A 72,089-nucleotide genomic window follows, 5' to 3' on the forward strand; every position below is an offset into this window, starting at 1 on the left:
AAACTCAATTTGAGGTAATGGGGATGGACTAAGGCATTATGGGTAGAGGGAGAAGCACGAGAGTTGGATCCAAAGTCTGGACTATGCAGCCGAGTCAGATCCGAGGATCGGATCCAAACCCATGGGTTGAGGAAGAATGAAAAGGACAACATCAGATCAGCAGTATAAAAGATCAGCCTGCCAAACTTTAATAAGTACATCTAATGTAAAAGATGGAAATACATGGATCTGCTCTGGTAGAGTTTTTCCTTGACTCTAAAACAGAAGAAAGAAGATATATACTCACTATAATGTTCCATATGTTTTGTTCTTTTTCATTCTTCCTCAAACCTGTGGGTTTGGATCTGATCATTGGATCCGGCTCTGCCATTACAATAGCTTGTGGCAACCAAAAGGCTCTCAAGTTCTTCCCTTACCCATAATGCACACTTCTAAGTTACCTCAGATCTTGTTTGCTGCTCTGTTTATATATATATATATATATATATATATATATATATATATATATATATATATATATATATACATATATATACATATATATATATATATATAAACACACACACACACACACACACACACACACACACACACACACACACACACACACACACACCAACAGAAAGGTGAGACTTATTCTGGAGATCAGCACAGGGAAATGATAATTTAGGACCACTCGCTCTTTCAGGAATAGCAAGGTCGGGGGATGAAGAGTGGGTTATTTGAGGAAGAATGAAAATGAACAGCGAAGGCAAAACGAGCAAGCAAATTAAAAACAAACCAGTAGAAAAGGATGTCCAACAGCCACAAGCAAAGTTCTTTAACGTAAGACAGTTTATTGTAAAAACTCCACACGTTTTCGTTACCCTTGTAGAGTAACTTCCTCAGAAGTAACACAAAACGACTACAATGTTGCAACTTATTTTTTATAAAGGCCGGCACCTGATGTCATGTGATTGCATCGGCCAATCAGTATAAATAGAATTAAAAAATATTAAAGAAACAAACTCTAAGTAAATCACAGAAACTGGATAAATCACACAAAATGCCAACAGTACATTAAAATAATAAATTCATAATAAGCTTATTAAATATCAACACAGACAATAATGTACGAAACAAAATGCAGTTTAAAGACGAAAATAAATAAAACCGCTATAATGCAAGTAACTCATGCATAAACCCTATATGGGTAACCCGTGTGTGAGTGGTAATGCATCATACACTGACTCAAAAAAGTAGGTATATACCAGACCAGATTTTTAAATTTGCACATATAAAACTCACCCGTATAAAAAGGACATCAGCAACCAAATATAGTGAATGAACGTCAAAAGTACTCACCTTTAGTTAAAGATAAATAAGAAAACTACATCAACAGAATGATCTGTTGATTCATCTCATAAGACTTTTTAGTTTCAATAGGCAGGCAATGTTGCAATTATCATTCAAACCAGGATGAGTAAAGGCATCCAAAGCTAGCTGCCATTCTAGTTCACGGACCTCAAGGAGTAAGGAATTAGGACCCCTCTGATATCAGGCAATAGTTGGTCTATTGCTTGGAAATAAAATGTATGACCGTTATTTAGATGGATACGTTTAGCAAGAGCATTTTCGTTTTTATTTTTAGCTATAGCATAAATGTGCTCGTAAATTGTTTCACAAAACTTCCGGTCAGTTTTACCTATGTAAAACGCAGGACAGTTATTACAGCTTGCTAAGTAAATGATGCCCTTAGATTCACAATTTAATTTGTGTTTAACAGAGTGCCTACAGTTTTTTCTTACCTCGAATGAACTCCCTGTTCTAATAAACTTGCACATTTTACAAGCTCCACATGTAAAGATGACATTTAATCTCGTGTTAGGTCTATTATTTTTACTTTCAAGTAGACTTTTCAGGTTAGCACCTCTTCTATAGACGACTTTGGGGTAGTGGCCAATTCTGTCCACTAACAAGTTGTCCTTATGTAAAAAGTACCAGTTCTTATATAAAATTAATTTAACCTGATCACTGTCATTATTGAAAGTAGTAATGAAATACACATCATAAGAATGGCACTGGTTGATCTGGGTATCCATACCTTTGTTTTTTCCACAAGTCGTCATATCATTATTAGTGATGGTTATTTTGCTTGTGGCTGTTGGACATCCTTTTCTACTGGTTTGAAGAATGAAAATGGACAACACAGATGGAACGTTATGGTGAGTACATAACTTCTTTATCTGATGTTGTCAATTTTTATTCTATCCTCATACCTGTGGGACAGAGTTCCCAGCTACTTTATACCCTGGGTGGACTCATGGAAAGATGTTCCTCACTACCATTGAACCAAATGAAGCGCTTCCCCTGGAGACCAAATCCAATTGTAACGAGTAATAAAGTTATGGGGAGAGTAGCCCAAGTAGTGGTTGCACATACATCATCCATGGACGCTCTAGTTTGGAATACTGACAAAGTCGCTATGGCTCTCGTTGAATGGGATCACAAAGGTTTAGATCATTCAAAACCTCGTTTCTTGTATATATAAGGAATACAATCTGTGATCCATCTGGCTAATGTTACTTTGGTCACTGTATTTCCCAGTCTCACATCTGAAAAGTAGATAAAAATTTGGTCAGATTTCCAGATACTTCTTGTTGTATGAAGGTAAAAATATAATTGCCTGTGAACATCTAATAAGTGCAACAGGTATTGACCTTTATTTCAAAATCTTGGAAAGAAAACTGGTAAATTAATGGATTGACTGATATTGTTGTCTGACTCTATTTTAGGCAAAAAAGATAGTTTAATACGTAATGAAACTTTTTCTTTATGAAAGATCAAATATGGTGGTTGAGATGACAAGGCTTGAATCTCTCAAATTCTTCTTGCAGATGTTATGGCTACTAAAAACATAGTTTTCCAAGAGAGGAACTTAAGATCACATGTAGCTGCTGGTTCAAAGGGGGAATGTATAATTTCTTGCAGCAACAAATTCAGGTCCCAAGGAGGAGTAGGGTCCTTATAAGGAGGTTTAAGTAAAAGAGTTCCCTTTAGAAAATGTTTACAGAGTTTGTGAAGCAACTAAAGACCCATGATATCCAATGTGAAAATTGGAAATTGCAGCTAGTTGTACCCTTATTGTAGAAGAAGCTGCTCCTTTGTTAGCAACTGGGAAAAGAACTCAAACATCCTATGAATCGGAGCTGAGAATGGGTCCAGGTCATTCTGCTGTGCCCAGAAAAAAAGAAGTTATGTACTTACCATAACATTCTTTCTGTATTATCAATGTTTTCATCTCTCCTCACATACGGGTCCAACTCCAAGCCATCAGATCTGATTCGGACGTGACCAAGCTTGTGGCAACCAAAAAGCTCTTGGATACCTCCCCTTACCCACAATGGATCTCTCTCTGTTACCTCAGATCTTGTTTGCTAGAATTATTACCATATAAGAAAAAAATTGAACTTTAAGGTTGAAAAAAATTTAAGGAGACCAGTTCTGGAGAACTGGAGATAATAAAAAATGGCCAGAACTTCACTTCTCATTGAACCAGAAACACCAAAGGAAAGGGGGTTGCAGGGAAGGGATGTTAGGAGAGATGAAAAACAATCACCAATACACATGAAACGCTATGGTAAGTATATAACTTCTTTATCTGATATTGTCAATTTTTCATCTCTTCCTCACATATGGGACCCAGTCCCCACCTACCTCTACCCTAGGTGGATTCATGGGAGGATGTTTCTTAGAACCATCGAACCAAAGGAGGCTCTTCCATTGGAGAGCAAATCCAACTTGTAATAAGTGATAAAGATATGATGGTTTGCTCATGTGGCCGCCGCACAAATCTCGTCCATGGAGGCATTGTTCTGGAAGACTGCAGATGTGGCCATGGCCCTGGTTGAGTGAGCTTGAATAGGTTTGGAAGGATTTATACCTTCTGTGGTGTGTATATAAAAGAAATGCAATCAGACAGCCATTTTGACAAGGTAACTTTGGATACTGGCAGGCCTTTCCTAGGACCTGCAAAGCCAATAAACAATTGACTTGCTTTCCAAAATTCTTTAGTCCTACGCAAATAGAAATGTAACTGTCTATGGACATCTAACAAATGCAGAACATATTCACTTTTATTGCTGACGTTCGGAAAGAAAACAGGAAAATGAATGGTCTGATTAATATTTGTTTGTGAAACAAGTTTGGGCAGAAAGGAGGGGATGGTACGCAAAGAGACTCTGTCTTTATGAAAAATCAGATATGGGGACTGGTAAGATAGTGCCTGAATTTCTGATATTCGTCTTGCAGCTGTAATAGCTACCAAAAAGATAGTTTTCCAAGACAGAAACTAAAAATCACAACTTGCTGCAGGTTCAAATGGGGGCTGAACAATAAGACATAGTACCAAATTAAGGTCCCATGGGGGAGGGGGATCCTTGTGGGAAGGCCTTAGCAATACAGTCCCTTTCAAGAAGGCTTTGCAAAGTTTGTGGGAAATGAGAGAGAAGTTATCCTTCCCTACGTGAAAATCTGAAATGGCTGCTAATTGTACCTTAAATACAGAGGTAACAACTTCATTACTGAAAAGGTGGGCTAAAATTCTAGAACAGAGTGAATAAGAGCTGTGAGAGGATCTATATTCTGCTGCTGAGCCCAAATGACTTATGAGAGGACATAAAAATATGATGGACCAGTGAGGAGAGCATGGGTTAGTTGGCAATCAATGGAATTGGAGGAGCCAAGCCATTGGTTTGAGATTGTGAAGGTCGGGATGAATCCTTCCTGTTAGAAGTGACAGAAGGTCCGGAATGGGTTCCAGAATCCAGGGTTCCTTCTGTAGACCTGGCCAGAGGAATGGAAAACAGATTTGTCAAGGCCAATACGGGGCAATGAGGATTATTGTTCTCTTCAACTTGTTGGCTTTCTGAAGGAATTTGGGAATCAAGGGAATGGGAGAAAGGTGTACAACAGACCGGGAGGTCAATCGAATATGAGAGCATCCCTTGGGGATTCCCCCGATGGGGGCTTAGGGCAAAGTAGCTGCTGTATTTGTTGCTTAGGGGAGAAGCAAAAAGGTAACAGTAAGGCTGGTCCCAACTGCGAAAAATGTCCTCTGCTTCCGTCTGGTTGAGGGACCACTCGTGAGGCATGAGAATGAATCTGCTCAACTTGTCTGCTATTACTCTGGACTTTCCTGGAATGTGTATTGCTATAAGAAAGCTGTTGAATGAGATCACCTATTGCCACATTCTGAGCACTTCTTGAAACAGAGGGTATGACCTGGTTCCTCCTTGTTTGTTTATGTACCAGACTACTGACAAGTTGTCTGGAACGCCATTGGAGGAAGTGCAGTCTGAAATGTCTACAATGCTAGAAGTACTGCTGTAGCTCCAGGATGTTTATGTTCAGATTGGCCTAGTCTGCAGAAGAGGTTCCTTGGACTGTCTTCCCCAGATAATGCCCCCCATCTGGGAAGCATCCGTGGTCACCATGGCCTGTGGCTGAGAGGGAACAAAGGGTCGACATTGTGTCAACTGCTCTGAATGTATCTACTATGACAGGGTCCTTTTGCGTGTGTCTGTTACGAGAATTTGGTGAGACATCGGTTGGCATTCGCACGTGAAATCTGGCTGACGGAACTAACACTATTGCCACAGCCACTGATCCTATGAGCAGCTATCTTCTTCTTTCTGATTAAACAATCTGTTTGTCACCTGACTGTTAACACTCTGGAAGGGGAAGTTTCCCAATCATCTGAGTGGTGTCCAGCAGTGCTCCTATGAACTCTAATGTTTCCGGGTGTGATTTTTTTGTAATTTATGGTTATGCCTAGTTCTGTACAGATTTGAAGAACAGAGTCTCTTGCATGGATAGGTAGATGACTGCTCTGGACAGATATGAGCCAGTCATATAAATATGGAAACACCCAGAACCTTTGTCGTCTCAGTTGAGCCACAACCACTGCCATGCATTTGGTGAACACTCTGTGGGTGGTAGTGAGACCAAAGAGCAGCGCTTTGAACTGGTAATGACTGGCTCCCAGCCGGAAGTGTAGGTATCTCCTGGAATGTTCATTTTTATATGGTAGTACGCATGCTGAAGATTTATAGAGCACATCCAATCATCCTGTTCCAGGAAAGGAAGTATGGACTGCACCATGACCGTTTGGAACTTGCAACGTCGAACTGACTTGTTCAATCTGCTGAGATCTAGAATTGGTCTCCAGCCCCCTGGAGTCCCTTGAATAAGTTCCAAATCCTCTCTGATCTCAGGGGGCCTCTTGGATGACTCTTTTTTCCATCAGTTTTTGAATCTGAATGACTGCTTGATCCTTTTCACTGGATGGAACACCTGGGATTGTATTGTTGGGGGGGGGTTGTTGACAAAAGGGAATTTGGTAACCCCTGGATATTATCTTCTGCACCCACATACTGGAAGTTATCTTTTGCCAGGCTCTCCACTGCAGGGATAGTCAACCCCTGACTGCTTTCAGAGGAGGACAATTGGGCCTACTTTCAGAAGTACTGAAAGTGTTTCCCGAAGAAAGACTCCCTGGACCCTTGGTTCTGTGGGCCTCCATTGCCGCAAGGGCAGCGTCTTACATTATTGCCCCCCCCCCCCGCCTCTGAAGGAAAACTCTTCACGTGTGTCCTGGTAAGACCCCTGAGATTTTCTGAACCACGTTTTTCTGCTGCCTCTGTGACCTTTAGGATAAGGTCTCTGAGGAGCCAAAAAACGTATGCCCATGGCAGAAAGAGTCTTACCTTCCTTTTTACACCTGAATAGCTTATCTTGACCTTGGGACCAAAAGGTGAAGTCCCAACAAATGGTGCTTTGACAAATGAAAACTTAAAAGGCACCTCAAAATCACATAAGTGCATCCAGGCATTCCTCCACACAGAAATGACAGAACCCACCGTTCTACTTGTTACTTCAGCATGAGCCTCATGGAAGAGTTAGCTACAGAATATAGGGTCGCCAACTGGGAAACTACCTCTCCTCTTACTCCCTCAGCTACTGCTCTTTCAAGGGTATTTGACAGTTCCTAGATCAGATCCCTTTGCAACCAGGTGAAATAAGAAAGGCAATTCAGTGATTGCAAGGCAAGAAAACACTCGCTCCACACATCTATCCATCGTCCTGGAATCCTTATTAGGAGGATGAATAGTTGAACTCTCCTCTGAAAGTTCCCTCTTGGTCGCAGCTGCCATGACCATGGTATCTACCATTTGGAGTGGTAATTATTTTGCTTGGTCTCCGGGGGCTAGGTTTGATGGAATCTGGGGTCTCCCACGCCCGCCTAGAGATGAAACTTATGAGCTCATGGGTGGGAGGAGCCACCCAGAAGGTAGATGGACTGGAACCAAAGGCTGACAGGTACACTGACTCCTCAGGTAAAGGATTACTGGACTTCAAGCTGCCTCCCTGTTTTACAATCTCCAGAATCTCCCTGAAGGAAACATCCTCAGGAGGTGACCATGGGGATCCTTCTCCCTCATCGAGATTGGTGTCCTCTGTGGCCGACTCATCCATGGAGTCCAAATGCTTCCTCTTGCAAAGTCTCTTCCAAGGGACTTCTTCAGTGGGGTGGTCTGGGGAGGTATCAAAAGAGGCAGGAGTACCCTGATAGGTATTGTGGCTCCTGAGGTCCCTTGGTCCCTGTGGAACATCCTGGTCAGATGATGTGTTCATAGGTTGGTACTAGGCTATCGGCCCAAGGACCTATAGAAGCCTAGCCATAACAATTTCCTGGCTATTTCTTCCAACACTATTTACTTCCCTGGACCCCTGTCTAGCAGGGCGACTGACGTGATCCCTGGGGTGAATTTCCTTTCTCCCATCCAATCATCAAGGTTCCTTTTGAAGAGGGCCAAAGAGGTGCTCTGCTTGACATGTATGGGCAGTCTCTTCCAGAGTCTGCGGAGTCTCTGGGTCAGGAACCTATACCTCCAGCATGTTTTGTTTATTGTGATGACAAGGTTTAGATCCCTGGAGCGTGTGGCTCTGAGGGATTGGGATTTCTTTAAGTGTAGCATGTCCAACAGCTCTGGGTTGTGCAAAAAACATTAATGGGATAGTGGAGACAAGGGGGCAGGTGACTTCCTAGATGCAGTGGCAGCTACAGCCCTCTCCATAGCCCCAAAGGCTGACTGCTTCTCCATAGCCCCAAAGGCTGTCCACTCCTGAGTGAAGGAAGACCCTGGCTCTGATAAGCCATGCTTGCAGGACGGAGTCCCCTCCAGCCCAGAAGACAGCTTACCCAAAGTAGAAGCCGGAGCTGAGCTCACCTACACAGAAGACATAAGATGCACTGACTGCTCCAAAGGCCCAGGAGTTGGTCCACGAGGTTCGCTTTGGCTCCTGGAACTCTCCGGCTCCAAAAAAGGCTGAGGAGCTCCGAGCAGAAGTCTGATCAGAGGAAAGAGATCTCTTTGGACCCAAACTGGAAGGCAGCGGGTGTATCGGATCTGACGATTCCGAAGCTTTCCCTGAAGTTGGAGGAGGAGTAAGCGGGGGGGCAGATGACTTGGACAGACCTAGAATTGAATAGGTCAAGGCCGAGGGAGACTTGGTGATGCCCTGCTCCCACAAGATCTTCTGTACCATTTGTTCCATGCTTCTTCAGTAAGGCTCCTAGTTGAACGGGTAGAGGATGTCAATGGGGATTTGGGTCTACTTAAAAATGGGAAAGGTATCCTCGACGGAACAAGATCAATGGTCAATGATCAGGGAGTACCTTGTCCTTGGAAGTGACATAACCGATTTAAATGGACTTATTGTTGGATCCGACATCAACAGACCTACTTTTATCTTTATCCGATGGAGTCAAAGCAGAAGATGCTGTATCCACTTTAGAAATGCTCAGAGCTGACGTTTCCTGTCGAGTCAGAGATTCTAAAGGTTTTGGAGATTTAGTTGTCGGCTCCAAAGTGTCTGTCAAAGCAGAGGAAGGTTTCTTCCTTCCCTTATCACCACTCATGGAGGAAAGAGAAGAAGCAGAATGTGAATGAGCTGATTTTGATTTGGAGGACTTCATCAATTTGGGGTGACCACCAGAAATAGCCTCCTCAAAAGGAGATGGCAGCATGCCCCTCAGAATGAGCTTATTTTTTCTCTCAACCAAAGCTCAGTGGTTGAAAGAATGGCAGATCACACAATCTTCTTGTAGATAAAGGGGCCCTAGACAATAAATGCACAGGGAGTGTGAGTCACTAAAAGGAATTTTATGACCACACTTTGTGCATTTCTTGAATCCTGTTGGTTTATTTTGCTTCTCCACCATGTGGAAAAAATGGTCAGGACACAGAAAACACTCACATGTGCACACACACACACACACACACACACACACACACACACACACACACACACACACACACAGTCAAAAGACAGGAAAAAAGGAAAAGTTTTTTTTTTTTAATTTAAAGAGGGAAAAAGAGAGAAACTACTAATGATAGTAGTAAGGAATACCTTTAAGAGTAAAGGGAAGGAGAAGTAACCTACAAAAATGGTTACTAGCAGGAAAAAGGGAGAGAGGGAGAGAGAGAGAAAACGAAAGTAACCTAATAAAAAAGCAGTTACTATCAAAAAAGGTTTTTGGAACAACGGGGATACAAAAAGGCTAGATATGCTAAACAGATAAGGAAATAAGTATATAGAGAATATATTATAATAAGATGACATGAAAATCCAAGAGCTAGCTGATCGGACCATGTCTTCGCGAAACAGCAAACACAATCTGAGGTAACAGGGACAGGTGCATTGTGGGTAATGGGAGGTATCCAAGAGCTTTTTGGTTGGCACAAGCTTAGTAACGGCTGAGTCGCATCCAATGAATTAGATCCGGACCCATATGTGAGGATGAGATGAAAAATTGACAGTATCAGATCAAATCTCTTCCATTTACTGGAGTACCGTTTACATGTTAATGGCTTATGAGAAGACAAGAGAAAGTGACGGACAGGAGAAGCCAGCATAGGTTGTCTGGCTATTAACGGAATTGGAAAAACCAAGCTGTTAACCTGAGGTTTGGAATGTCTGGGTGAATCATACCTGTCGGGTGAAACAGGAGGTCTGGAGTTGGATCCAGAATAAATGGTTGCATCAGTAAATGAGTCCAAAGGAAGAGAAACCAAATCTATCGAGGCCAGTACGGTGCAATGAGGATTACTTTGATCTTTAACCTGCTCGCTTTCTGTAGAAATTTGGGGATTAATGAGGTTGGAAGAAAGGCATACAAGAGACCAGGGTGCCAATCGTGAAGAAGAGCATCCCTCAAGGATTCCCCTTGTGGGGGGATCAGGGCAAAATAGCTGCTGCACTTGTTTAGGGGACAGTAAAGAAGATCACAGCAAGCCTGGACCCATTTGCAAAATATCCCTTCTGCCGCTACCAGACTGAGAGACCACTCATGAGGTATAAGGATGCATCTGCTCAATTTGTCTGCAATCACACTGGAGCTCCCCAGAATGTGCGTTGCAATGAGAAAATGGTTGGATGAGATCACTCACTGCCACACCCTGAGTACTTCTCGACACAAGGGATAAGATTTGGTTTCTCCTTTGTTTGTTGATGTACCAGACAACAGACATGTTGTCTGTTTGAACTGCAATTGTCTCAAAGGGGAGAGCATCATGGAAGGCCTGCACTGCTAGTAGCACCGCTCTCATAGGGTACTGATATACAAATTGGCCTCTTTGGGGAACCAGGTACTTTGGACTGAAAATCCCCCCCCCCCCCGAGCTGGGAAGTATCAGTGGTTACTGTGTCCATTGATGGGGGGGGGGGTTTAAACAGATGGCCTTGTTGAACTTGACTGGGATTGAATCCACCGTGATAGGTCTCTCTCTCTTGCAAATGTTGGTGATTCTTATCTGGGCCGACAATGGTTGGTGGAGAATGGGCCACTGTGTTGCAAGAAGTCAATGCAAAATTCTAATGTGAAACCTTGCCAGCAGAACAAGTGTTATTGCTGCCACTATACACTCTAGAGCCTGAAGAACCAGACATGCAGAAACCTTTGTATTGCTGACAATCTTCCTGACTTGTGATTTGATAGTTTCTACTCTCGTAGGTGGAAGAAAAGCTATTGATTTGCTTGTGTTTAGATTTGCCCCCATGAATTCTAAACACTGAGTGGGTTCTAGAAATGATTTTTCGTAATTTATAGTTATTCCCAGACTGGAACTCATTTGGACAACACTGTCTCTTGCTCTTAGTACTAGATGCCTGGTCAGGGCAGATATGAGCCATTTGTCCAGATATAGAAGCACCTGTAATTCTTGCAGTCTGTTACTACTACCATACACCTGAACACTCGGGGGGATATAGTGGGACCAAAGGGCAGTACCCTGAACTGATAATGACTGGTTCCCAGACGGAAGCGTAGGTGCCTTCTGGATCATCTCTCCATCTTTACGTGGCAGTATGCATCCCGAAGATCTACAGAGCACATCTAGTCATCTTTTTCCAAGAATGGAAAAATGGACTGAACCGTGACCATCTAGAACTTGCTGTGTCAAACTGGTTTGTTTAGTTTACTGAGATCCAAAATCAGTCTCCAGTTCCCTGTTATTTTTGGTACTAAAAAGAACCTTGAGTAAGTTCCGGATTCTCTTTGGTCTGAAGGGACTTCTTGGATGACTCTTTGTTCTAGCAGCCTTTGAACTTGAATGGCTGCCTAAAACATTTGACTGGGTGGAACATCATGGATTTTTTTGTTTTGGGGAGGAGGAAAGGAAAAAGGTATAAAGTATCCTCTAGAAATGATCCTCCGCACCCATGTATCAGATGTTATTTCTAGCTAGGCTGTCTGATGCAGGGACAATCAACCCCTGATTACTTCCAGAGTAGCACAATCTGGCCTCCTTTCAGGAGAGCTGGAAGGGTTCACCAAAGAATGTATTTCTAGAGCCTTGATTTTGAGGGCCTCCTCTGCCATGAGGGTGGGGTCTTCCATTAGAGTCCCCCCCACCTCTAAGGGGACTACTTCCACATGTGTTCTGAAAAGACCCTTGTAATTTCTTGAACCACATCTTTCCACTACTTCTCTGGTTCCTGGAGTAAGGTCTCTAAGGAGTTGAAAAACATACATCCACAGCAGATAGGGTCTTCCCATCTTTCTCATACCTGGGCAAGGTATCTTTTACTTTTAGGGCAAACAAGGAAGTGCTCTCAAAGGCAGTATTTATAAATGAAGACTTGAAAGGCTCAGCAAAGTCACATAAGCGCATCCAGGCATGTCTTTTCATGGCTGTGCCTGAACCCACTGCTCTATTCATTCCTTCGGCTACATGTGAAATGAGCCTCATGGAAGAGTTAGATATGGATTGTAGGGTGGACAGCTGAGAAGCAACTACAGCTTGTACTTCTTCAGACACAGCTCCTGAAAGGGTACTTGATAGCTCATTTATCAAATTCCTTTGCAAACTCGTAAAATGTAAAAGATTATTCAGGGACCTTACAGCGAAGGTAACTGATGCATAAACATGCTTCCCAAATCAATCTATTATCCTTGTCTCTTTGTTAGGAGGATGTCTAAAGACTTTCTTCGGCAAGTTTTTTTTTGGTGGTTGCTGCCACGACCATGGTATCTACCAGTACACCTTTAGTACAAATTGTTTGTCCTCTGGGGCTATAATAATTTTATCTGATCTCTGAGGAATAGGTTTGATGGTGTCTGGGGCATTCCATGCCCACCGAAAGATCAACTCAATGAGCTCATCAGTGGGCGGGGTCACCCAGGAGGTAGATGGTTAGGCACCAAATTCTGCCAGACATACAGACACTTCAGATGAAGTAATGCTGGACTTCCAGCCACCTCTCTGTTTTAGGATTTCTAAGATGTCTCCAAAGGAGACATCATCAAGAGTTGACCTTGGGGATCCTTTGCCCTCATCAAAGTCCATGTCTTTGGTGTTGAATTCCTCAGTGGAGTCCAAGTATTTCCACTTACACGTCCTCTTCTTAGGGACCTCCTCCATGGGATGCTCTGGAGAGGTATCAGAAGAGGTGGGGGAACCCTGTGGGGAAGTCTGGAGTTTGGGTGACCGCTGTTCCTGATGGAGATCCAAGTGAGAAACTGTGTGTAGAGTTATCAAAGGTAAAGGCTGCACATCTGAGAGGGTAGGCAGTGTCTAAGTGGCACAGGCAAACATGGCTCTCTCCAGAGCCTCAAAGGCTGACTGTCCCCGAGAAGGAAAAGACCCCAGATCAGAGAGGGCATGCTTCTCAGTTGTAGTCCCCTCCTGCTGCTTGGAAGACAATCTTACTGAGGTCGAAGTCAGAGCTGAGCTGGTCCGAGCCGAGGCTCTGAGATGTAGAGATGGCTCTAAAAATCTCAGGGCCAAATCCATTCACCTTGAAGCCATCAAGGCCGCTATGGCTCCAAGAGGTCTCTGGCTCTGACTAGGCCAAAGAACTCAGAGCAAACATCGGATCAGAGGAAAAGGAGATCCTCGGACCCAATACAGATGATGCAGGGTGGTTGAGATCCAATGGCTACGATGCTTCAAAAGAAGTCAGAGAAGGAAGAAGTGGAGGGATAGTTGATGCACAGAACTCCTGACTTGAATGGGTTAGAGCTGAAGGAGACCTTAACATACTCTGCTCCCAGCCCTAAAGGAGCCTCCGACATACCCTGTGCCCAGAGAATCTTCTTCGTTAGTCTCTCCACATTTTCATCAGTCAGACTCCTGAAAGGGTGAGTTGACATGATTAATGGAGCTATAGGTCTCTCCAGGAAGGGAGATGGGAACCTGGAAGGGACTGGGTAAAGAGGGTGAATATCGTGTCCTGGAAAAGTATATCTGATCCAAAGAGTCCTTCTTACTTAGTTGGGACAGAGCAGAAATAGTCAGTTCTACAGGTTTGAACATTTTTGCCTTTAGATCCAACAAAATTGCCGGATCCGATGTCTTGACCTTTTTTGCAGTCAGACACGATGGAGAAGTTGGCTCCGAAAAAGGTCTTTTTCTTCCTTTGTCCGATAAGACTCTAGAGGACAAGGAAGAAGCAGGACTCAATTGTTTAGACTTTTCTTTTTCTTTTGGTGTAGCTCCAGAAATTGTCTCACCAAAGAAGGAAAGCAAAAGACCTTTTAATATAAGCTTATTTTTGCGTTCAATCAATGCTCTGTGGTTGAACACATGACAGATAGCACAGTCCTCCTGCACGTGAAGGGGGCCAAGGTAATACACACACAAGGTATGCGAGTCACCAAAAGGAATCTTGTGACCACATTTTTCACACGTTTTAAAGCCAGCCAGCTTATCTTTATCCGCCATTGTAACAGAAAAAAATATAGCACAAGAAAGAGAAAAATAATTGTACTCTTTACTACTTTTTTTTTGGAAAAGAAGAACATAGGAACAAGAGAAAAAATACCAAAAATGGTAAAAACAGTTGCACTAAAAAAGTGTAGAAAGAAGGAAGATGCTAGCAATAGTATTGTAAGGTACTTTAATATGAAGAACAAAGCAGGAATAAATGTATTTAAATTATTAAACTGGTCGCTAAGGTAAGGGACAGATAGAGAGTTAAACGAAACTATTTAAGGGAAGTTAGAAGACAATGATATTGGAAATGATATTGAAAAAATCACTTAGCTGCCCAAGAACAATTGGAGAGCCACGTCTTTGCAAAGTGGCAAACAAGATCTGAGGTAACTTAGAAGAGTGCATTATGGGCAAGGGAAGAACTTGAGAGCTTTCTGGATGCCACGAGCTATTGCAACGGCTGAATCGGAAACGAGGATCGGATCTGAACCCACAAGTTTGAGGATAGAATGAAAATTGACATCAGATCTGCTGTTAAAAAAGGGATAATTAGTTGGGCTAATAAAATATTGCACAATAACTGTAGGAAGTAATCAGAATAACAGGACGTTAGAAAAGACTGGGAAGACACAGTGGATAAGCAATTCAAAAGGAGGCAATGGGCAGACGTATATATGTCTCCCAAATATGCAACAAAGTCTAGAAGATTTAGGATTTTTGCTTAGAATTGTTTCCATGGGTAGTTTTACAAATCACGCAGACTCTCAAATATTTTCCCTCAGGTAGATGGCAACTATTACAAGTGTGATGGGAAAGAAAAAGGTAACTGAGAATATATGTTTTGGAAGTGTAATGAGCTGGCAGATTTAAAAAAAATCCATACACAGTACTCTTATCAGAATCACTGGTTAAGCAAATGGCTTTAAACTAAGGAAATTATTTTTTGAGCTGGGATACAGGATTTGAATTGCCTAGACATAGTAAGGCCTTCTTAAGTTTAATTCTAGTGGCTGCCAAAAAAGCAATTACCAGAAAATGTAAATCAAAGTTTAAACCATGTTTGAAGTAGTGAATATTGTAACAGAGATAAAATAACTGGAAGAGAGATCTCTAGAAAAGTGTGGGCGCAAATCACACAACAAAATAGAAATAGTGGGAACAATACATGCAGGATAATGTGTCAAAGGAGAAGGAAAGTTTAAAGGAAGGCAGGAATTGAGCAATTCAGGTAATGTTCGATAAGTGATAATTGTACAAAAGAATGTATATGATGTACAATGTCTGTAACTGTGAACAAGTTAATATGTTTTGTTTTCTTTTATATAAATGCAAGTTTGCTTGAGTCTTATGTGATAATTCAATAAATGTGTTAACATTATGGAGCTATAAAAAAGATGGAAATACATACACAGAAAACTGCCATGTATAACAGGTGGGAACAATAGAATAGCCATTATGATAAAAAAAAAATATATATATATATCATTATCTTGGAAAATAAGTGACCTTACAAGTATAAATAAAAAGGAAAGCGTACTGGATATTATTAAAATCTCAGACTGCAAATAGCAATTCTGCAGGAGTCACATTTGGAAAGAAATCTGCATGTGAATTTGACAAAGAAAGGGTTTCAGGATGGCTTTTCAACAGAATATCAAAGAAATGGGTAGTAATACTGATTGCTAGAAGGGCTCCAATAGTAATAGAAGAATAAAAAAAAACAATAACAGTAGATTTGTGGTAGTAAGGGGCTATTGGCAGGGGATGAGGATTATGATGACCTTTATTTATATTCCACAAAAAACTGCTGTCATCGGGGAATATTACTTATAGGTGGGGACTGGAACTTGATTTACAATAGTGAGGATGTATCACAGGGACATAAAAGGGAAAACATAGCAATAGAGGGTAGAGTTCTGAGGAAATTTACAAAAATATTTGGTATGGTATGAAAGATGTAAATTCAGTTGTGGGAACTCTGACAGAATTTACATGCTATTCTTCCAGGTACAATAACTGGGCTAAACTGGATCGAAATTATATTTTACAGGAACAGGTGCATTTCACTGAAAGCTTCAACACACATCCAACAACTGTTTCAGATCACACACCAATAAAAACTAAAATAAAAAATGCATGGTAATGAAGTACAAATGAGACATTGGCACTCTCTCACATACCTGTTATAAAGAGAGGAATTTAAGGAATGGGTAGTAGAAATTATGTGACAGTTACTAGAGGAGACAGAAATTTCTTTAAAAGGTATAGCTAGTGACCGGGATAAAATGTAAATGGAGTTTAAAAATAGAGTTGAAATAAAAGAGAAAGATATATGGTTAAGTAATAGTAATTATTTACAGGAGATGACAAAAGATGAAGTATTGCAGAATAAGGGGAATCTCACACAGCAAGAAAAAGAGCAACTGCAAAGCAGTGAAGAGAAAATGAGGGAAGATTTGGATAATATGCATGAGGCAAGAAAGATTGCTGTTAAGCAACTATTTTTATGATAATGCCACAGTACAAAACCTTTTAGTACAACAACTTAGGCAACAGAAATTAGAAAGGGTTGTCACTAAACGTCAGGACCTATGATTACCAGATATTTTGGGTATTTTATGAAAATCTGTATAAAGCAAGGGAATGTGTAAACCAGGACAGAGCACAAATGGAAATATTTATGAAGACTTAATTATGCTAAGGTTAAAGAAATGCGAGGCTCACCAACTAATAATTAAGATAATAAGATATGAGATAAAAATGGTGATGTATGATCAACCTGCAGGGAAGTCTCTAGGAACAGATGGTATTCCTGTGAAAGCTGGAAGTTAGGAAGGAAGAAAGTAATAAAGATCTGGAAGATTTTGTTTAACAGTATTCTAAAAAGAGGGAAAGAACCAACATATTGGAAGAAAGCTGTGGTGGTTGTATTACCCAAGATGAGTAAAGACCCATCAGACCCATCTTTATATAAAGCATTTCAACCACTGTGGTTTTGTGGAGGAGAGACAAACATTTGACAACAGTAATAAAAAAAATGTTCCAGAGAGGACTGTATGAAAATACCATCCCTGTTAGTGGATCATAATGCATAAAAAACATTTGACAGAGTAAGCTGTGATTTTGAGTAGGGCAATGGAAGCACCTGTATTTCCTGATGTAACAATAAGGGTAATTAGGAAAATATGTGAGGGACTAGCAGCAATATTTAAGTGGAAGTGATCATATTCATTAACTTGTGTTTGAACATAGGAACCAGGCAGAGTTGCACTCTTTACCATTTATTTGCTTTTCATTTAGAGGCACTGGCAAAGAAATTAAGGGACTCAGAAATTCAACGATTTAGCTGGTATGGCAGTCAAGAAAAGTTGACTTTACCTGCAGATTATATTATTTTGTTATTGACAAATACAGAAGAGGGCATTTCGGTGTTGTGGAACATTTTGAGGCCGTTTCAAGTCTTTTTGGTATATAAAATTAATAAAGATATAACAAAGGCTACAATTGTAAAGTATGTACTGACACATATTTTGGTTTAGCAATACCCATAATTAATGGGACACTACAAGATGAAGTTATTTAGGAGAATGGATTAAAATGACTTCTGTTATAACAGCTAAAGATATAACAGACTAGACTAAACAAAAGCCAATACAAAAACTGAAAAAAAGGAAGCTCCTGTTCATGGATATGGATAGTAAGATGTGAGCAGTCAGAATGTTTTTGTCCCTTTATTTTACATTTCATTGAGAGACAAGAAGTCTACAGTTCCAAACAATTAACCATGAGATGTCTGAACAGTATGTGCTAAGTGAAATTTTAAGATTCTTTCATGCATCTAAAAGGTTGCTAGCTGTTTTTTTTAATTATTTCATCTGCTTTTACTTGGAAATAACCTGTCTGCAGGTAGAAATAATTAATCATTAGATAACTGAATACTCTGTTCTAACAGGAATATAAGAGGCACAATGTAATTAACATTTAAAGGTAAATTGGAAAGTACTTCCCTGCAAAATAAAACACAGTTTGAAACAGTGGACGTGAGTAAGATATGTAAGTAGGTGCCTCCCCAGCAGCATTAATACTTTAATGCATTTAATATAACATTGCACAATTTTGTTTATTTATAGGTAGCTAGAGTATATGTTCTTAAGTTTAATAGTTAATGTTTACTGACAGTATGCAAACTGCTTTTCAGATCTCGGAGGGGAAAAGAGAGAAGAAAACAGACAGCAAACATTGTTAGAACACAGGCCATAGCATGTGCTTTAGTATAAGTAATCTTAAATTTTAGAACAGGCACTCATCCATCAATTTGGGGCAACTACATATGGAGGAATAAAGCTGTGTGTTTGTAAGTTGAAGCAGGATGGGGGGGTCTGAAAATCTATTTATTATTATTATTATTATTTTGCTTGAGTGCTTTCATTGAAGCTAAAGGTCCTGAAAATGTGTCATAGTTTCAAATGGATATGAGAAGAAGTAAATATGTAAGGGATCAGCCTGCCAAACATTAGTGTGTACATGTAAGCTTAAAGTTTGAAAAACATTCAAAAGAACTGACATGTATAATAGGTGGAAGTAATAGCTTTCTATCATAATGGCTACTCATGTCCTTATAATCAAGTTATGTAAACAGCCTTACCGCTACAGACAAAAAACAGAGTGTTAAATTATACTATGAAATGTAGGATGCAAATAGCAATGTTGCAGGAGACAGACTGATAAAAATGAGCATGTGAGTTTGACAACAAAAAGGATGAGGTGGACATTCAGCAGAATAATAGGGAGTAATCGTGAAAAGGGAGTAATAGTACTGATTGCTAGAGGGTTCCAATAGTGACAGGGGTGACAATAATGGTAGATTTGGGGTAGTATGGGGTTACTGATGGGGAGGAAGAGGAAGATTACACTGGCATGCATTTATATTTTAAATAAAACTGGAGCTTTAAATAATTTTTGCAAAAAATGATCAGCTTTCAGCAGGGAATATTATTTATGGCTGGTGGACTGGAACTTGATTTATTATAGCAAGGATGTGTTAGGGGAACTAGATGGGAAAATATAACAAAAGACGGCAGATTTCTGAAGAAATATAAGAGAATATTTGGTATGGAAGAAGTAACTTCAGTAATACGAACTCATACAGAATATCAATATTATTAACAAAGGTACAATAACTGGGTTAGACTGGAGAGAAATGATATGCCATAGGATCATGTGTATTTAACTGAAAGCTCTGACACATATACAATAATTACTTCAGATCGTGTACTAAAGTAAAAAATTAGACACTGGCACTTTTCCACTTACCTGTAAAAGCCAGGAATGTAAGGAACTGGTAGTGGAAAAGATTTGAAAAATATTAAGAAAGACAGAAATGTCTTCAGAATGGATAACTACTGAGTGAATTCAAATGAAACTGGGATTTAAAAAACAGGGCAGAAATAAAATAAAAAAGTTATCTGGGAACAAAGTAACTGGAACAGTTTAGAGAGGATGGCAAAAGTTAAAAGTGTTACAGAAAAAAGGAATCACAGAACAAAAAGTAGAACATGAATAGTCTACTAAACGGAAATAAGTGGGAGTATGGATAACTTTTATGAGTTTAGAAAGGCTGTTATTAAGTACCCACTTTTGATAACCCCAGAGTACAAAAATGTTTAGCACAATGGCTTAGGTAATAGAAAGGAGAAAGGGTTGTTCCCAAACCTGGGAAGCTTATAAAAAAATAAATAACCAGAGAGCCTACAGAAATTTTAGACATATTTTGGAAATCACACCCAGAATTTCTATAAAGCACAGCAATATGGAAATCAAGAAATGCACAAATACAAATATTTATGTAAGCCTTAATTATTTCAAGGCTAGAGGAAGATGAGGCTCAACAATTAATAGCCAAAATAGGAAGAGATGATACAAAACAGTGATGTGTAATCAATTAACATGGAAGTCTCCAGGAACAGATAGTATTCCTGTGGACACTTGTAAGTTAGGAGGGAAAAAAGTTGTAAAGAACTGGAAAGTTTGTTTAGCAGTACTTAAAAATGGGAAGGGATCACCATCATCTTTGTTTAAACACCTATAATAAATTATCACTTAAGACATATGCACATATACACTAACAAAAATGAACACAAACCATATTAACATTTCTCCATTTATATATATTATAAACTACATATTTTCTTTCCTTATAACAATTGTTTTTTAGTCAAACATTACAAATATAGCTCAACTCCTAACTTCCCTTAAACCACACTCCCCCCTCCTGTGCATTATTTTGCATGTATTGTTTCTACAAATTCCATTTACTTCAACATAATTTGCTCAACACCTTTTCTAATGATCCCTCTTCCCATCCTTTATTCTCTTTTACACTATTCAGTACTTCAAATACAGTTGGTTTAGATGTCGATTTCCATTAGGTCTTGGATGATTTCTCATGGCCAGGTTTGGATATGCCCTTTCAGTTAACAAATCCTGGTGTGAAACACAGTCCAGTTGCTTATTTGTGCTTTCCTGAAATTAATACAGTTTGTTCCTTTCAGTTACTCTGGCACAGCAGAAAACCTCTGTTTTTTTTTTCTTGCCCTGTCTTCTAACTCTACTACTAACTGAAACAGCTCTTCTTGAGAAATTTCATATTCAGCCATCATTTTCTTCATTTCAACCTCTGATTTTGCAGTTTTATCAGTTCATCTGAGTAGCTAGTTAAAGCTTCTTCTATTTTCTCAGCTTTTTGTCATTTGACTTTATATATTCCTTCAATGTTTCATAATCATCTCTGAGTACATTTATTTTTTCCTCTAAATTACTTTAAGTCCTCTCTTTTTTTATCAAAAACATTTTTATTGAATTATTACTTACGACATAGGCAATCATAAATTTATATAAATGGAAAAAAGAAGTTATGTACTCACCATAACGTTCCATCTGAGTAGATACTTCATTTGTCTGCAACGTGTGGGTAGTCGGATCCGACCTCGGATCCGAACCGGCAGCTTTCCAAGCTCCAAGATCCGAGCTCCTAGCTCCTCCCCCTACCCATAATCCCTTACTACCAACCACGTTACCTCAGATCGGTTATTTTGCCCTATAAGCTAAAGACGGAGAAAATCTCCAAAGGAACAATACCTTACTGAGGTTCGGGGGTTGGCAGGGGGGATCGGTTGCAGACAAATGAAGTATCAACTCAGATGGAACGTTATGGTGAGTACATAACTTCTTTATCTGAAGTAGTTACTTCATTTGATCTGCAACCTGTGGGACAGAGTCCCCAGCTTACCTAAAGACCCTGGGTGGTCCCTACGGAAGGATATTCCGAAGCACCGCGGAGCCAAAGGAAGCCCTACTTCTGGAGATCATGTCCAGTTTGTAATGAGAAATGAATGTATGGGAAGAGGACCAGGTAGCTGCTGAACAAATATCATCTACCGGAACTCTAGACCAAAAAGCCGTCGAAGTAGCCACAGATCTAGTAGAATGCGCCCGCACGCCAACCGGAGCTGGATTCCCAGATGAAGTGTATCCCTGTCTAATACACTGAGAGATCCAATTTGCCACTGTCACCTTAGAAATTGGTTTGCCCATGGCTGATTTAGCATAAGAAACAAACAACTGGTCTGACTTGCGAAAATCTTTAGTCCTATGCAAGTAAAAACGTAGTTGTCTGTGTACATCCAATTTGTGCAATGTGTATTCACCTTTGTTTTGGAAATTCGGGAAGAAAACAGGAAGGTTAATTGACTGATTAATGTTAGTCTCTGTGGCTACCTTAGGCAGAAAGGAAGGATTAGTCCTGAGGGCCACCCTACCTTTGTGAAAAATAAGGTATTGATGCTTAATGCACAAAGCTTGCAATTCTGAGACTCGCTTGGCTGAAGTAATAGCGACCAAAAAGGCCGTTTTCCAAGATAAGAATTTTAATGGCACTGAGGCCACCGGCTCGAAAGGTGGTCTCGTTAATGCTTGTAAGACCAAGGTAAGATCCCATGAAGGTACCGCCGGCTTAACAGGGGGCTTTAAGAGAAACACGCCTTTTAAGAAGGTCTTGCATATTTTTGCTGACGCCAAAGAATCTACGCCATCCCCCACGTGATAATGAGAGATGGCTGCTAGCTGGGCCTTAACGGTGGACGCACTAGCTCCTTGTCTAAAAAAAAGGGACAGGAAGTCCAGGATAGTGGGAATAGGAACCGTAAAGGGATCTAAGTCCTTATCCTTTGCCCAGATGGAAAAGTGTTTCCATTTACTTTTGTAGAGCTTTCTGGTGGATGGCTTATGAGCTGCCACCAGAATGGCCTTAACAGGGGACGAGATACCGGGAGTCCTAGCCATTAACGGAACTGGATCAACCAGGCCGTGAGCCTGAGGTTGACCAGGTTCGAAGTGTGGGATCTCGTCGGATGCGAGATCAGGTCTGGTCTGGGGTCCAGAATCCATGGGGGAGCCACACTGTGAGACTGCAGAAAGGGGAACCAGATTTGTCGAGGCCAGAATGGGGCTATGAGAATCACTCTGCTCCCCAACCGACAGGCTTTCTGGATGAATTTCATCATCAGAGGAAGAGAAAGATACTCATAAAGGAGACCGGGCAGCCAAGCATGAACCAGAGCGTCCCTGGGGGATTCCCCTCTGGGGGGAACTATCGCGAAGTAATCGCTGCATTTTGTGTTTAGGGGAGAAGCGAAAAGGTCGCAGCGAGGTTGACCCCACTTGAGGAATATCTGCTTCGCGACAGATGGATTCAGAGACCACTTGTAAGGGCTGAGGAATACCCGACTTAACTTGTCCGCTAATATGTTGGACCGTCCCGGAATGTGCGTTGCTATCAGAAAGCGGTTGGTGGAAATCGCCCATTCCCATACTCTCATGGCTTCTCGACACAGGGGGTAAGATCTGGTCCCCCCCTGTTTGTTTATATACCAGACAACAGACATGTTGTCCGTCTGGATTGCAATAGTCCCCAGAGGAAGAAGGTGATGAAGAGCTTGCAACTCCAAAAGCACTGCCCTCATCTCTAGGACGTTGATATGTAATGCAGTCTCTAGAGGAGTCCACGTGCCTTGGACGGACTTGCCAGCGTAATGCCCGCCCCACCCGAGGCAAGAAGCGTCCGTGGTCAACGTGGCCTTGACTGGGGGAATCACAAAAGGTCTCCCTTCTTTGAGTTCCCGAGCCTGTAACCACCAAAGAAGGGAGTCCCTGCATGCCCTGCTCAGGGGAATCGGCATGTCTAAGGGATGGACCAATAGTGACCATTGGACCTGGAAAGTCCACTGTAACACTCGCATTCGCAGACGGGCATGGAGAGAAAGGCCGATCGCTGCTGACATAGACCCTAGCGCCCTCAGGACTAATTCTGCCGGAGGAGCGGGGCTCCGAAGAATGTCTAAGACTTGAAGATACAAATTGTTCAGCCTGACCGGTGTAAGAACCACTTTGGAGATCCGAGTATCCAACCTGGCCCCTATAAATTCTAGGGCTTGAGTGGGGCACAGGCAGGATTTCTTTAGATTCACTGAAATGCCCAAATGACGGAACAGGGAGAGGGCGTAATCTCTCGCCACAATCAGTAGATGCCTGTTGGGGGCGGTGAGGAGCCAGTCGTCCAGGTAAGGGAACACCTGAATGCCCTGGAGTCTCAGGTGGGCTGCAACCACTGCCATGACTTGGTAAACACTCTGGGGGCTGAGGTTAGGCCAAATGGAAGAACCCTGAACTGATAATGACTGGCTCCTAGCCGGAAGCGGAGGAACCTCCTGGATCGTCTGTCCATTAGTATATGGTAGTACGCATCTTTGAGGTCTAACGAGCACATCCAGTCGTTCTCCTGCAGAAGGGGGAGAATAGATTGGAGGGTGACCATCCGGAACTTTTCCTTGGGTATGAACAGGTTCAGGGACGAGAGGTCTAAGATGGGTCTGAGGTCCCCCGTTTTCTTTGGCACCAAGAAGAACCTGAAGTTATAACCCAACCCGGACTGATCTGGGGGGACGGGCTGGATGGCTCTTTTTCTTAGCAACTCTGAAATTTCCAGAGCTGCGGACTCCCTCTGATGGGGTGGAACATCGGGGAGACGTTTGGGTTTGGGGGGGTGTAAACAATATAGTGTAACCTCTGGATATAATCCGGAGCACCCATCGATCCTTTGTAATGGACTCCCAGTTTGACAGGTGCTCCAATACTCGCCCCCCGACTGCCTCCAGAGAGGGACAGTCGGGCAAGCCCTCAGGGCTGTTGCGCGGGTCTGTCCGAGAAAGGTTCTCTAGACCCGAAGTTACGCAGCCCCCCTCTGCCTCTGGGCCGGCGTCCACGTTGTCCTCCTCTGCCTCTAGAGGATGAGTTGTCCGCAGCAGGACGGGATTGCTGAGATTTACGGAACCACAGCTTCTTTTGTCCCCTCTGATTCCTGGAGAAGGATCTTTGGGGGTTAGAGAAGCAGACTCCGACGGCCAACAGCGTCTTCCCATCCTTTTCGCTTTGGACCAGCGTGTCGCGAACTGTTGAGCCAAATAAGGCCGAACCGTCATAAGGGGCGTTCGCGAAGGACGCCTTAAAGGGGTCCGTGAAGTCGCAAAGGCGGAGCCAGGAGTGACGTCGCAAGACCACTCCAGCTCCGCTAGCTCTAGCGGCTCCTTCTGTGGCATGGGAAAGTAGCCGCATAGATGTGTTTGATATGGACTTTAGAGTGGCCATTCGAGTCTCAAAAACCTTTTTGTCTGGGACCGACATGGACTCTGGAGGGGCTGCAGCATATTCTTTAATCAAGTCATGCTGTAGCCTAATGGTGTGTGCCATGTAGTTCAGCGACCTTATGGCAAAGGTCGCTGAAGCAAACATCTGCTTCCCAATATGGTCCAATGCTCGGGACTCCTTGTCCGGCGGATGGACCGAAAAACGTTCTTGGGCAAGTTCTTTCCTAGTGGCCACTGCCACCAACATAGCATCAACCGGTGCGCCTTTGGACCAAGAAGGTCTATCAGAGGGAGGGCTGAGGACCTTGTCTGGGCGTCTAGGGATAGGCTACACGGTGTCGGGCTCCTTCCAAGCCCTGGTGGTAATTGAATCCACCAAGGGGTCAGCTTGGGGGGGACACCCAGGAGGTAGATGGGCCTGCCTCAAAGGCCTCCAGAAATACAGACTCGTCCAGGGAGAGCTTTTGGGCAGACCACCCCCCTCTTATACGCAACATTTCCATGATGTCTCCGAAGGAGACATCTTCAGGGGGTGACCTTGGGGAGCCCTCCGTATCATCCAAATCCGTATCTGTGGTAATGGACTCGGGGGAGTCCAGGTGCCTCCTTTTGCACTGATGCTTCTGAGGTGCCTCTTCGGCGGGACTGTCCGAAGAGGGCTCGTCCGCAGGGTGGTGTTCCTCCATAGGAGCCAACTGGAGGCTTTGGGCAGGCTGTCCAGATGGACGGATGATCGAAGACAGACCCTGATACAGTGGGGGTACGGGTGAATCCGAAGACCCGGTCGGGGACCTGGATGACCTCGACAGTACCCTCTCCACTACCTCAAAAGCCGAGGGAGATTCACTGTCCCCAGCCTGAGAAAGTAACCTCCTCGGCTCCGAGGATAGGATCGGGGTCGGAGCCGAAGCAATCGGATCCGAGGTAGTGGTGTGCTCCGACCCCATTGGCGCCGAAGACACAACCACCCCCTCGGATCCGATGCTCAGCCCTCGGCCCCGAGAACTTGGATCCGACAAGCTCGAAGGCATAGTCGGCGTCGAAGACACAATCGCTATCGGCGCCGACGTATCCCCGGGTCTGAAAGGACCTGGATCCGACAACTCCGAGACCCGAAAACGGGTCGGAGAAGGAGCGATCGGGGCAAAAATGGGGGCTGCACTCCCTCCCAAAGGGGGGGGGTGGAGGCAAGAGCATCCCCATCTGCATCTGAGTCTGTAGAAATCTTCGCATCATCCGATCCATGTCTGCTTCAGAGATGCTTCTTGTAGACCTCGAAGAGGCAGTCGAGGCAGGCCGGGAGGGCCGCCTCGAAGACCTCGAGGGAGACCTATCCTCCTCCTCCGGCTCCGGAGGAAAAAGAAGGTGAACGGAGCCGAGAGGACGAGGATCCGGAGACCCTCACTGGGGACTTCAGAATTTTTTCAGGCGGAGCCGAGGGATGAGACTCGGCCCGCCTTTTTGAGCTGTGACCCTCTCTGTCTTTGTGCTTCTTCTTCTCCCTGTGGGAAGAAGCACTAGACTCCACAGAGCTGGTACCCGATAAGGGAGGTTGAGTCCCGGGTACAGCCAAGGGAGTAGCCGGCGTCGAAGCTACAGGAGTAGCTTGAACCCAGCTGGGAGAGGAAGAAGAAGCCGATTCCTGGGGGAGTTTTCCCGCCAGGATCAGCTTGTTCTTCCTGTCCCTGAGTGCCCGGGGGTTGAAGGCCGCACATATCTGGCAGGCCTTCGACAGATGTGCTGCCCCCAGGCACAAAACGCACTGAGTGTGGCCATCAGCTGGGGAAAGCTTGTGGCCACACTCAGTACATTTTGAAAATATGGCCTTAGATTCAGCCATGAAGTTCTCTCACACACACACACACACACACACACACACACACACACACACACACACACACACACACACACACACACACACCCAAACACTAGGGAGGGGGAGGGGGAGAGATAAAATTAAACTAAGGGAAGGTTAGTTTAGTTTTTTTTTTTTTTTTAAAAAAGGGTTTTAAAGGGTTTTTAAAACACACACACACACACAATATTTTACCAGAAAAAAAGTCTATAAATAGAACAATCTCACCAGGCCAGGAGCTCTTCACTATGAAGCAACTGTCTTTAGCCGTGGCAAAAAACGATCTGAAGTAATGTGGTTGGTAGTAAGGGATTATGGGTAGGGGGGAGGAGCTCGGATCTTGGAGCTTGGAAAGCTGCCGGTTCGGATCCGAGGTCGGATCCGACTACCCACAGGTTGCAGATCAAATGAAGTAACTACTTCAGATCAAACCTTACTGACATATTTTCAGTTGCAAACATTATACATCACATATAATCTTCCACACAGTCACTGTCAATCAAACATTACATGTTCATTTAATTTCTGCCTTCCCTTAAACCATATTCTTCCTCCAAAACATTATTCTGCATGTGTATTGCTCCCACAATTCCCATTTTCTATGTAATTTTCTCCTATCCTTTTCTAAAACTCCACCTTAAAATTCTTTTTCCTCTGTTACTATATTCACTACTTTTCATACACTTGGTTTAAACTTTGATTTCCATTTTCTAGCAACTGTTTTTTGTCAGCCACCAGCGTTAAACTCATGAAGACCTTACTATGTCTAGGCAATTCAGATCTTGTATCACAGCTCAAAAATCAGCCCCTCAGTTACACCAGTTTGCTCACCCAGTCTTTCTGACAGAATTGTCTATAAGGATTTTATGAAGCCTGCCAACTCTTCACATTCCCCAAAAATATGTTCCAATTATTTATTTCTTCCACCTCCAAAATTTGCACTCTGTCTGAGGAAAAAATTTGCTGGAGTTTGCTTGAGGTATAAAAATACGGATCTACCTGAGTAGATCGACACGTCATAACACCGACAAAGCGCCAGAAGATCGACAAGGCAGAAGACCGACGGAGGAAGACACCGACGCTGAGAACACTGAGATGGGGAAAGGATGTGTAAGTATGCGGTACTGACGGCCGTTAGGGTGCGAGTAAGGTAAGTGTGCGATGTTGACGGTCTGTAGGGATAGGGGTGGGATAAGTGAGTTAGGGTTAGGGCGCGGGTTAGGTAAGGGTGCGAGTAAGGTAAGTGTGCGATGTTGACGTTCTGTAGGGATAGCGGTGGGATAAGTGAGTTAGGGTTAGGGCGCGGGTTAGGTAAGGGTGCAGTAGTGATATTTTTTGGGTTAGGGGCGGGTTAAGTGAGTTAGGGTTAGGGCGCAGGTTAGGTGAGTGTGCGACAGTGACGGACCTTAGGGTTATGGTTTCGGTTAGGGTTGTAGATAGTTGTGTATGTAAGGGTTAGTGTTGGTTTGTAAGGGTTTTGGTGTGCTTGTGTTGTGTGTGTGGGTTTTGGACAGGGGATTTGTTTTGTTTGTTGTTATGATGTGTCGAGTGTATGTGGTGTCGTGTTTGTGAACTGTCGATTATGTGGTGTCGGTGAAGTAGTAGTCGGTGTTTTGAACTGTCGATGTAGTCAGGTAGATCCAAAAATACGTATGACAACAATTCCGAGTAAAAATCCTAAATCTTCTAGACTTAATGTATGGTTCTCAAATATGCAACAAAGTCTAGAAGATTTAGGATGTTTGCTTGGAAGTGTATGCATAGCAATTTATTTTTATACCCCAAGCAGACTCCAAAGAATTTTTCTTCAAGCAGACTACAAATGTTGGAGGTGTGATGGGGAAGAAAGAGGTAATTGGGAACATTTTTATGGAGTCTAATGAGCTGGAGGCCTGTAAAGAATTTCCTGCAGTCTACTCTGTTAGAAATACTGGATGAGCAAATTGGTGTAACTAAGGAAATTATTTTTTGAGCTGTGATACAGAATCGGAATTACCTAGACATAGTAAGGCCTTGCTGAGTTTAATTCTGGTGCTGCCAAAAAAGCAAGTATTAGAAAATGGAAATCAAAGTCTAACTATACTTGTTGAGGCCAGAGGGGAGCAATTAGAATGACTATGGTTTTTCCCTCTGATACTTTCTGTAGAAAACAGGAGCTGGAGGGAGGCTATATAAGAAACTGGAGGGCCAAAATGGGATCAGAGCCTCCCTTGGTGACTTCCCCTATTGGGGATCAGGGCACAGATCCTGCTGTACTTGACACTGCGGGAAGAGTCAAGGAGCTCGCAGCATGGTCGAACCCAGTGACAGAAAATTTTCTGTCACTTTTAGATTGAAAGACCACTCATAAGATAAGAGGAAAGACCATCTCAGATTGTCCACAAGAACATTGGATTTCCCTGGAATGCACATTGCTATTACAAAACGGATGGAAGACATTGCCGTTGCCAAACCCTCATCACTTGATGACACAATCAGTAGGACCAGGTTCCCCAGTTTGTTGGTGTACCAGACTACTAATATAATGCCTGCATGGATAAGTATCACTCTTTCTGGCAGGGAGTCCTGAAAACCATGCAATGCTAGAAGAACTGCCCTCTTCTCTAGGATGTTTATATGTAGGTTGGTCTTGGAAGGGGACCAGATGCCTTGGACTGTCATTCCCATATAGTGCCCCCCACCCCAGTCGGGAAGCATCAATGGTCATTGGTGAAGGAAGTAGAAATGGATGACCTTGTGGTACCATCGGGGACTCGAGCCACCAAGAGATGGGCATTCCGCATATATTTGTTAGAAGTATCTGGAAACTCATTGATTTATGCCTGATGGACCACTGTACAGTAAGGGTCCACTGAAGCACTCTCATATGATACCTAGCAGTTGAGGAACCAGTCCTGCAGATGATTTCTGGTTAGGAAGAACTTCTAATAATGCATGGTTTTGGAGGATTGACAGTCTGTTCTGAGGGAATCTCGCTATCTCACAAGTTGTGTCCAAGCATCCTCCAATGAATCCTATTGTTTAAACATGGAGAAACTTGGACTTGTCTGCATTCACTGATGCCCAGCAATAAGCAAAGATGGAACAAGGAGTTTCTGGCATGGACCAGTACATTCTTGGTAGGGGCAGAAATGAGCCAGACATCTAGATATGGAAAAACCTGGAACCCTTGAAGCCTGAGATAGGCTATGAACACTGGCATGCACTTGTTCAACACCCTGGGGCTGTGGTAACACCAAAAGGCAAAGCTCTGAATTGGAAGTGACTAGCTCTCAGCTAGACACAGAGAAACCTTCTGGATCACCTGTCCATCTTGATGTGGTAGTATGTATCAAAAAGGTAAATCGAGCCCATCCAATTGTTCACTCTCAGTAGTGGGAACATGGACTGAACCATGACCATGTCTGTTTGACATACTGACTGAAATAAATGAGGTCCAAAATTGGCCCAAGGTCTCCAGTTTTTGGCACCAAAAAGAAACTCGAGTAAGTTCCAGATCTGTGCTAGTCTAGGGGGACCTTTTGGATGACTTGTTTGTTCAGCAGCGTTTCCATTTCTATAAGTATTGCTTACATTTGACAGAATGGAAAAAGAAGTTATGTCTTACCATAACGTTCCATCTGTATTGTTGATCCAAGTTCAGTCATTACGTATGGATATCGGTTCCAAGCTCGGAACCGAGCCGGCCATTTTCCAAGCTTGCGTCAGCTTCAAACTCTTGAGCTAAACTCTTACCCACAATCCCCCATTCCCTGTTACCTCAGATTGAGTTTGCAAGTTAAAGATGGTAGAGGCTACCTCTGGTCAAATAATCTAAGAGAACTGGATGGTGAGATCCACTGGAAACCAAAGGAGGGGGAAGGAGGGAAGGTTGTAATGACTGAATGAGGATCAACAATACAGACGGAAAGTTATGTAAAGACATAACTTCTTTATCTGATACTGTTAATCCTCGTTCACTCCTTATGTATGGGACAGAGTCCCCAGCTACCTCTATTCTTGGGAGGCTCTCATGGAAGGACATTCCTGAGCACCATAGAACCGAAAGATGCTCTTCCCCTGGAGGCCAAATCCAATTTGTAATGATGAATGAAGGTATGAGGTGTAGCCCAAGTTACAGCTGCACAGATGTCATGTAAAGAAGCTCTGGCATGGAAGGCAGCAGATGTTGCCACCGACCTTGTTGAATGAGCTTTCATGGTAATAGGCAACGAGATATTACGTTGTGTGTAAATAAAGGTCACACAGTCCTTCAACCATCTAGCTAATGTAATCTTAGCAACAGCCGATCCTAATCTAGATCCAGAAAAGGCCAAAAATAACTGGTCAGATTTATGAAAGGGTTTAGTCCTGTTTAGATAAAAATGGATTTGCCTGTGTATATCAAGGGTATGTAGGCAATACTCTCCTCTGTTTGAATGGTTGGGAAAGAAAACTAGCAATTCAATGGCTTGATTAATGGACATTTCAGAGATCACTTTAGGCAGAAATGACGGATTAGTTCTGAGAGACACTCTATCTCTATGAAAAATCAAGTATGGACTCTTGATACCTAAAGCTTGAAGTTCAGAAATACGTCTGGCAGAAGTAATAGCGACCAAAAATAAGGTTTTCCATGACAAATACTTGAGGTCACAAGAAGAGGCTGGTTCAAAAGGTGCCATTGTCAGAGCTTGTAGAACTAATGATGAATCCCATGGCTGAATAGGTTCTCTAAAAGATGGCTTCAGATGATTCACACCTTTTATAAAGGTCTTGCACAATTTATGGGACATAAGAGAGAAATCTTGGACACCCTTATGAAAATCAGAAATTGCAGCCAAATGGACTCTAATGGTAGAAACCGATAGGCCCGATTGAAACAGGTCGGCCAGATAGTCTAGTATTATCAACACTGGTGCTGAAAAGGGGTCTACTTGTTTATCTTTCAGCCAGCAGGTAAACCTTTTCCACTTGCTCAGATAAGTAATTCTAGTGGAAGGCTTATGAGAAGCAATGAGAATATCACGTACTGGTAAAGAAAGATCATTCTGCCTGGCAATCAAGGGAATTGGAGTAGGCAAGCTGTTAGCTTCAGGCTGATCAGGTTGGGATGAATCAGGTTCTGTGGGTGTGAGATCAACTCCGGGATTGGATGGAGGATCCATGGTCGATCTAGTAGGTGAGGCCAAAGGAATGGGAACCAAATCTGTCGTGGCCAATATGGTGCTATGAGGATTACCTTGCTCTTCAACTGCCGGGCTTTCTTCAGAAACTGGGGAATGAGAGGAAATGGCAGAAATGCGTAGAGAATACCCGAGGGCCAATCGTGGACTAGAGCGTCCCTGGGTGACTGTCCCGGAGGGGGAATCAGGGCGACGTAGTTGCTGCATTTGTAGTTGGTCGGGGATGCAAAGAGGTCGCAGCAAGGACGGCCCCAGCAGTGGAAGATCTCCGCCGCTATCAAGGGATTCAGGGACCACTCGTGAGGTTGAAGAATGCACCTGCTGAGTCTGTCTGCAATCACATTGGAACTCCCGGGAATGTGCGTTGCTAGAAGAAAACGGTTGGTAGCCATCGCCCATTGCCATAACCTCATAGCCTCTCGACATAGGGGGTAAGATTTGGTTCCACCTTCCTTGTTGATGTACCAGACCACCGCCGTGTTGTCTGATTGAATCGCAATTGTCCCAGAGGGCAGGAGGGGATGGAATGCTTACAACGCCAGAAGCACCGCCTCAGCTCTAGAACATTTATATGCAGATGGGCCTCCAGTTGGGACCAAGTGCCTTGGACTGTCTGTCCCTGACATAGCCCCCCCCCACCCCAACAGGGAGGCGTCCGTGGTCACTGTGGCCTTGGGTTGCTGGGGGGGGGAAGGGGCGAGACCATTGAGAGAGATTGTGTGTCATCCACCAATTTAAATCCTGTTTGCACCTGTGGGTTACTCGAATCATGGCTGAAAGAGGATGCTGAAAAGGATACCATTGGGTGAGCAGTAGCCATTGTAGAAGCCTCATGTGAAGCCTGGCCAGGGGAACAATGGTAATAGAGGCTGCCATGGAACCCAACAGCTGTAGAATCGAGTGAGCTGTGGATTCTTCCTTTGAAAGGATTGGAATTAGTTGTTGCTTTATCCTTAAAATTCTGTGCTCTGGAATAGCAGCTCTGCAGTTTTTTGTGTCCAAGATAACCCCTATAAATTCTGTCGACTGAGATGGGGTGAGATTGGATTTCTGCCAGTTTATGGTTATGCCTAGCCTTCGAGCAGCGAGGAGAGAGTATGCCAGGGCTTTTCCAGTAGATGTCTGGTGGGGGCGGAAATGAGCCAGTCGTCTAGATACGGAAACACCTGGAATCCTTGAAGTCACAAGTGAGCTGTGACAACTGTCATGCACTTTGTGAACACTCTGGGGGCTGTAGAGAGTCCGAAGGGCAGTACTCTGAGCTGGTAGTGGCTGGCTCCCGCACGGAAGCACAGAAATCTTCTTGATGGCCTGTCCACCTTTATGTGGTAGTATGCATCTTGAAGCTCCATAGAGCACATCCAATCGTCTTTTTCCAAAAGCAGGAGGATAGACTGCATAGTGACCATCCAGAATTTTTGTACTCTCACAAACTTGTTCAATACACTGAGATCCAAAATTGGTCTCCAGTCCCCGGTCTTCTTTGGCATCAAAAATAGTCTTGAGTAGAATCCGGATCCTATCTGGTCTGGAGGGACTATTTGGATGACTCTTTTTCTTAGCAGCTTTTCTATCTCTAGTGCTGCTTCTTCCCTTTGATTGGGTGGAACATCAGAAAGATTTTTTGAAGGGAAGGGACAAAGATTGAAGGGGATATGATAACCTCTGGTTATGATCCTTTGTACCCAAGAATCAGTGGTGATGGTTAGCCAGGCAGAAGGGTACAAGGAGAAACGTCCTCCAACCACCTCCAGAGGAAAGGAGTTGGGCCACTCTTCAGGAGCACTGGTAGGATTGACCAGGGAAAGAATCCCTAGAACTCTGGTTACATGGTCCCCCTCTGCCCCAAAAGGAGCATCTTCCCTGTGAGTTTCCCCCTTCTGCCTCTGGGGGAGAACTCGGCCTGTGTGTCACGGAAAGGACCCTGAGATTTCTTGAACCATATCTTCTCACTCTTTTGGTTTCGGGAGAAAGCGCGCTTAGGGGAAGAATAACGGACACCTACGGCAGAAAGGGTCTTACCGTCTTGTTCACATCTGGCCAGTGTGCTTTTAACTTTGGGCCCAAACAACGAGGAGGGCTCAAGGGGGGCATTAGGAAAGGAAGACTTAAAGGGTTCCGTGAAGTTGTAGAAGCGCATCCAGGAGTATCGTCTCAAGACCACAGCTGAACCCGCCACTCTAGCTGCTCCTTGTGATGCGTGATATATCAATCACATAGAGGAGTTAGATATAGACTCAATGGTGGCCAGCTGAGAGGCCAATTTGTCACGGACCTCATCAGACACTGCACCAGCCACGGTTTCAGAGAGCTCAGAAACCAGATCCCTTTGAAGCCTGGTAAAATGTGCCATATAATTCAGGGACCTGATAGCAAAGGTCACTGAAGTAAAGGTGCGCTTCCCTATTCTGTCCAGGGCTCGGGACTCTCTGTTAGGCGGATGGACAGTCTGGCTTTCTTCTTCTACTAGATCCTTTTTTGTTGCTGCCGCCACCACCATAGCATCTACAGGAAGACCTTTGGACCAGTGAGGATCTGAAGCAGGAGGGGATCTTATCTGGCCTCCGGGGAATAGCTTCAACAGTATCAGGGGCCTTCCAAGCACGTTGCACGATGAACTTGTCAAGTTCATCGGCAGGTGGAGTAAACCAGGAGGTAGGGGGCCGGGCGCGAAAAGCCTGCAGGAACACAGATTCCTCAGGGGTCGAATTAGAGGGCTGACAGTCACCTCTCTGTTTCAGGATTTCAAGGATATCGCCAAAGGATACCTCAGTGGGTGAGCGAGGGGATCCTACCCCCTCATCGAAATCTGTGTCTTCGGTGAGAGACTCCTCTGTGGAGTCCATGTGCTTCCTCTTACACAAACTTTTCCAGTGGACCTCCTCAACAGGAGAAGCTGGGGAAGACAACGGAAAAGGGGATTCCTGAGAGAATATGTCCTGAGGCCCTTGCACCTGGTGTCCGCTAGGTGCGACTTGTGAAACCGGTGTGCCAGAGGAGGGAAGAGGTATAGTCAGTCCAGTATCGCCAGCAGCAGCAAAAGCCTTCTCCATCAGTTGGAAGGCTGGTCCACCCAGAGAGGAGTGTATGTCAAGGACAGGGGGCACACCCCCCCTAAGTAGCTCAGCCTGCCGACTCGGAGTCCCTGGATGGCTGTGGAGCAGCAAGCTATGCGTATCACAGCTGACATCCTGGGTTGTAGCAAAACTTTCCTGCCATGAAGGCAACTGTGGTTCCTTAGTGAGATCCATAAAGGGAACTGCAGAAGGGGAAGACTGTACTATATCCATGGGCTTCAAAGGCAATGAAGGAGGAGAATAAGAAGGTGTTTTGGAGATGGGTGATCACCTCCCAAGGAAGGATAGTTCCTGGGGGGTGGAATACCTCTGGCCAAGAATGCCTGCTCCACAAGATGCAACACATCATGTTCGGAAAGACTTCTAGTGGACCTCACCGAGACTGAGGGAGAAACAGGCCTGTCCACAAAAGAGGCAGACTCGGTGCCTATCTCATCTGATCGCACCGAGGACAACGGTGCTGAGAAAGACTGAACTACTGTAGTCTGCATCGAAGAAGTCATCGGTGCCGATGTCATTGTCTGGACCGACACAGGAATCGGTGCCGAAGTGGTTGTTGGTGCCGAAACTGGAACCGACAAAACTGGAGTCAGTAATAAAGGCCTCGGTTCCGAGGAAGATCTCGGAGCCGACGCGGTCAAGGTCTGTGCTGACTGAACGGTCAGTACCAATATAGTGGTAAAGGTCTGAACCGAGGAGCCCCTCGGTGCCGATATGTAGAAAGCTGCAGGAGAGGATGGAGCCGAAATCACTAATGGAGCCGAAGGCCTCGGTGCCGAAGGTCTGGGCACCGAAATCACTGTGGCTGACTGAGAGAGCTCCGGAGCCAAAATTTTAGCCTTTTTAGATTTTGGTTGGTGACAGTCCCCAGCTGGGGACAAAGGCAAGGATTTAGCCTTAGTAGACACATCCATTTTCTTATGGGCTTTAGGAGGGGTTGAGACCTCTGACCCAGAAATAGCCTCTGAAAAGGGAGATTTTAGAAGTCCCTTCAGTATCAGCTTATTTTTCCTTTCTAACAAAGTTCTATTAGAAAAGTTTTCACATATAGTACAAGGTGGTTCAACAGATAAATGGGAAGCTCCCAAACAATAAACACATAAAGAGTGTGCATAAGAAGTAGACAGTTTGTGTCCACAATCAGAACACCGCTTAAACCCCGGACTATCCTTTTTATCTGCCATATTAACCAATAGAAAAGTACCAATAATGGTAGAAAAGAGTACCCAAAGGTATGAAAAAGAAAAGGAAAGGGATTACCAACGATGGTAAGGAGAAATTACCTTGCGGTAAAAAGGGAAAGAAAGGACAGAAAAGAACTGAGGAAATTATGAACGCTAGGTGCGATAGGGTAAGAGACAATAAAATATCAATTTTTCTGACAGAAAAGTAATTTGTAAAGCAATTAAACAACAATTGACTGTACTTAGCTCAAGAGAAGTAACTTGACATGACCGAATGGCAATGTGGCAAATGAAATCTGAGGTAACAGGGAGAGGGTAATTGTGGGTAAGAGTTTAGCTCGAGAGTTTGAAGCTGACGCGAGCTTGGAAAATGGCCGGCTCTGTTCCGAGCTTGGAACCGATACCCATATGTAAGGAGTGAACGAGGATTAACAATATCAGATCATTTGTTTTAATGGTGGGGGATGAAACAAAAAGGGCATGGAATAGCCTCTGGTTATGATCATCTGCACCCATTTGTGTTTTGTGATAGATATCCAGGCTTTGAGGTGCAGTGATAAGTGCCCCCCCCCCCAACTGCCTCCAGAGCACTACAGCCCGGCAACCATTCAGGAGTGCTGATAAAACTTCTTAGAGAAAGGACCCTTGAAGCCTTGGTTTTGCTGCCACCTCTGCTGCACAGCGAGGGGGCTCCATTATTTCCATTTCCCCTTCTGCTACACGGGGTCTACCTCCAGAAGATTCAGAAGAAAACCATTGGGATTTCTGGAAATTAAAGTTATGTATTCACCATAACTATGCATCTGTGTTGTCTGTTTTCTTAACTGATGGTTCTCTGATCCAACCTCAGATCTAGCTGCGCCATGTTTACTAGACTCTCGGATGCAACTCTTGAGCTCCTCCCTTTTCTCATAATGTCCCAGTCACCCTGCAACACCTCAGATTAAGTATGCTGCCCGATAACCAATAGAAAAAAAAACTAACCTCAGGCTTAGATAAAAGGAAGGCTAGCAGAAAAGACTGGGGTTCAAACCTGGAACAGAGGCTCTGCAATAACAATTAGGTTACTCCAGGAGTAAAAGGGAAGGAGAAAGGAGGGTGGAAAGTTGAGGAAGAAGGAAAATGGACAACAGAGGTGCATAGTTATGGTAAGTACTTAACTTTAATATATAATTTTGTCTTTTTCATTCATTCCTCAACTGATGGAACACAGTCCCCAGCTATGTGAACCTTGGATGACCCTCATGGAAGGATATTCTGGAATACTGCAGAACCAAAAGTAGTCCTACTCCTGGAACTCAAATCCAATTTGTAATGAGCAGTAAAAGTATGAGCATTACACCAAGCAGCTGTGGCACAAATATCATCAACAGAAGTCCTAGATCAAAGGGCGGATGTTGTATCCATGGATCTGGTGGAGTGCGATTTAGGAGGTCTGAGTAAGAACAAACCACATTGATTGTAAACAATGGATATGGAGTCTGTCAACCATCTGGCTAAGGTAACTTTAGAGAATGGTTTACCCAATTTGTTGGGGGAAAATGAGACAAACAACTGATCTGTCTTTCTGAAATCTTTGTTCTATGGAGACAAAAGTGGAGCTGTCCATGCACATCCAAGAGATGAAGCATTTATTCCCCTTTATTTGCAAAGTTGGGAAAGAAAACAGACAAACTAATGGCTTGGTTAATATTCGCTTCTGAGGCTACTTTAGGCAGGAAGGATGGATTGATTTGTAAGGTAACTCTATCTTTGTGCAAGATCAAATATGGGGACTTGGAAGAGAGAGCCTGGAGCTCAAATACTTGTCTTGCAGATGTAATGGCCATTAGAAAAGCAGTTTTCCAAGATAAATTTTAAGTCCAATCTAGCTAATGGTTCAAAAAGACTCTGAGTCAAATCTTGCAACACAACTGTTAAATACTAAGGTGGTTTAGAGTCCTTCACCAGGGACCTAAGTAAAAAGCTACCTTTAAGGAAAGCCTTGCACAATTTTGATAAAGCTAAAGAGAAAGCATTTCCACTTGAATAAAAATGTAATATCGATGCCAAATGTACTTTATTATTACAGAAACTAGACCCTTCTTGAAAAACAGACTTTAAAAAATCCAGGACAGCCAAAACAGGGGCAGTGAAGGGGTCTAATTCCCTCTGTAGATCCCCAAAAGAGAACCTCTTCCATTTACTTTTGTAGACTTTCCTGGTATAGGCTGTGAAGGCTGCCAACCCAGCTAGCTGGAATTTTGTAAATAATTCTACGTCATTTGGGAATAGTAATATAATTTGTATGCTTGTCTTACAAATGTAAAAAACTATATGTTATGTGTATATTAAACTGCTGATGCAGAAGTGTGGGTTAAACTGTATTTTATGTACTGAGCTTCAAGAATGTAACCACAGTGTACCCTACTGGAAAAGAACAGAAACGTATATGAACTATATGCCTATGCAAATGTATGTTTTGATAGTAAGAAGCTGGAACATACAGAGTTAACTTGCAAAACTCAAAGAAAGTAAGTTGAAATTGTTTATGACTGTGGTATCTCTCAGTTTCAGCTAGGAAACAGAATGTCTGCAGCTAGAAATTCTTTCTATTGTCTGGAAACAGAAATAATTACAGGTTTCAAAGTTTAAAATTGTGTAACTGTTTTTCGATTTCCAGCAAGCTCCTAAGAGATACGTATTCTTGACACTGAGATGCTAACTTTTAGGTTTCTGTTGGCCTGGAAACTAAAGGCAGAGGTGACAAGAATGATGCAATCTGAAATAACCCAGAAGAAATGTTTGGTAATAACTTAAAAACTCTCTCTCAGAGAAAGTCTGTGCATTTTGTATTTGTCTCTGGACCTAGAAACATCCATTCAGCTCTCGTATTTGCCTTGCTAATAGTAAGTACTAGCTTACAGTATTTCATTTAGAGATAGATAGGAATATAGTAAGATCAGTCTAGATGTTTTCTGCATTTATGTGAGACTGTCCTGCAATGTTGTTTTAAAGTATTTCCTGTGATTATGAACTCTGTTGTCACTGTATTGATTTATTGAGTATTGTCTTGTCCTGTTATTATTTATTACTAAATATATTTAAATCTTTTAATTGTGGCTGGTTTGTTTAGATATATGTAAGCTTTTACAGTACTTGCATGTATTTGGTAACACTGTACAGGCCACTCTTGAATAGCCTTAGTTTGGTCACACTTACCATTTGGATAATAGTAACATTACACAGTAGAATTGTTCACCCTTTGTAAGGGTCTTATCGTAGCTGATAAAGAGCTGGTTGGTGGAAGTGCTAACTAGCTTATAGTCTGGGCAGAAGGGAGCATAGCTAGTGAACCTGTGCCAGCCTTCCCCAGGAATGTTTGTGTGTTTGTATATAAATCAAATCTCAAAGTGTGTGCGGGTCAGCTACTTGGGCAGGGACACGAAGCACTGGTTGGACAGAGAGGGTGCTGGAGGTTTTTGCTTGACCACTTGGCTGAGATCTGAATGCTATAGCTGTGCCAGTAGGGAGTCTTATTGGGGATCTGCAAAGACAGGGAAAAACCAGCCCCAGCTTGACTGTGATCTCTGTGTGCTCTTAAGGGAAATTGTACTTTACTGTGTGTGTACTTGTCATCCTCCCAATGTGCGTGTCCCTCACTGGTGTTAGGGGTGAGGACTGAAGCTCCTTGATTACTGGGCCAGTGCAGGGGCATCACAGAGGCCTTCTGGGAAAATAGTAAAATCTGTCAGACCAGGGGGAGAAGCCTGGGCTATGCGGTCAATTTGAGGCATGTCATGCTTGGGTGACCCATCCCCATGGGATGAGACAGAAGGTCTGGACTGAGGTCAATATCCAGAAAAGATATCGAAGGCGATACCAAAGGTAGGGGGCAATGAGGATAACTGTGCTCTTCAACCAAAGTGGCTTCTGTAAGAATCTGAGAATTAGAGGCATCAGGGGAAAAGCATAAAGGAGACCGTGGACTACAGCATCTCTCGGTGACTCCCTCGGAGGGGGGATCAGGGCAAACAGCCTGCTGCATTTGTTGTTCTAGGGAGATGCAGACAGATCGCAGCAAGGTTGACCCCATTGACAGAAAATACTCTCTGCTACTAAATGATTGAGAGACCACATGTGAGGCATCAGAATGGACCTGCTAAGTTTGTCTGCTAGCATGTTGGTTTTCCCAGGTATGCGCATTACCACAAGAAAGTGGTTGGAAGACAACGCCTACTGCCACACTCCCATTGCTTCTCGACAAAGGGGATATGATTGTGTTCCCCCCTGTTTTCTGATGTAGTAAACCACAGACACGTTGTCGGTTTGAACTACAATCGTCCCGAGAGGAAGGGCATTCTGGAAGGCTTGCAACACTAGCACTACTGCTCTCATCTCTAGGATACTGATGTGTGAATTGGTCTCTTCGGGGGACAACATGCCTTGGACCATCCCTCCCAAGATATGCTCCTCACCCCACTGGGAGGCATCTGTGGTTATCATGGCTACACAGGAGAAAAGACAAGAGGATGTCCCTGAGAAACCTCATCCAACTGAATCCATCAAAGCAGGTGGTCTTTCCATACTTGAATAAGTTTGACTGGTGAAGACAAGGGATGACAAAGACTTGACTGCTAAACAGCTAATTTCCACTGAAGAATATGCACAGAAAAGTGGGTCATAGGAACCAAGGCTATGGCTGCTGCCATCACCCCTTAAGTCTGAAGAATTAGTCTGGCTGGAGGAGTAGGGTGTGAAATAACTTGTTCCACTTGACCCCTCATGGTTGTACTCTGTTTGGTGGAAGGGATGTAATCTGACCAACTGTGTCCAAATGAGCACCTATGAACTCCAGGCTCTGAACTGGTTGAAGATGTAACCTGCAAAGGTTGACTGAGATGCCTATGGATTGACATAACTAAACCAAGTCGTCCCCGGATTTCTGGAAGAGATGCCTGGATGGGGCTGAGAGGAGCCAGTCATCTATGTACGGAAGCACTGAGAATCATAGCAGTCTCAGGTGAGAAGCTACCACTGCCATAAATATTGCTAAACACCCTGGGGGATGTGGTGAGACCAAAGGAGAGGGTTCTGAACAGACAGTGACTGGCCCCCATTCGAATGCACAGGTATCTTTAAGAGCGTCTGTTCACCTTGATATGATAATATGCACCTTGAAGATCGATGGAGCACATCCAATTGCCCTTTTGCAGAAATGGCGCAATGGACTCAACTGTGATCATCTGAAACTCTAAGATCTTTACAAAATGATTCAATTTGCTGAGGTCCATTGGTCTCAGGTCCCATTTTCTTTAGCACTAAAAAGAATCTTGAGTAGGTTTTTACAGCTTTTGCCTCCCTCTGACTGGGTGGACTGTTGGGGACCCCTCTTCTTTTGTTTGAGTAAATTTGTAAAAATGGTATGAAATAACCTCTAGATATGATTCTCAGCATTGGAGTATCTTTTGTGACTGATGTTCAAGTATCTGGGTGCAGAGACAAGCATGCCCAACTGCCTCCAGAGATGAGCAGTCGGGCAACCTTTCAGGAGTGCTGAAAGGGTTTATCTGAGAGTAAGTCTATGAAACCCTGATTTTTATAGACCTCCTCTGCTGTGAGGATGGCATCTTCCATTAGAACTCTCGTCTCTGCCTCTGGAGGAGACATCTCCTTGTGAGTCTTAGAGGACCAACCACCTTTCTAAAATGTCTCTGAAGGAGACATCATCTGGTGGAGACCTTGGGGACCCGTCCCCTTCAACGAAGTCAGTGTCTTTGGTGAGAGACTCCTCGGGGGAGTCTATTTGCCTCCTCTCGCATGGTCTCTTGCAGGGAGCCTCCTCAGTGGAATGGAATGAAGAGGTGCCCAAAAAAGGGGAAAGTCTTTGAGGGAGAATGTTTGGACACTTGACAGCGCCGGCTGACCCTGTGAGATAGATCTGTGAGGATCAGAGCTTAGACCCAATGGTGGCAGAGCTACAGGATCCAAAGAAGAGAGAGTAGCTGTGTCTCTAGGATGACAGAAAACCCTCTACGCCACCTCAAAGGCAGTAGGACTGGAAAAAGCTGTAGCTGATCACACCAGTGTCGAAGCCCCAGATGCTACCATGCCCCAACTCTGCCCAGATCTCTGCCTCGAAGGGGGAGTCAGACTAGAGCTGTCCAACACCAAAGCCCAGAGAGGCAGGGATGGCTCAAACAACCTCAGAGTCGAACCAAGCCCCCCCGGACCAGGCACAAACACTTCAGTTCCAATATTTGTCCTATCCAAGGGAATTGGTGCCACACATATCAGGGACCCAGTCAGTGTCAAAAACCTAGACATCTTCAGATCTGACCCCAACACTTCCCAAGTTCTCTGATCTGAGGGTTCCAAAACCTCCAGTCGGATCAGAGATGGAGAAATTACAGTGTGGGAAACAGAAGGGAGACACATGAATCTGATGGGAAAAGGAGACGGGATAAACCCCATCAGAATCTGAGCTCTGAGGAACTTCCTCATCATCCTATCCGCTTTGGCTTCTGAAAGGCTTCTGGAGGACCTGATGGAGGAAATAGTAGACTGCAGCCAAGAATCTCTCCTTATGGTCTCTTGTAGGACGGGAGAATGGTGTCGAGGAGAGACAAGCTCCAGAGAGAATCCTAGGGACCACGTTCTCATAGTTCTAGACTTGACAAGTGTCAGAGCCAACTGTTTTTGTTTAAGATCCAAGGGTGCCAGATAAGACTTGTTCTGAACTTTGGTAGGAGGCTCCAAAGTTGAAGCTGACTTTGGAGAGTGAGAGGGAGACAGCTTCCTAGTTCCTTTCCCCTCCAAAGAGGCCTTAAGTGTTTTTGCAGGGATTTGACCATGGTAAGAAACCCTTTAGGGCCAGCTTCTTATGTCGGTTGCTAAGGGCCCTAGAATTAAAGCCAACACAAACTGAACATTCAATATTTAAATGGGACACATACAGACAATAAATGCATAAAAATTAAGGATCCTGTGCTCACAGGAAGTGCATTTCTTAAATCCAGTGGGTCTGTCAGCTATAGCAATAGTAAGGGAAGAGGCTGACAGACGTAGAAGGGAATTTTTTTTTTTTTTTTTAATATAACTACCAACAATGGTAGAGGAAAGGAATTACCCCCTGAAGGGTAGGAAGAAACAGAGGGAGAAGAAGCAGGGAAGCACCAAGAATGGTACAGAGAACTACCAAACATAGAAGAGAAAATAAACTATAACCTTAATGTGAAGAAACTGAAAAACTAAGACAAGGGAGGAAGAAATGATTAAGAAAGATAAAGCTGTAATAAATTTACAAGAGAAACTGCACTCAATGCAAAAAAACTACACCCCAAAGCTGTGCAAGAAGGAACTGCGTCTGATATGATAAGGCGGCAAATGAGATCTGAGGTATTGCAGGGTGTCTGGGGCATTATGGGTAAAAAGAGGAGCTCAAGTGTCAGATCCAAGAGCCTAGTAGATGCGGCAGAGCCTGATCCGAGATCAAATCCAAGACCCGTCAGATGAGGAAAGAATGAAAAGGCCAAAATCAGATCCATAGTTTCTTACCTCTTTCTGGTTCCAACAGAAAGACCTCTGGAAGGTAGAGAATCATACTCCTATGGCAGAAAGAGTCTTTTTATCCTGTTCACGTCTGGAAATTGTTTTCTTGACTTTAGGCCTAAAGAGAGTTGAGCCACCTAAGGGACATTCACAAAGGAAGTATTGAAATGCTACGCAAAGTCACACAAGCGCATCCAGACATGTCTCTTTATGGTAATACTGGTACCCATGGCTCTCAAAACGCTCTCTGTGGCATTAGATACTAGATTCATCAACACACAGATAAGGAACTGTAGGGTGGTTAATTGTGAGTCCAAGGTTTTCTTGTCCTCTGCAGACAGGGACCCAGAAAGGGATTTGAAATGTTCCTTAGTCAAATTCCTCTGGAATCTTGTTTTACATGCCAAGTAATTCAGTGCCATCAAAGCAATGGTAGCTAAAGTGTACACCTGCTTTCCAGTCCCGTCCAAATCCCTGGGATTCCTGTTAGTGGGGTGGACAGAGAAGCTCTCTTTTGCTAGCTCATTTTTGGTGGTGGTTGCCACAACCATGGTCTTTTGGAGATAGTAAATACTTGCCCAGTTTGCAAGAAATTGGTTCAGCCACATCAGCCTCCTTCCATGCCCGCTTGGAGAGAAGAGACACCATCTCATCAGCCACAGGAACCATCCAATATGTAGCTGGCTGGATTCAAAAACCTTATGAAATAGTAACTCCTCTTCCAAGGGGGCTTCTGTTAACCACTCATCTTTCTATCTCAGAAATTCAAGGATTCTCTGAATGAGTCATCCTCAAGGTGGGATCTGGGGGACTGCTCCCCTTTGTTAAAGTCAGTGTTTTCAGTTAACGACTCCTGGGTGGAGACAATGTATTTCCTTTTACACGTATGATACTGATGAGCCTCCATGGTGGGATGTTCTAGACAGGACTCAGAAGAGGTCCGGGAGTCCCCAGTCTGGACTGTCTCGAGGCACAACAGACCCAGCTATCCCAATGGGACTGGATGAGCAGACTCAGTACCCAAGAGTATTCTATGGGGATGGGTGGAATCAAGTAAAAGACGTCCTCTCATCTGATAGGGAGAGTGTTCTCTCAACAGGTTTGGATGTTGAAGCTGACAGGGAACCTGATATTTTCCCAAGCTGACACAATACTATTGCTCCATACAAGCTTTGATCTTCTGCCTGGATAGTCATAGCACAGCTCTCCAGCACCAAGGATCCAAGAGGAAGAGATGGCTCCAAATGCTTTGAAATCAAGACAATACCCCGGATAGGGTGATGACACTTTGTAATCCTTCTGGGTCTGAGGCAACCAGAGCCAGTAGGATCAGAGATGGCGCTGCAGTGGAAGAAAGCCAAGTTTTCAGAACAGGTACAAACTCTAGGCAACACTCGGATCCAAAATGTCTGGACCTGAAAGACGAATCAGGGTAGGAGCTATGACATAATGAGGGAAAGGAACTAAGCTCCTGGATCCTACAGTGGCAGGAACCAGGAGGACCCCCAAATGAATCTGGGTCCTGAAAAATGTCCTCATTATCCAGTCTATGTCTGCTTCAGAAAGACTCTTGGTTAACTGGACTGACAGCAAAGAAGCAGGAGAACGTGGCCTAGAGGACCACTGAAAGGGTCTCTCTTGCAAAAATGGGGAGCAAATCCTAGGTGAAAATGGCTCTGGAGAAAACCTTGGCTCCAGGAGAGGAGGAGTTTTGGATCTGACTGGAATAGATTCTGAAGAAAATGTTTGTCCCGATGGTTTAGAAGACTTCACTGCCAGGTCTGAAGAGGCAAAAGAAATGGAAGGACAGTCTGGGAAGCATTTTCTCAACTTCTTCATCTTCTCCTTATGCTTTTCTGTGACCTTCTTCCCCTTTGATCTATCATAAGATTTACTGGCAGGAGGGGAAGTGCAGAGGCAGCAAAATGAGTTTGGGCTGTGTCTCCTACAGGGGCAGGGAGAAGCTTTTTGAGCACCAGCTTGTTCTTATGCTCAACAATTGCCCATAAACTAAAAGCAGTGCAGACAGAGCACTGTTTATTTAAATGGGCAGCCCCAAGTCAGTTCACACACTCAGACTGTGAGTTGGAGTTTGGTATAGTGTGGTCACACATTTTTTTAAAACCCTGAAGGTTTATCTGACATAGCTACAAAATCTCCATTACCTAAATAACAACAGCAATACCAGAAAAGGTAGTAAAAGTATCAACAGTACCCTCTAATGGAAACACACACTATTAACTATAGCTAAACTGTTATTGTACTAATTTTTTTTCTTGTTTTAGCAACTAATGTAAAAATGGGCACCAATGGGGTAAGAATGAGAGAGAGAGAGAGAGAGAGAGTGAACTCTGAAAACTGGAGAAAAAGAGATTATACATACTTGCAAATGGGAGGAAGGAAGGGCATGACAAAGTTATCAGACAAAATTTTTACAGCTACCCGAAAATATTAAAGTAGTAGATATCCAAAAATACCTAACTTGTGGAGATCCCATGCCTGAGTAATGGAGATCCATGTCTGTTGCAAAGGAACAGCAAACAAGATATGAGATAATGTCAGGGTCTGCAGGGAGTTATGGGTAAGGGGAGGAGCCTTAGCTTTGGATCCAAAGTCTTGAGTGGCCAAAGTCGGATCACAGGTTGGATCTGAAGACCCATCCACTAAGGAACACATGAAAGAGACAACATCAGATCACTGCTTTTGTTGGTGAGTCTTTATGCTGGGATTTTATGAGTAGGGTAATGGTAGCATTTGCATTCCCTGACAGAATAATATGGTTATTTAGGAGGATATGTAAAGGTTCAGGGGTAAGAATTATGATGGAAGGGCTCTTCTCCAACAAGCTGTGTTTGAACTGAGGAATAAGGCAGGGGTGTCATTTTTCCCCTTTTTTCTCTGCTTTATATTTACAGCCACTGGCAAAGAAAATAAGGAACTTGCAAATTCAAGTATTATATAAATAATATAGTAGTCAAGAAAAACAGGTTTATTTGCAGATGATATTACTTTGTGTTTGAAAAATCCAGAAAAAGACATCTCTCAGTGTTGTGGCACATTCTGAGACAGTTTCAAGTCTTTTTACGATATAAAATTAATGAAGACAAACCAAAGTCTATAGTTGTAAACGGGTCTATATCATTCGTTCAAACGCACAAATGTTCGAATGCTGAAACATCAAATTGGGAAATTCAAAGTTTAAAAATAGCAAAGCCGCGGAACATTGAATTCTTTCCCAGGGAAAGAATTCAGTGGGCCGTTTCCGCAGCTTTGTTATTTCCTCCACTGTGGTGCGATCTTGGAGTTGGTATACTTAAGTAGGGGGGGGTGTGGGGGTGAAGCCCCCCACATTAGCAACAGTATGTAGTGTTTGTGTGTTTCTACGTATTGTACCGGAACAGCAATTTTTTTTCCCTGGGAAAAAAATCGCTGTTCTGAGAGTTCGAAGTTTTTAGATTTCGAGCTTCCGGGTTCGATATTTACATAGTCGAACTTATGACAGTTTACAACGGGTCTGTATATCACATAGTCAAACTATGTATCACACATGAATTTGTTCAGTACTACCCTTATTTCTGGGTATATGATAAGATAAATTATTTAGGTGTACAGACTAAAAAGGATTATGTTATGGCAGTTAAGGATATTTGGGAAGAGAGAGAAAAAATAAAAAAAAAATGAAAAACTGGCAGCTCTTGATAATAGATATAGATAGTAAGATGCAAGCAGTGAGAATGTGTTTTAGTTTTATATACAGGTCAAGCATATTATTATCAACCTCTGGAGAAGCAGTGGATGACAATTAATATAAGTGCTGAAGGAATGTATTTAGGAGGGGAAGAGGGCAACATTTAAATGGGATAAGTTGATCTTCCCCATGGAACAAGGTGATTTAGGATTACCTAATTTAAAGGGGTACTTTAGAACTATTAAAGCTCATATACATACCACAAGTAGAATGTCATCAATCGATGTGGAAAGGGAAGATGATGAAACCAAGGGAGTTTGAGAAGTAAGTACAGAAGAGGATTTTGGAAGCAGGTCCTCAAGGAGAATAAAAACAACAATACTGAATATTATACTCATAAAGTAACAGAAAGTATTCTAAGAACTAACCCAACACGGAAATGGAGAAAGGAGATTTTGTCAGAAGAAATAAACCACTACAGAAACTTAATGAAATAAATATAAAACAACAAAAAGAACCAGTGAAACTGAAAAATAAATTTATTAAAAAACACTTAGCGCCTTGGCAAATAACTCCCTTCAAAGAGTACAAACTTTTAAAAAGACTCAACATCTTATATACCATTCCCTAACTACATTCACTCATAATTACACAATTAAATAATTAAATACTCAACTAATTAATATAATTGTAGCAGCAGTTTCCAATTCCATTCAATGTATACACCAAAACACAACAGACAGATCCAAGGCTCTGGCACCTCCCTCTCCCATAATGCCTTGCTGCTCTCAAACCCCCAGATCGAGTTTGCCACTATACTCCTGAGCTATTCCCACCAAGTTAGAAAGAAACCCATTCCAACTTCCTCCACTAGAAAACCAGGAGGGGGATGGTGGGTGGGAAATGTGATCAATGAAGACATAGGATAACACAGATGCCAAGTTATGTTAACTACATAACTCTTTATGTAGTTACCATAACTTGGCATCTGTGTTACCCTATGATTTCATTCATCACATTTCCCACAAGCCAGGTTATGGTAAGTAACTACATAAAACATTATGTAGTTACTATAACTTGGCATTTGTGTTATCCTATGTCAAGTTATTGTAACTACATAACTCTTTATCTGATGTTATCCATGTCTTCATTCATCACCATAGGGTCAGAGTCCCCAGCTACCATGCATCTTGGGAGCCCTCAAGGAAGGACATGCCGGACCACTGTGGAGCCAAAAAAAAACCTACTCCTAGAAACCAAATCCAGTTTGTAATGGGATATAAAGGTGTGAGGCTCAGACCAAGTGGCAGCAGTATAGATACCAATAGAAAGCCTTACTACAAAGGCTGAAGAAGTGGCCATAGATCTAGTAGAATGGGCTCTAACATGGCCTGGAATCTCCAGGTGATTTAGATTACAGACCACAGAGCTACAGATAGAAATCCATTCGGAAATAGTGACCTTAGAGACTGGCAGACCATGCATATTCTCAAAGAAGGCCACGAAAATCTGCTCTGACTTCCAAAAAGCCTTAGTCCTATGCAAGTAGAACCAAAGCTGTCTGTGAACATTCAAGGTATGGAGGATATACTCCCCTCTATTGGAGGAGATGGGGAAAAGCACTGGAACATGAATGCATTGATTAATGGTCAACTTGAAAGGAAACTTGGGTAAGAAAGAGGGATTTGTTCTCAGAGAGTCCCTGTCCTTGTGAAAGGTCATATAAGGAGGAGTAATGGAAAGAGCTTGCAATTCTGAAACCCTCCTAGTTGAATTGATAGTGACCAGAAAGGCGGTTTTCCAAGACAGAAACTTGAGATCACAGGAACTGAAAGGTTCAAAAGGGCTCTTAGTCAGAGACTGCAGAACCAACATGAGGTGCCAAGTAGGCGAAGAGTCCTTAATTGGAGAACAAAGAAGTAAGATCTCTATCATAAACGCCTTACAAAGCCGAGATGAAAAGGTGGGTTCGGAGCTCTTGTAGAAAACAGAAACTGCCGCCAACTGAAGCTTAACAGTGGAAAAACTTTCTCCCTCTTGAAAAAGGGATGACAAGAACAAAAGTATATCAGGGACCGAGGCAGATAAAGGATCCAAATTCCTGCTTCTGGCCCAGATGGAAAACCTTCTCCATTTACTGCTGTATACTTTCTTGGTAGAAGGTTTTTGGGAGGCCAAACTTATACGTTTAATTGGGGATGCTAGCCTGGACTGTTTAATTATCACTGGAACAGGAGAAAACAAGCGATTAGGCAAAGAATCCAAAGGTTTGGAAGAGGAAGTCCTGATGGGTGGGAAATCAGATCCTGACGGGGATCCAGTATCCATGGGGGATACGTCAGATGACACCTGATGAAGGGGAACCACAGCTGACGAGGCCAAAAAGGAACAATGAGGATCACAGATGTCCTCAGGCATAGAGCTTGCTGCAGGACCTTGGGTATTAGAGGGACAGGAGGGTAAGTGTAGAGGAGACCCGGAGGCCAATGATGGACTAGAGCATCCCTTGGGGACTCCCTCTAAGTAAGGATCAGGGTGAAATCCGCCTGCATTTGTGGTTGATTGGAGAGGCAAAAAAGTCGCAGCATGGCTGACCCCCAACAGTCTAAAATCTGATTCACCACTGATGGATTGAGGGACCACTCATGAGGACTCAAGACAGATCTGTTGAGCATGTCGGCCAACACAATGGAATCCCTGGGTATTTGCTTTGCAATAAGGAAGCAGCCAGAGGACATAGCCCATTCCCACACTCTCATGCCCTCTCTGCACAACGGGTAAAAACATGTTCCCCCTTGTTTGTTGACATAGGGGTGAGGCAGATCCAAAATCCGTGTGATCTGTTCCTGAATTAACTGAATTCTGCACAGAGGCAAAGCTGCAATCTCCAACACGGAGTCCAACTGTACTCCTATGTAGTCGAAACGTTGAGTGGGGATGAGATTGGATTTTGCCAGGTTGACAGTTATACCCAGCTGGCGAAAGAGGGTAAAAAGATACTAAGTCACCTGAGTCAGTCAATGCCTTGAAGGTGCCGCTGGAGCCAATCGTCGAGGTATGGAAGGACCTGGAATCCCTGCAAATTCAAGTGAGCACTACCACTGCCATGCTTTTGGTAAACACCCAGGGGGCTGTGGTGAGACTGAAGTGTAGGGCTCTGAACTGATAATGATTTACTCCAAGCTGCAAGTGAAGATGTCTCCTGGACCACGTCTATCTTGATGTGACAGCAGGCGTCCCAGAGATTTACCGAGCGCATCCAATCATCCCTGCGTAACAGTGGCAGAATGAACTGAGTAGTGACCATCCGGAACTTTGACTTCTTGACAGACAGACTGAGCTCGCTCAGATCCAAAATACAGCATAGGTCCCCCATCTTTTTTGGCACTAAAAAGAAGCGAGAGTAAGTACCAGATCCTCTTTGCCCTGCCGGGACCTTTTGGATGGCTCTTTTCACAAGAAGTTATTGAACTTCTTTGAGGGCCAACTCCCTCTGACTGGGTGGAACATCAGGGAGATACTTCTCACTGGAGGGGATTCTAAAAAGGGAATGAAACATCCCCTGGAAACAATATTTAACATCCACTGATCAGAAGTGATTTTTGTCCGGGCTATTGGGTGTAGGGAAATGCAACCCCCGACTGCCTCCAGGACAGAGCATCTGGGCAATGCTTCAGGAGCACTGAAAGGGCTGCTCAGAGAAGAGTTCTCTGGAGCATTGCTCTGTGGACCCCTCACACAAGGCGTCATTGTCCATTGAAACCTCTCACCTTCCCTCTGGAAGAGGATTCATCCAGAGCATCCTGAAAGGAAGACTACGCCTTACAGAACCACATCTCTCTGGTTCCCCACTGGGTCTTGGATAAGGACTTCTGAGGGGCCAAAAGCTTGATTCCTACCACAGAAAGAGTCTTCCCTTCCTGCTTGCTGTGGGTCAAGATGTCCTTCAGGGAAGGTGTAAAGAGAGGAGTGGAACCATTGAAGAGGGCATTAGTAAACGATGCCTTAAAGAATTCTGCGAACCTGCACAAGCATAGCCGGGCATAATGCATCAAGGCAATGCCCATGCCAGGCGCTCGAGAAGTAGCCTCTGCAGAGTTGGAGATTAGCCTCATTGAGGAATTAGCCAAATAGGTCAGAGTTGTAAGCTTGGGAGACACCTGCTTGAAGTTTTCCGCCAGCAATGACTCTGCAAGGGAAGTGGAGAGCTCTTGAACCAAATCCTTTTGGAGGTGGATAAAATGTGCCAAACAGTTAGTCACCCTCAGTCCAAAGGTAGCTGAGGCATACACCCGCTTCCCAAAATGGTCTACTGCCTGAGACTTCCTGTTCGAAGGATGGACCATAGAGCTCTGCTCTGTGAGCTCCTTCTTAATGGCAGTTGCAACCATGATGGCATCGACTGGTACCCCTTACTCCAGAATACACAGTCTGCAGGGAGAGCTAAGGAATTTATCAGCTCTCTTAGGAACAAGCTCCACCGTGTTTGTTTCCTTCCAGGGCCTGCTGGCAATCAGATTCACTAACTTGTCAGCGGGGGGGTGGGGGATACCCAGGAGGTAGATGGGCCCATTCCAAAGGCCTTCAAAAATACAAACTCCTCCAAAGATGGGTGTTGGGGAGACCATCAGCCCTTTTGTTTTAGAAGCTCAAGGATGTTTCCAAAGGAGGCATTAACAGGAGGAGATCTGGGGAACTCATCTCCTTCCTCGAAGTTGGTATATTCGGTGAGGGACTGGGCAGGGGAGTCCAGGTGCCTCCTCTGCATTTTCTCTTACGTTGAACCTCCTCCGCTGGGGGCTCTGGGGAGGACTCAGAAGAGACAGGGACTCCCAGAGGGGAGGAATCCTCCTGAAGGCTCGATCAGGACCGCTGACCTGGGACAGGATGAGAGATCTCGCCAGCCGAGGTAGAGAGAGAGGCAGGGAGGGATCGAGAGGTGTGGCAGAGGAAATTCTAGACCTGAAGAAGGTCCTCTCTATCACCCAGAATGCCGAGGGGATGGAAGTGGGCCCATTTCCCATGTCTGAGGGCAAAGTCCCTCTGAGGGGAGGAATGTGCCCGGAAACTGCCCCCCGACCCCCAGATGATAACGGTCTGGAGCTATCAAAAGCCGAAGTGCCGAGAGGAAGGGACCGGTCCCAAAAGATGGTACCAGACCCCCCCCCCCACGGAGCCAGCGTCAACCGCTCCATCACGCGGCTCACCCTGCTCTGCGGGAGGATGGACAGAATAAGCCAGGGACCCTGATGAGGACAAGAAAGGAAGACTACTCGGCCTTGTCAGAATCTGGCTGCAAACTTCCTGGTCCCTGGAATCCAAGCCCAAAGGGGTTGGATGAGGAGAATGGGAAGATGGAGGGGGAAGAGGCTCCCCTGGCTAGATGGGTAGGAAAAGCCAGGAGACCCAACTCTATCTGGGCCTTGAGAAAACTCATCATTCTGTCCATATCTGAGGGCAGAAGACTCCTGGATGACCTAGAGAAGGAAGAGGAGTGGGTGGACTTGGAAAGAGACCTCCTTGACCTACTGCCAGGCTCTGGGGAACGGATCCGATGCCTCGGAGCTGACAGTGGTCTCTGCTTGGAAGTGGAAAGGATTGGAGGCTCCTCCAAGATAATGATCGGATCTGACAAACCTGTCTGATCCGAAGGCTTAGATGGCTGAGTGGCTGGATCCGACAAACCAGTTGGATCCGGGGCCGGCCCCACCTTGGTTGGATCCGAACGTCTCAGATCCGGAGAGGACCTGGATCTGACCAAAAACTCCATAGCCCTACAGATCTGAGGCAGACCAGGCTGGGATTGGATCCGGGGACTTAAGATCCAACAGCTGTGGCTTTTTGGAGGGAACAGGCAAAGCAGAAGAAGGGGTCTTCTCTTTAGGTCTGAAGAGGAAGTCTTCAAGGGGGAAATAAAGGGACCCCCTTGCACCAAGCCTTTCAGCAGCAACTTGTTATGCTGCTCCACTAAAGCCCTGGGGTTAAATGCGGCACAAAGGTCACACTCAACCTCCAGGTGTGGAACACCCAAGCAATAAACACACTCCTCGAGTCTTGGAATAAGGCATTTACAGACCGCAAGCGGACCATTCCTTAAAATCATCAGGCCTATTAGACATGCTACCTGCTAAACTCACTAATCCAACCACGAGAAGCCCTAAGAGCTAACTAAAGAAAATGGGTGCCAAAGCTCATACACACACGCAGACACACACACACACACACACACACACACACACACACACACACACACACACACACACACACTCACCCAACTAAACTAAATATCTATGAAACTAGCAAACTGTACGAGAGAAAAATAGAAAAGTTTTCACTTAGCTAGCCAAAGCCAGAAGAAACATGCCTGCACCACAAGCACGGCAAATGAGATCTGGGGGTTTGAGAGCAGCAGGGCATTATGGGAGGGGAAGGAGCCACTGCCTTGGATCAGTCTGTTGTGTTTTGCTGGCTTGGATCCGATGTCAGATCCAAGACCCTGTGGTGATGAATGAAGACATGGATAAAAAGAAGTTATGTACTCACCATAACGTTCCATCTGAGTAGGTAACTTAATTTGATCAGCAACCTGTGGGTATCGGATCCGATTCGGATCCAAGCCGGCAGCTTTCCTAGCCAAAGATCCGAGCTCCAAGCTCATACCCCCTACCCACAATGCCTTGCCACCTCCCTCTAACCCTCAGATCGAGTTTGCTATGGTATCATAGAACATTACTATAACACAAGGAAACTACTAGAACATTCCACCTGATGTCATCTGGAAAGTGACAAATCCTGATCCTTCCAGAACGAACTAAAGGTCCAGGGGATGGAGGGAGTGTTGGTTGCAGACAAATAAAGTTACCTACTCAGATGGAAAGTTATGGTGAGTACATAACTTCTTTATCTGAAGTAGATAACTTCATTTGATCAGCAACCTGTGGGACAGAGTCCCCAGCTACCACAACTTGGGAGGTCCTCATGGAAGGATATTTCGGAGCACTGCAGAGCCAAAGGATGCGCGTCCTCTGGATATTAAATCCAATTTATAATGTGTAATAAAAGTATGAGATGAAGCCCAGGTAGCTGCTGCACAAATGTCGTCCAAGGACACTCTCGACCAGAAGGCAGCAGAAGCAGCCACAGAACGGGTAGAATGAGCTTGAACCTTCAGGGGCTCAGGTCGACCAGAGCTTCTGTATGCGAGAAGGATGCATTGGGAAATCCATCTAGCTAAGGTTACCTTAGTCACAGGCTTACCCAGACAGGACTTAGCAAATGAAACAAAAAGTTGATCTGATTTTCGAAATTCAGCTGTTCTGTTTAAGTAAAAACGCAACTGTCTATGTACATCCAGACAATGAAGTCTATACGCTCCTCTGTTCTGATAATTAGGAAAGAAGACAAGTAGATTGATGGATTGGTTGATGTTGACTTCTGAAGCCACTTTAGGTAGAAAAGAGGGATTAGTCCTGAGGGAAACCCTGTCTTTATGAAAGACGATGTATGGAGGTTTGCTACAAAGAGCGTGAAGCTCCGATATCCTCCTAGCTGAGGTAATGGCAATCAGGAAGGCAGTTTTCCAAGATACATACTTTAAGTCGACTGAAGCTGCAGGCTCAAAGGGGGGGGGGGGGGGGCAGTCAGAGCCTGGAGAACCAGGGTTAAATCCCATGGAGGAACTGCATCTTTAACTGGAGGCCTTAACAGGAAAGTTCCTTTCAGGAATGTCTTGCAAATCTAAGAGGAAGCTAGGGACCCAAAACTGTTTCCAACATGGAAGTGGGAGATAGCTGCCAATTGAACCTTAACAGTAGAAGAACTAGCCCCTTGATAAAAAATGTGGGATAGAAAGTCAAGGACTGCTGGGATAGGAGCCGTAAAGGGATCCAAGTTCCTATGCTCTGCCCAGATAGAGAAACGCTTCCATTTACTCTTGTAGATTCTCCTGGTAGAAGGCTTATGAGCGGCCACCAGAATGGCCTTAACTGAGGATGAGATACCGGGAGTCCTGGCCATTAATGGAACTGGATCAACCAAGCTGAGAGCTTGAGGTTGTCCAGGTCGGGGGTCTTCAATCCCAAGGGATGAGAAATGAGATCCGGAATGGGATCTAAGATCCAGAGACGACGTACTAGATGAGACCGTAGGCATGGGAACCAGGTTTGGCGAGGCCAGAATGGGGCTATGAGGATAACTCTGCTCCCCAACCGACGAGCTTTCTGCAAGAATTTTGTCATCAACGGGAGAGGAGGATAAGCATAAAGAAGACCAGATGGCCAAGCATGAACCAGAGCATCTCTGGGGACTTCCCCTGGTGCAGGAATTAGAGCGAAGAACTTGCTGCACTTTGTGTTCGAAGGCGACGCGAAGAGATCGCAGCAAGGTTGACCCCATCTGGGGAAGATCTGTTCCGCTACTACTGGGTTCAGAGACCACTTGTAAGGTGAGAGGATAGTTCGACTCAACCTGTCTGCTAAAAGGTTTGACCGACCCGGTATGTGCGTTGCTATGAGAAAGCGGTTGGTGGATATCACCCATTCCCACACTCTCATGGCCTCTCGGCAAAGTGGGTAAGATCTGGTTCCCCCGTTTGTTGATGTACCAAACTACTGACATGTTGTCTGTTTGAATTGCAATAGTGCCTGGAGGAAGAAGGGAATGAAGAGCCTGCAACGCTAGAAGCACCGCCCTCATCTCCAGCCCACTGATATGCAAACCGGTCTCTGTGTGAGTCCATGTGCCTTGGACGGATCTGCCCATGCAATGCCCTCCCCACCTGAGGAGAGATGTGTCCGTGGTCACTGTGACTTGGGGTGGGGACATGGAGAAGGAGCGCCCTTCCCGGAGGTCCCTGGAATGGAGCCACCACAATAGAGGTTCCCTGCAAACAATGCTGAGGGAAATAGGTGTAGACATAGGGTGATGCAGGATGGACCACTGGAATTGTAGGGTCCATTGAAGGATTCTCGTCTTCAGACGTGCGATAGGTGACAGATTGATGGCCGCTGCCATGGACCCCAGGGCCGTCAGGACTAATTCTGCTGGGGGGGGCTGATGATTGAAGAAGGGCCAAAATGTGAAGTTTTAGATTGCGGAGTCTGTCCGCCGTCAGAAAAACTTTGCAATGTATAGTGTCTAGCTTGGCCCCTATGAAATCCAAGATCTGAGTAGGCTGAAGGGAGGATTTTTACAGGTTGATTGTGATGTCTAGATGGCGGGCTAGATGAATGAAGTAGTCTCTGCCTGAACATAGTAGATGCTTGGTGGGGGCAGTTAGGAGCCAGTCATCCAGGTAAGGAAAGACCTGTATTCACTGAAGCCTCAGGTGGGCCCCTACAACTGCCATGACCTTGGTGAACACCCTGGGGGCCGTGGTGAGACCGAAGGGTAGGACCCTGAATTGATAATGGCTGGCTCCCAGCCGGAAGCGGAGAAACCTTCTGGATCGCCTGTCGAATGTGGTAGTACGCATCCTTGAGGTCTATCGAGCACATCCAGTCGTTCTCCTGTAAAAGTGGGAGAATGAATAGTGACCATCCGGAACTTTTTCTTGGCAACTGACAGGTTCAGTGTGGACAGGTCGAGAATCGACCGTAAGTCCCCCATCTTTTTTGGCACCAAAAAGAACCTGGAGTAAAAGCCTGATCCAGATTGCCCGAGGGGGATGTGCGGGATGGCTCTTTTTCTTAGCAGCTCTCTTATCTCGAAGGCTGCTGCCTCCCTCTGATTGGGTGGAACATCGGGGAGGTTCCCCGACCGGGGAGGGGATGTTAGGAATGGAATAGAATAGCCTCTGGATATGATTCGGAGCACCCAGCGATCTATCGTGATGGACTCCCAATATGCTAGGTGCTCCGAGAAGCACCCCCCGACTGCCTCCAGAGAGGAGCAGTCGGGCAGCCCCTCAGGGCTGCTGCGAGGGTCGATTGGAAAAAGGTTCCCTAGACCCGAAATTCTTCAGCCACCCTCTGCCTCTGGGCCAGCATCCACCTTGTCCTCCTCTGCCTCTGGAGGACGAAGTATCCGGAGCGAAACGGGATTGTCCAGCTTTCCGGAACCACATCTTCTTATGTCCTATTTGGTTCCTGGAGAAGGACCTCTGATGAGCCGAGAAGCGGATCCCGACGGCAGACAACGTCTTCCCTTTTTTTCTCACTCTGGAGTAGCGTATCGCGGACGGTTTTGCCAAAAAGCGTAGAACTGTCAAAGGGGGGCGTTCGCGAAGGATGCTTTGAAGGGTTCCACAAAGTTGCAGAGACGGAGCCAGGCCTGTCGATGTAAGACAATGCCTGTTCCTCTGGCTCTAGCCGCTCCCTCCATGGCATGGGAGAGAAGCCGCATAGATGTGTTAGTAATCGACTTAAGAGTGGCCATTCGAGCACAGAAGGTCCGTTTGTCCTCGGCCGACATGGACTCTGGGGGTGATCCAGCGTACTCTTTGATTAGGTCCCGCTGGAGCCGAATTACGTGTGCCATATAGTTCAGTGACCTTACAGAGAAGGTCACTGAAGTGAACATCTGCTTCCCGAGGCAGTCCATCATCCGAGACTCCTTGTCTGGAGGGTGAACTGAGGAACTCTCCTGTGCTAATTCCTTTTTAGTGGCAGTTGCCACCACCATGGCATCCACTGGGGCACCCTTGATCCACACTGCTCTGTCCGTTGCGGGGCTGAGGATCCTGTCCAGTCTCTTGGGTATTGGCTCAACAGTGCCCGGTTCCTTCCATGCCCTGGTAGTTATGAGGTCCACCAGGGGGTCAGCGGGAGGGGACACCCAAGAGGTAGATGGGCCTGCATCAAACGCCTCCAGAAACACAGACTCATCCGAGGAAGGTTTTTGGGCAGACCACCCCCCTCTAATGCGCAACATTTCCATAATGTCTCCAAAGGAGACATCTTCGGGGGGCAACCTTGGGGAACCTTCCCCTTCCTCTAAGTCCGTGTCTTCTGTGAGGGACTCGGGTGAGTCCAAGTCCCTCCTCTTGCACTTACGTTTGTGAGGGACCTCCTCGGGGGGGCTGTCCGAAGAGGCCTCACCCACAATGTCCTGTTCCTCTACAGGAACCATCTGGGACATAGGCGCAGGCTGTCCCTGGGGCCGGACGATGGAAGAAAGGCCCATCTGAGAGGGAATGGCAGGTGGATCCGTAGGAAGAGCCTGGGGCCTCGAATCCCTCGAAAGGACCCTCTCCACGACTTCGAACGCCGACGGTGAACTGCTCTCCCTAGGATCTGAAAGCAGTCCCCTTGGATCCGGCGTGCCGATCGGAGCCAGAGGGGATCCGATCGGATCCGAAAGAGTAGTGCACTCCGACCTCAATGGAGCTGAAGGCCCACTAACTCCTCCGGATCCGATGCCCAACTCACGGCCCTGAGAGCTCGGATCCGAAAAAGGATCCGACAGACTCGAGGGTATAGTCGGTGCTGAAGTAGGAAACACTGCCGACGCCACCCCGGCTCCGAAGCTAGTCGGATCCAACTGCTCCGAAACCTGATAGTGGGTCGGAGAAGGAGCAACAGGGGCAAAAAAGGGGGTCGAGCTCCCCCCCCCCGGAGGGGGGGGAGGCAAGAGCACTCCCATCAGCATCTGGGCCTGAAGAAATCGACGCATCATCCGGTCCATATCTGCATTGGACATACTTCTGGTCGATCTAGATGAGGCCACCGAGGCTGGCCGGGAAGGCCACCTATATGACCTCGAAGGTGACCAGGTCTCCTCCTCCGGCTCCGGGGAGAAACGTGGAGAATGAAGCCGGGAGGGGGAAGACCCGGGAACCTTGAGGGGAGATGCTAGCCTTTTTGACGGCGGGGCCGAAAGAGCAGATTCGGACCGCCTCTTGTGGCTACAGTGCCTCTGTTTCTCCCGCTCCCTCCTATCCTTCTTCCTGCCGTCCATATCTTCCTGGGCCAAAGAGGGAGGTTGAGTCCCGGCCAGGGGATCGTAGGTGGGAGGTGGAGCAGCCGCAGCCGGCGCCACAGAGGGGGAGGAGGACGAAGTTGAATCGGGGGGTAAGAGGCCCACAAGGATTAAATTCGCCCTCCTATCCCTCAAAGCCCTGGGGTTGAAGGCTGCACAACTAGTGCAGCCTGAAGAAAGGTGATCAACACCCAGGCAAATAACGCACCGAGTGTGGCCATCCACTGGGGACAGCTTATGGCCACACTCGGAGCATTTCGAAAAAATAGGTTTTGGGCCTTCAGACATATTAAAAAAAGGAAAGAAGAACAGGCCCACACGCACACGCCTTCACGCACAGAAGGGGGGGGGAGGGGAAATAAGTTTAACTACACAGAAAAAAATTAGAAAAGACTACCCAAAAACAACTAAGGGCGTAAGTGGGAACACACACACACAAGAAAAAGGCAATTTTCTGACAGAAAAAAATAGAGAAAAACCCTTAACTCACAGTACCCACAATGGTGGAGCTCGTTCTAGGATGCTTACAAAGCCGCGGCAAATGAGATCTGAGGGTTAGAGGGAGGTGGCAAGGCATTATGGGTAGGGGGAGGAGCTTGGAGCTCGGATCTTTGGCTAGGAAAGCTGCCGGCTCGGATCCGAATTGGATCCAATACCCACAGGTTGCTGATCAAATGAAGTTAACTACTTCAGATCATCATTAGATCTATTGTTATGCAAACCTTGTATAAAAGGTTTCATATAAAGACTTTCGGCTAGGGGTTAGGGGTCGCCACAGCGGAACTCCGGTCTGCTCACAATTGCCAGTGGATTTTTACGGTGCCGGGTTGCCAGCCCGACGTCCAACCTTCAACCGAAGGCACACCCATTCACGCTCGCACCTACCTGCAAGTCTTTAACTTCACTCGACCGCGGGGAAGACATGCAGACTCCACACAAAAGACGCTCAAGTCGAGAATCGAATGGGAGAACCTCTTGCTGTGAGGCGACAACACTAACTGCTGCACCACCGCGGCTGATATAGAAAGGTTCGATATATATATAATATAAATAAATTTTAATAAATTTATTTTTCAGTTTCGCTGGTTCTTTTTGTTGTTTTATATATTTGTCAGGAGAAATTACTGCAAGTACTGGTACAGAAAATAAGCAAGAAGAGACTGCTCTTTACTGGAAAATGGCAAAGGAACCAAGATATGGGCAGCAAATAACAACAGTGAAAAGTAAGAGCGTGGAAGGAGACAAAGCAGATGTTTGGACTGCTGGTCGGAGAATGTCTCCTCCATCAGACACAGATATCAGAATATAAGAAAAGAGAAACAGATAGGGGAGTACTAAATAAAATACCATCTCTGGTGGAAATTTTAGTTAAGTTTAGAAAAAAAAGCTGTTATTAAAAAATAGGTAATTCACAGGGTGTATAAAATGCTACATGATAAATGTAAGAATCAATCAAAGGAGTTTAGAAAACATTAGGAAAAGAAACTGGAAAGGCAATTTACCAAGGGACAATGAGAGGGCATCTGTATATCTCTCATGTACACAACAAAAGGCAGAAGGTTTAGGATTTTTGCTTGGAAGTGTTTGCATAGGAATTTTTATAAACCAAGTATACAGACTTTTTCCTTGGGTACTCATTAAATACTGGAGGTGTAATAGGGAAGAACAGATAGCTGCAAACACATTTATGGGTGGGGAATGGGTTGGCATACTTAAAAAATTCTCTACAGAGCACTTAGTCAGCAATTTTGGAGAAGCAAATGGTTGTAACTAAGGAAAAAAGAAGTTATGTACTCACCATAACATTCCATGTGTGTTGTCCATCTTGCCTTCATTCTTACTAGGCTGGGTTATACACCAGCTCAAGGCCTTTCACTAGCTCGTGGCTATCCCCTATCCCATCACACACCAGGAGAGCTCCCCAGGTCTTGTTTGCAGTCATACAAAGGAATTCCACAACTAAAATTAGCTTAATAGTTAATAGAGCCGTCAAGAAGGTCAGAGAACACTAGTAGCCAATTGTATCAACTCGGCCTTCCAGGAGCAAAAGGCAGGGGGAAGGAGGGTGGGATGTAAGAATGAAGGTGAGATGGACAACACACATGGAACGTTATGGTGAGTGCCTAACTTCTTTATGTGTTGTTATCCTATCTTGCCTTCATTCTTACTGGGTTGGGACAGCGTCCCTAGCACCATCTTTCTTGGGTGGTTCAAGGGAGAATATTCTTCAGAACTGTGGAAACAAAGGAGGCCCTGTTCCTGGAGGCCAAATCGACTTTGTAATGAGTGATAAAGGTATGTGGTCTTGCCCATGTTGCTGCAGCACAAATGGTATCAATGGGCAGTCTAGCCTTAAAGGCAGAAGAGGTTGCAATTGCCCTTGTGGAATGACCTTTTATTTTATGGGAAAGATCTCTGTTTTCAGATTTGTAAACGAAGGTTATACAGTCTGAGAGCAACTTTGAAAATGTCACTTTAGAGACTGGAGCACCTTTCTTTGAATCTGAAAAGGATACAGATGGTCAGATTTTCTGTAGTTCTTTGTCCCATGTAAGTAGAAGTGTAGTTGTCTATGTACATCTAATTGGTGCAGTATGTATTCTGCCTCATTCTCATAGTTACGGAAAAACACTGGTAGTTCTATGGATTGGTTCAAATTAGAGTCTGAACATACTTTAAGAATTAGGGGTTTGTTCGTAAAGATATTCTTGACCCTGTGGAAAATCATGTAGGGGGATTTTATTGAAAAGGTTTGGAAGTCTGGCACCCTTCTAGCAGAAGCAATAGCTATCAAAAGAATAGTTTTCCAGGACAAATATTTGAGGTTGCATGATGATGCTGGCTCAAATGGAGGAAAAACTAAATGGGATAAGACAAAATTTAAGTCCCATTGTGCTGGAGGGTCTCCAATAGGTGGCCTTAGTAAAAAGGTACCTTTAAGAAAGGCTTTGCATAGTCTATGTGACATAATACTGAGGCCTGATTCACCTAAATGGAAGTTGGATATCACCGCTAACTGAATTCGAATAGTAGCTGGGGCTGCCCCTTCACTGAATAGATTTTCCAAAAATTCTAGAATAGAAGTTACTGGGGCAGAAAAGGGGTCAATGTGATTTTCTGAAGCCCATGAAGAAAATATTTTCCATTTGCTTGTATATATCTTTCTCGTTGAAGCCTTATGAGAAGAAATAAGGATTTGTTTTACTGAAAAAGACAGGCTAGGGAGTCTGGCTATGGCTGGAATTGGAGCAGCCAAGCTGTCAACTTGAGGGATTGAAGAGAGGGATGGAGCGTTCCTGATGCATGAGTCAGAAGGTCCGGAACTGGGTCCAAAGTACAAGGCTCCTCCCAAAGATGAGGCCACAGGAAGGAGAACCAGATTTGATGAGGCCAGTAAGGGGCGATGAGTATCAAGTCCCTTCCCAAGCAACTGGCTTTCTAAAGAACTTTGGGTATCAATGGAAAGGGAGGAAAGGCATAGAGGAGACCCGAAGGTCAAAAATCTTAAGAAATTTCATGAATTAATTTCCCTCTCTCATCAAATTGTTTGATGACCTGAGTAACATCTGGGCCAAAGAAAATCTCATTATCTAAGGTTGAGTTTAAAATTTCAGACCTTACATCATCATTAAACTTTTGGTTACATATAACTCCTCAAAACTGTAGCAGTAGCAGTGGCCTTAGACACAGTATCTGCACCATCATACACACTATTCAAGCATGTTCAGATACTTGGGACAGACTAAAAAATAATAGGATTTAGACAGGAGCTACCTTTTGAAGAATGTATGGCAGAATATTTCCTCAAACTGATTTCAAAACTGAGAATAAATGTCCACAAACTTGCTTGAAACATGTATGCTAAAGTGGAAGAACAGAAAATTCTCTTATCAAACATGTTCAATACTTTACCTTCTTTATCTAAAGGAGAAGGCTTAGAATTGACCAGAAGTTTGTTTCCAGCTGGCAAAGAGGTTGAAATGTCAGATGAGTCTGATCAAAGATAAGAAAATAAGAACGTGTTAGCCTGAGGTACTTTAAAAGTCTAACTGTCCTTTTGAGGACTGAAGGTTGAGAGTCATGGTTATTACAGGTAGCATGAAACACATCCTCCAAGGCTGGCAAAATAGGAGAGATTGGTATAGAATGTGTCACATTCACTTGGAACATATTGTAATATCTCCACAGTTTAGGGAGAATACAAAAGCACCCATTCATCCTGTAAATAGTTTCTGAAAAGGAAAATTCCTCCAAGGGAGAAGGAGAGGACCAAATTTTCTCAAGAGTCAGAGTCAGGCTTAGGAATCTCCAGGAGAAGAAACCCTGTCTCTGTCAAAATCAGAATCCTCTGATAAACTTTCCTCAGAAATTTCTTTATTTAGACTCCATTCTGGTAAGGATTTCTGAGTTTCAGGATTAACAGCCTCCAATAACTTCCTGACTAAGGTATGGAAATCATCTCTACAAACAGATATCATGCCTTCAGATAAGCAATTTCTACCATCTGTTTTTTTTTTTTACTTTGTAGAGATATCCCTCAAAGAACACTAACAATGGGATGGTATTTCACATCTGGCATGAAATCTCTTTCCCTAGATACCCTGAGAAGAATCTCTCTGTGTATCTCTCAGACCCAAAGAAGATGGTTCTCCCATGCCTGGATTGGACACAGAAACAGGCACAGAAGACATGGCTGACTCCTGGTCCACTGTGGCTGAAGGGGCTACACCAGAGGAACCTGAGGTACAAGGTGAGTGGTCTGGGAGACACTGCTCGGCCTCTACATAGTCATCCACCAATGGTTGGAGCATTGTCTGAGCTGCTTCTTTTTAGGTACAAGTCAGTCAGAAGGTAAGTTATCAGTTAAGTATTCACAAGCAGCTCACACTCTTACACTTCCCTTACAGTCTATTTCAAAGGTAAAGCACAAGCAATACAAAAAGAAATCCTTGTCAGCACTCAATATCTTCTTTACAGAAATGCCCTGATAAAAAGAACTGAAAGTAAGTTGGCACAAAGAGTAAATAAGCATTTCACCAAAATAGGTTTCTTTCCCTGTAAAACACTTTCCCATTCTTAAATTTATCCACAAAAAATGAAGTTATGTACTCACCATAATGTTCCATCTGTGTTGTCAATCATCGTTCATTCTTGACGAATGGGATTCGGTTCCAATCCTAGGAACCGGCTCAGCTGTTATACAGCCTGCATCAGCTAAAAACCTCTCAAGCTAAGACTCTAGCCATAATGCCCCTCTTTTCATTACCTCAGATCGAGTTTGTAGACCATAGCAAGAGTGTACACAGAAATTGTAAGCAGAATAAATGTCCATGGTTAAAACCCTATGGAAACCCAGGACAAGAGTTCAATCTCCAAAGAAATCTTCAGGAGGGAGAAGGTGGGTGGGATGTCAAGAATGAACAAAGATCAACAACACAGATGGAACGTTACGGTGACTACATAACTTCTTTATCTGATGTTGTCAATCTTCATTCATTCTTGACAGAGCCTTCAGCTACTTTATTTCCTAGGTGGCCTTATGGAAGGATATTCCCAAGAACCATTGAGCCAAAGGATGCTCTTCCCCTGGAGACCATATCCAATTTATAATAAGTGGTAAAGGTATGAGGTGCAGCCCAAGTTCCAGCTGCTCACATTTCGTCAATGGAAGCTTCTGAATGAAAAACAGCTGATGTGGCAATTGATCTGGTTGAATACGCTCTTACAGGCACAGGTAACTTTCGGTTATGTTCATAAATGAAAGTAACACAATCTCTCAGCCATCTAGATAAAGACACTTTTGACACAGCTTTTCCCACCTTTGGGCCAAAAAAGGAAATAAACAATTGATCTGATTTCCTGAACTCTTTAGTCCTGTTAAGGTAAAAATGTAGTTGCCAACCTTTGTTGGAAAAGTTGAGGAAGAAAACTGGTAACTCAATAGTTTGACTAATGTCAGATTCAGAGACCACCTTAGGAAGAAAGGAAGGATTAGTCCTCAATGACACCCTCTCCTTATAAAAAATTATATACAGGAGTTTCGCACATAATGCCTGGATCTCAGAGACTCTTCTGGCAGAACTGATGGCTATTTGAAAAAGAGTTTTCCAGGAAAGGAATGTGAGATGGCAAGTAGGGAGGTAATACTAAAGATTGCAAAATGAGAAGTTATGTACCTACCATAACGTTCCATGTTAGTTGTCTTCTTCTCGCCTTCTTTCTTGCTGGATGGGTTCGGAGCCGACCCTCGGCTCCGACTCGGCCTATACAAAAGCTCGAGAGCTATTTTTACCGGCTCAAGGCTACCCTATATCCCACAATGCTAGGTGCTAACTACCCAGATCTCGTTTGATAGCTGAAACCATAGCAGTTCTGATCTCCAAAATAAGAAGAGGAAACCTCACTGGTAAGTCACCTAGACCTATAGCTACCAGTAAAAGATAGCCAAGGGGGCTAATACTGAGGCAGAAAGAAGATCCCCAAGGATCCTTAGGTCTGTCCAGGCTAGGGGGATGGGGGGGTGGGACGCAAGAAAGAAGGCGAGAAGAAGACAACTAACATGGAACGTTATGGTAGGTACATAACTTCTCAATGTTAAGTTGTCAATCTCGCCTTCATTCTTGCTGGATAGGACCGCGTCCCTAGCACCTTCACTCTGGGTGGCTCATCGGAACAGACTCTTGAGAATGGTGGAACCAAAATTAGCCCGGCTTCGGGAGGCCATGTCTAATTTGTAATGAGAGATAAAGGTATGAGGAGAGGCCCATGTGGCTGCCGCACAAATGGAATCTATTGGTAATCTAGCCTGAAAAGCTATTGACGAGGCTAATGCTCTAGTTGAGTGAGCCCTGGGCCTTGACGGTAGCTTTTGGCATCTGAGGTCATAGATGAAAGTAATCACAGAGGCCAGCCATCTAGAAAGGGTTACTTTGGAAACTGGAAGGCCTTTCTTCCCTGCCGCATAAGATAGGAAGAGCTGCTCAGATTTCCTAGCTTGCTTGGTTCTATCCAGATAGTAACGGAGCTGACGATGAACGTCCAGAAAATGCAGCTTTTGTTCCGCTCTGTTGGAGTAGTTGGGGAAGAAAACTGGAAGATCAATAGTCTGGTTTAGGTTCGCCTCAGAAGAAACCTTGCGTAAAAATGACAGGTTAGTCCTGAGGGACACTCTGTCTTTATGGAAAACTAGATAAGGTGGACGAATGCAAAGGACATGAAGTTCTGATACTCTTCTCGCAGATGTTATGGCGATTAGAAAAAGAGTCTTCCAAGAGAGCAACTTCAAGTAGCAGGAACCCGCAGGCTCAAAGGGGGGAAGAATCAAGGAAGTTAGAACCAAATTTAGGTCACACTGCAGTGGGGGGTCTCTGATTGGGGGCTTAAGCAGAAAGATACCTTTAAGAAAGGTTTTACAAAGCTTATGGGACATGATACTGGAGTCCGAAAAGCCTACATGAAAGTTCGAAATAGCCGCTAACTGTACTCTGATGGTGGAGGAAGAAGACCCTGAGTGAAACAGTTTGGCTAGGAAGTCTAGGACTGATTGGATAGGAGCAGTAAAAAGATCCATATTTCAAGCTCCTGCCCAGAAGGAAAAACGCTTCCACTTGCTGGCATAAATCCTTCTGGTAGATGACTTAAAGGAAGCTATAAGTATGTCACACACAGAATGGGAAATAAGGGGAAGCCTGGCTAGGGTTGGAATTGGAGCAACCAAGCTGTGAGGTTGAGAGATTGGAGGGAGTGGTGCAGCTGTCCCGACTGATGGGTCAAGAGATCTGGCACTGGGTCCAGATGCCAGGGCTGCCCCAAGAGGTAACGATGCAGGAACGGAAACCATATCTGTCGTGGCCAGTAAGGAGCAATGAGGATCATGGTGGCTCTCAAGGCGGTAGCTTTCTGAATCAACTGAGTGATTAAGGGGGGAAAGGCATACAGAAGTCCCCGGGGCCAATCGTGGACTACAGCGTCACTGGGGGGGTGGCCGGGAAGAGGGAAGAGAGTGAAAAAGTCGTGGCACTTGCTGTTTTGAGGTGTTGCAAAAAGATCGCAGCAAGGTCGACCCCATTTCTGAAAAATTCCTTCCACTACTGCTTGTTTGAGAGACCACTCGTGTGGCATGAGAATGGCTCTGCTCAACCTGTCCGCTATGATGTTGGACTTCCCGGGGATGTGCGTTGCTATCAGAAACCGCTGAGAGGAAATCGCCCACTGCCAAAGTCTGAGTGCCTCTCGACATAAGGGATAGTGACTTGGTTCCGCCCTGCTTGTTGATGTACCACACTACGAACATATTGTCCATCTGAACTGCAATAGCCCCGATGGGAAGAGAGTCCTGAAGGGCTTGCAACGCTAAAAGTACTGCTCTCATCTCCAAGACATTTATGTGCAGGTGGCACTCAAAAGGTTGCCATGTGCCCTGGACCGTCCTGCCCTGAAAATGCCCCCCCCCACCCGATCAGGGAGGCATCCGTTGTCACCGTGGTGACCGGGGGAGAAGGAACAAATGGTCTGCCCTGAAGGACTTGAGGGGAGACCATCCACCAAGAAAGGTGTTTCTTGCAAGACAGGGTTATGAAGATGTTGTGTGACATTGGAAGCTGTTGAAAGGACCACTGGGAAAAAAGCATCCACTGAAGGATCCGCATATGAAAGCGAGCTAGGGGAAGTAGAGTAATGGCTGCTGCCATAAGACCTAATACCTTCAGGACAAACCTGGCCTGGATTTTGTTGTTCTGAAGGAGGATGTGAACATGCCTGCGAATATCTAGAACTCTTTGATCGGTTAGTTTTGCGGAGAGCCGGACTGTGTCCAAGGTGGCGCCTATGAAGGTAACAGACTGACAAGGCGACAAGGCAGACTTTTCGAAATTTATGGAGATACCTAGCTCTTTGCAAGTATGAATGGTGTAATCTCTGGAGAGGAGAAGCTGACGCCTGGTGGTGGCAGTGAGGAGGCAGTCGTCTAGGTATGGAAACACTTGGAATCCTTGACGCCTCAGATGAGCCGTAACCACTGCCATGCATTTGGTGAACACTCGGGGGGCTGTAGTGAGACCAAAGGGCAGGGCTCTGAACTGATAGTGACTGGCTCCCAGCCAGAAGCGGAGAAACCTCCTGGAGCGCCTGTGTATCTTGATGTGGTAGTACGCATCCTGAAGGTCTACTGAGCACATCCAATCGTCCTGACCCAGTAAGGGTAGAATGGACTGTAGCGTGACCATCCAGAACTTCGTTCTTCTTACAGACTTGTTTAGTCTGCTGAGATCCAATATTGGTCTCCAGTCCCCTGTCTTTTTTGGTACCAAAAAGGACTTGGAGTAGATTCCGGATCCTTGTTGGTCTGCTGGGACTGGCTGGATGGCTCTTTTTGTTAGCAGTTTTGATATTTCTAGTACTGTTTGTTCCCTTAGACTGGGTGGAACGTCTGGGAGGGGTCCTTTTGGCTGAGGTGGGGTGTAGATAAAAGGAATTTTGTAACCCTCGGATATAATCGACCGTACCCATCTGTCTCGAGTGAGTGAAAGCCAGGCTTCTGGGTACAGTGATAACCTTCCCCCGACTGCCTCCGAAGGCGGACAGTCGGGCAGCTTCTCAGGGATGCTGGAAGGGTTTGTCAGAGAGAGACTCTCTGCTACCCTGATTTTGCGGACCTCCTCTGCCCCTAAGGCGGCGTCTGTTATTGTTCCCCCCCTGCTTCTAGAGGGGAACTGACCTCTTGCGTCAGGCGCGACCTCTTGTGGTTTACGGAACCACATTTTCCCACCCTTCTGACCCTTAGGATATGGTCTAGATGGGGTGGAAAAATGGACTCCCACGGCAGAGAGAGTCTTGCCTTCTTGCTCGCATCGGGTCAAAGTATCTTTCACCTGAGGTCCAAACAAAGCTGAACCGTCAAAGGGGGAGTTAGTGAAGGATGCCTTAAAGGGGTCTGCAAAGTTACAAAGCCGCATCCAGGCGTGACGCCATAAGGCCTCGCCTGGGCCTGCAGCCCTACTCACCCCATCGGCCGCATAAGAAATAAGCCGCATGGAGGAGTTGACAATGGAATTCAGGGTTGCCAGCTGGGAGTTGATTTTGTCCTGAAACCCTGCAGCTGTTGGATCCTGTAGGACCTCACCCACTTCTTTGAGCATGTCTCTTTGAAGGTGGGTGAAGTGGCACAGATAATTCAGTGACCACATGACAAAGGTCGCTGAAGAAAACATCCGCTTGCCGTACCTATCCATAGTCCTAGACTCCTTGTTAGGAGGATGGACAGGTACTGAATGATCAGCCAGTTCCTTCTTAGTGGCTGCAGCCACCACCATGGCATCAACCGGGACACCCTTGGCTAAAAACTGTTTGTCCGAAGGAGCTGTTATGAATTTTGAAGGCCTCCGTGGGGTAGGTTCCATCGTATCAGGGGCCATCCACGCCTTCCACGCCGCCACTTCCATGAGGAGGTCAAAGGGCAGAGACACCCAGGAGGTGGAAGGGCGAGAGCCAAACGCCTCAAGGTAAACCGACTCATCCTCGGAAGGATTAATGGTAGACCAGTTCCCCCTCTGCTTAAGGATCTCAAGGATGTCTGAAAAGGAGACATCCTCAGAGGGGGACCGTGGGGACCCTTCCGACTCATCCAAGTCATTATCCGATGTAATGGACTCAGGGGAGTCCACATGCTTCCTCTTACATTTCCTCTTCCGAGGGGGTTCCCCTGATGGATCAGGGGAAACCTCGGAAGAGGAGGATATTCCCAATGGGGAAAGCTGAGGCAATGGATCTCTACGGTCAGGAATGAGAGGGTGGGTAGAGACCGCAGCAGGCACTACAGAGGGAGGAGCTGAGGGAGCTGACCATGAAGCAGGCACAGGGGCCAGCACGCTCCTCATGACTTCGAAGGTGCCCCTATCAGGCAGGGTAGAAGGTCCCCGCTCCGAAGAGATAAGAACCCCTCCCGGCACCGAGAGGGACGGCTCCGAAGCCGATGTCGGGGCAGAACTTACCAGCGCCGAAGCTCCGAGAGGGAGAACGGGGTCGGACAAGGGTCCGATGCCACTTGCCCCATCGGAGCCGACGAGGAAGTCCATGTGCCCGGATCCCTCCAAGGATGGGACCATGGAAGAGACCGGAGCCGACAATGAAGCCGAAAGGTGAGGTATCGGCTCCGACGCGTCGACGGCCATGGCTTCCACAAGCTCCGGCTCTGAACTCAGGGGAAGAGTCGGAGGAGGAATCGAAGATGGAATGGGAATAGCCACTGTCTGTTGAGAAGGGCTATGGAGCATCTGGGCTAGTGCCTAAGACGGAGCCGATGAAGAAGACTTAGAAACGTCGGCTCCAGCTGGAGCCAATGTAGAAGCAGTCAGAGCACCCCCAGTCGAAGGCTCAGAACATGGAGCCGACGGCTTGGATGGCTTCGAAGGCTTCCCCGACGATGACTTGGCCGGGGAACCTTCAGGCTTTAATAAGCCCCTCAAAATTAACTTATTTCTGTGTTCCTGCAGGACTCTTGGAATGAACGCATGACAGACAGAACAAGAGTCCTGCAAGTGCAGAGGGCCCAGGCAATAAACACAAGAAGTGTGACCGTCTGTCAGCGACATTTTCTGACAGGCACGAGTCACACTTCTTGAAGCCTGAGACCCTGGTGTCTTTAGACATCCTAAAAAAGGACAAAAATACACACACACACACACACACACACACACACACACACACACACACACACACACACACACACACACACAGACACCCCTTAGCACAAACTAAGTCAGTCACACAACAATTTAAACTGACAATTTAAAGAAAAGGGGAATGGGCCCAAAGGCCTAACCTTTTAACCAAACAAGGGGGTTAGGAATTAAAGGATTAAAGGGGACCGGAAGGAAGTTTAGCTAAGAAGGGAAGCTAATGGGATGGTCTCTAACAAAAACTAACTGAAAAACTGACTAAAAAAGAGAAATTTAAGAATTATAAAATCCAACCTGCAGAGCCGGTAAGAAACGCACCTCGCAGCTGAAGCGGCAAACGAGATCTGGGTAGTTAGCGCCTAGCATTGTGGGATATAGGGTAGCCTCGAGCCAGTAAAAATAGCTCTCGAGCTTTAGTATAGGCCGAGTTGGAGCCGAGGGTCGGCTCCGAACCCATCCAGCAAGAATGAAGGCGAGAGTGACAACTTAACATCTAATGTTAGATCCCAGGGAGCTAAGGTATATTATTTATTTATTTATTGACATTTGTTAACTGGGTTAGTCCAACTGGCCCAGGAGCCCGTTTTCAGTGGAGACCCAAGGAGAAAAGCTCCAGTTACATACAGGTTACAGCAAACAAAAATTCCCCATTCCAGGATAGTACAATTAAAACTACAGAACATCAAGAAAAATATTGTAAGTTACAAACACATAATAACAACCAGGTAGATATGTACAACATATACAAAATACAGCAAGCAGGGCTATTTGTAGTGAGAGGTCAGGTGGACTACGATGAGCCCTCAAAAAGGATAGTTAGTGATGGGGAGAAACTAGTTCATAAATATACTGGCACTTGTTTAGATATTGTGAGAGCGGAGTGTAATGGAGTTAGGTGGTGTCCTGACAGCGGCAGGTCTTTATGTTAAGTTGATGAAGTTTGAGTTATTTTTAGAAAGTAGAGGCTGGGAGATGGAACGTAAGTGTGTAGGAAGTTTATTCCACTCTTGGGCCACGGTGAAATTATATAGTAATTTGCCT

This window comes from Protopterus annectens, chromosome 2.part2, assembly GCF_019279795.1.
Source record: "Protopterus annectens isolate FY-2018-M chromosome 2.part2, PAN1.0, whole genome shotgun sequence".
Lineage (NCBI taxonomy): Eukaryota > Metazoa > Chordata > Ceratodontiformes > Protopteridae > Protopterus > Protopterus annectens.